Consider the following 59,131-nt stretch of genomic DNA (forward strand, 5'->3'; position numbering starts at 1 on the left):
CTTTAGCCCGACCCCGAAACCAGCAAAAGACGGAAGCGCGCGTTTCCGAGGCGAGGTCACCGCCTTAGGGGGCCTCTGGACCTCAGCTTTGGACCCCAGGGTGGCTATTAGGGCGGGGGGTGCCTGCAGCGAGGCCAGCGCCCCGCCAGCTGCGGACCCCCCTGCCGCGCACCCAGACTTGTGCAGAGTCAACACACGCCCCCCAGGCGGCCCCAGCGCGAAAGCCCGGGCCCACCCCGCGGCCATGGGTTTGTTTGCCAGCACGTGGACAAGTCTTGGCAAAACGGACTGGCCCGGCTCGCTGCAGACTGAAATGCCACCTGGAGGGGGAAATTCCACCAGTACTCCATCAAAATGAGACTCAATCCGAACATTATTGTCGCGTGGACACATTTCTTAATTTTTCAGTTGTACATAACTCCATGGTTCCTCCTTGTGTTGTTTTCTCTGTGGGTGTGTGTGTGTGTGTGTGTGTGTGTGTGTATTCTTTAGGATATAGTAATTAGAAGTGAATATTACTGGAACAAATGATACAAACTGCCAAATTGCCTTCCAGGAAAAAAAAAATACAACAATTTACGTTCTAAATAGCAGTTGATTCGAGTACACTTTTCGTGCTCTGGCTCCTGTGAGTCAGTGGGTTGAGCATCATCCTGTGCACAGAAAGATTGCGAGTTCGATTCTCACATGGATATTTCTCTTCCTTCCTCTCTAAAATCAATAAAAACATTTTTAAAAAATAAAAGAATATGCCGAACCGGTTTGGCTCAGTGGATAGAGCGTCGGCCTGCGGACTCAAGGGTCCCAGGTTCGATTCCGGTCAAGGGCATGTACCTTGGTTGCGGGCACATCCCCAGTGGGGGGCGTGCAGGAGGCAGCTGATCGATCTCTCTCATTGATGTTTCTGGCTCTCTGTCCCTCTTCCTTCTTCTCTGTAAAAAATCAATAAAATTTATTTAAAAAAAAAAAAAAAACATGTTAAAAAATTAAAAGAATACACTTCATGAATTTTGGACATCAGTGGGCATTTAAAGTTTGTTATGTAGTTTTGTTGTTTTGATTGATGATTTCTATTGTTTGTTTTCCTTATTGTAGCACTTCATGAATATTAACACTTTGCCATATATGTAGTTTGAACACTTTTCAAAGGCTAAACTCAAGCTGGATTTTTAATATATGTATATATATAATTGATATTAGAGAGGAAAGGTGAGGGAGAGAAATACAGAAACATCAATGATGAGAATCTTTGATTGCCGCCTCCTGCACGCCCCCCACTGGGGATGGAGCCTACCACCCAGGCACGAGCCCCGACTGGGAATAGGATGGTGACCTCCTGGTTCCTAGGTCTGCCCTCAACCACTGAGTCACAACAGCTGGGCTCAAGCTGGATTTTTAATAATGGAAACACATTTTAGTACTTAGCATGTGGGGAATTCCCTGAAGACACAGTGAAGGGTGAACCACTGTTTTCTGCAAGCATTTGCTAACTGATGTGTAAACATCTTTTTTGCATATTAATCCAAATTCAATTTTAAACTCTTGGGAAACAGGAAGTCTACCCTTTCGTGTGTTTCAAGAAGGTGCATTGGCACCGTCCCTTCAATGCCTACTCTTCTTCACTCCTCCTGGTTACAAATATAAGTGTTTTAACTTTATTGTATTGTTGACATTATTACAGATGTTCCCATAACCCTCCCTTTGCCCACTTCCACCTGCCCCCCTTCCTTTCACCACCCTGTTGTCTGTATCTATGGGTTATACATATATGTTCTTTAGCTAATTCCTTCACCTATTTTTTATATGGATAGTTGACATTTTCCCCATTTCATGTGAGTTAAATAAAAACAACTTTAGAAAACTTCTCTTCATTAATCTGTAATATGAGTTGTGTATAAAAATAGTATGCTTGCTTCCTAAGTAAATGGGAATTTTAAGCCTCTTAGACACCTCTTCCCCACTAGATTGTTGCTCCTAAGCCCCTCCCATATAGGAATTCTTTATCCCCTATTGCTATCCAAGCTCACATCCCCTCCACCTCCTTCCCTCTTTCACAATACAGTAGGTCCTCGGGTTATGTCGGAGATCCGTTCCTACAGCGCAACGTAACGCGATTTTCACCGTAAGTCGGAACCCACCTACATAAGTACCTATGTCACTCACGTGGAGCACATACACAGCAGTAATGAAGTGAAACAGTAAAAAAAATTTTAAAGATAACAATTCCTGACCTTGTGGTAAATAAATAACAAAAAACATAAAGCACATATGTACCATATGTACATACCTCGACATGACAGAATTTTTTAAAAAATATATTTTATTGATTTTTTACAGAGAGGAAGGGAGAGAGATAGAGAGTTAGAAACATCAATCAGCTGCCTCCTGCACATCTCCCACTGGGGATGTGCCCGCAACCCAGGTACATGCCCTTGACCGGAATCGAACCTGGGACCTTTCAGTCCGCAGGCCGACGCTCCATCCACTGAGCCAAACCGGTTTCGGCAGAATTTTTTTTTTTTTATAAGTAAATGGGAGATGGCGACGAAAAGACGTACGTGGACTTCCGACGTAACTCGAGGACTGTCTGTACCCTGCTTTATTTCCTGAACAGGCTTATATCTGTCATTACTATTCCCTTCTAGAAAATGAAATCCCTTGAATGTAGGAACTTTTTCTACTTGTTGCAGTCTTCTGATGTGGCTTAGGTACTCAATATCTCCTTAGTGATACTAGAGTCCTTACATACTTATTGGTTTACCTCAATATAAATTCAAATGGTATAGAAATCTCCCACCTACCCCTTCAGCCCCCAGCCCAAGTCTCCTTCCTGGAGGTAAACACTCTTTAAACATTTATTGTGTTGGTTTTTTAACTCTTAATTTGGCCGCCTATCTGCTTCCTAAACTGGGAGGTCCTTGAAGTAGGCTAGGGCAAAAGGGCCTGGGTTCTGGATGGGAAGGGAAGAAAGAGTTCCTGGTCCACAGCCCTAGGCCTTTGAATTCTTAGCACCTAGGACCTCGCACAGAAGAAGAGCGGTAAATTCCCAACAAATGTATAGCATGGGGGAAAGAGGAATTTTTTTTAAAAGTTGAAAACTAAAAAAAAAAAAAAAAAGTAGAAAACTAGATTCAGAAGAACCATTTCCTCTCTAAAACCTTTCCTTGACTTTATTCACTTCCAGGTAAAAATAATATTCCAACCCGGCCGGTGTGGCTCAGTGATAGAATGTCACCTATGCACCAGGAGGTAACGGTTCGATTCCTAGTCAGGGTATATGCCAGGGTTACGGCCTCGATTCCCAGTGGGGGCGTGCAGGAGGCAGCCAATCAATGATTCTCTCTCATCATTGATGTTTCTATTCACTCTCACTCTTCCTTCCTCTCTAAAATAAAATATATTTTTTTTAAAAAAACATATTCCATGGACCAGACTTTCCACCACACCTGGCATGGCCTATAAACACTTCCCTCCCACCCTGGGCTGAGATCACATTTTGTCGTTAGAGTTTCAGCAACTAGCAGCGTCCCTTGGCCCCTGAGAAGGTATTTAATGTTTCTGGAATAACTGAATAAAAATCTTGTGTTCCTTAAAACAAAAGTGCCCAAATGAGTAAGAAACATAGGCCCTGCCTCCTCCAGCGGAGAACATGGCACAATGTTATGGCTTCATAGCAGCAGTGTCCTAACTGAAATGCTAAATGATTGTTCTGATTTTTTAAATTTCTTGATTCTGAGTAAGCACTCACTGTACTGAAGAGAGAGGGTTACACCCACCTACCCTAGGGCATGTCTAATTCAAATTTCCTGTTTTTTCTCTACTCAGAGTTTATTTCTAACTATAATGTTGCTAGGCAAGTTTTGCAGAATCCACCAGCTTGTGGTAATGTTGTAATAACTGAATAAAAAATTTGCCTCTAGGTGTTGGCAGAACAAACTAAACCTGTTTGTTCCCTTTAAAAGACAGATGACTTAGCACTGTAATACCCCCATTGTCAGCCCGTTCACCTTACTTAGCAGAAACAGCAAGATTTCTGCCCTAAAGATTTGTAATTGAGATTCCTATACCAGCCTCTCAAATACTTTTTATACAAGCACATGAATATATGTGCATAATATTAACATAATAATGCACTTTTGAATGAAAGGTCCTTCAGAACTAGGAACTAGTTTTTCACAGTCTATAGGAATGTTTCATAAAACTAGCCAGGCTTTACCCAAAGCTGAATTTTTTCTAGTTTATGCTTTTGATTCTGGAGAAAAAATAATTTTCTCTAAACAAGAACCTACTCTAATAGATCTCTATTTTTTTTTTTTTTAAAGTCATGTTGGACCCTGACCGGTTTGGCTCAGTGGATAGAGTGTCAGGCTGCTAACTGAAAGGTCCTGGGTTTGATTTTAGAGGGCATATACCTTGGTTGCAGGTTCCTCGGGGGGAGGGGGGGGGGCAGGCAGGAGGCAACTGATCAGTTTCTCTCTCATCGATGTTTCTAACTCTATCCCTTTCCCTTCCTCTCTGTAAAAAATCAATTAAAAAAATATATATATTTTTTAAGAGAGATTATCAGAGATAACTTCTTTTTAAAAAAGGCATGTTGGTCAAATCTGTTTTTCACTTAAATACCAAATATGCTAAAAAAAAGTTCATCTTTCTTCGTCTTCCTTGTTATCTTTACCTTTCCCCTTCTGCTGGTTTTCTCAGCAAACCTCCCTGCCTTCTCCCCACCTCTAACTGCCGCCAACTGCCGTTGGGCCCCAGGAATCCAGAGCGCAGGCTGGAATGTGGTAGCTCCCACCACTGCTCCTGTTTGACTTCCGAGGTATAGATTTCTCTGTTACTTGTCTTAGACCCTCTGATGGATGATGTTGTTTGACTATTTCAGTACATGTTTACCAGCTCTCCCTGAGTGTATAGTACTGGATAATCAAATCCAGTTCCTCTTTAGTTCTTCAGTGGATTAAGTCTGAGACTAGCACTGTCCCTTACAGATAGTGTTCAATAATGTTATGTGTGCTTTTAATTATAATAATATTGTTTGAGAACAATCCACACCTGTTAATGACTTTGTAACCAGTGAAGATAACCAAATCAAAACAGATAGTATTGATATAATAAGTACTTGAAAAGCATAGCTCAGGAAAAGTGACCAGTTGAGAGCTTGTATTTTAATGAAGTAAAAATGCAATATTATATTTCTTGTCATGCCTAAATAATCGTTAAGCACTACTGATATACTATTTCCATTTATAACTTCTAACACTTATATAAAGTAGATCAAGGGCAGATTTATTTTATATATATTTTATTGATTTTTTACAGAGAGGAAGGGAGAGGGATAGAGAGTTAGAAACATCGATGTGAGAGAAACATCAATCAGCTGCCTCCTGCACACCTCCCACTGGGGATGTGCCTGCAACCAAGGTACATGCCCTTGACCGGAATCGAACCTGGGACCTTTAAGTCCGCAGGCCGGCGCTCTATCCACTGAGCCAAACCGGTTAGGGCAAGGGCAGATTTCTTTGTATCTTTCAGGTATGGATTATATCAGTTATATGGATTATATGCAAAAAGTTGGAGGATCTAAGATTGTCTTTCAGTTTTTGCTTGGGGTCCTCAGCTATGAGGAACCATGCTAGGGTACCTAAAAGTTGTGTCTGTAATAATCAGTCTTACTAGTGAAAGAAGCCTTCAGGCCTGCTCCCAGTTATCTCAGCCCTTTCATAGGCCCCCAAACTTGAAAGACTTGATAGTCCACTGCAGCCAGTCAGCCCTGTGGCAGTGATACTAACCTCAAAACTTTCCCAAGAGAAAATACTGATCACTGACCATATCATTCCTAGATAAGAGAGTTCTTAACCAACGTATTTAAAACTATAGTTCTGTGAAGCAGTTAGCCATAACATGCTTCCTATTTGTTATCTTAAAACTCTTTCCTATTGAAATGGAACCCAGTAGCCCCATTTTCCCCACTATTCCTTTTTTATGTCCTTTACAGAAGCACCAACGGCTGCTTTTGTCTATATTCTTAATGAGTTTCAATAACTGAAAAGGTCATCACAGAAGTGCTATAAATAGAAAGAGTCATAAGGGAGTGCCCAAAAGATTGCCAGTGCTCAATACACATTCGGGTAATTGATTAATTGCCTCTCCTGGGTTAATGACATATACAGGAAATGGCCTCGGTGACCATGAGGTCTGCCTGTTGTTTGCAGGCTACGCTGTGATTATTTAAACCAGCTTTGTTCAGATTACTACAGCACAAAAGATGTGATGACTCTTCTCCAGTGAGTCAAGGGGCCCTGCCTGTGTCATTAAGAGAAAAAAAAGGAGAGAGAGCAGACATCCCATGCTGGTCTTTTGTGTAGCAACAGGAGTGTGTTTGGGTATTCAGTGTTTTGATGACTCAGTGGTGAGTCAGTTTTAAAGTTCTGTAAAAGGCCTTGTTCAGCTCAGACAGGATTGAGAGATGAGCTCATCCAGTAGGTAATTGGCTAGAGACTACCCAGTAGTGTGTGATACAATCAGGCGATTGGTGGTATAAATGTGTATATGGACAAACATAGCAATCAGGATGAACGGTTCGTGAGTGCTGAAATCAACTTTACTTGGCGGTCATCTACAGTACTGAGTGCCTACTATGTTCAAGCACCGTCCATGTCCTACCCATTCCCCATTCCCTTTATATAGGTCAGAATATGAGAAATGTCCAAAGTACTACATAAAGCTGGGTGCTTTTGAGGGGGCTCGGAATGGTACAGTGCTAGTGATGTGGTAGGCACTGAGCCAGATGCTTTATATATTTAATCTTTACAGAACTCTTTGAGAGAGGTACTTTTGTTTACACTTTACAGATGAAGAAAATGAAAGCCAGATTGGTTAATGCCTGCATCACACTTCCTAGTGTTTATGACTCTTATTTTGATTTACTGTCTAATCATATTAACTAGCATTTCCAGAACAACATTAAATAATAGGAGAGGTGTTCAATGGCCAGTTATCTCAGTGGGTTAGAACATGATGCTAAAAATAGGAGAGGAGGTGAATGAGCATCATTGTCTTGCTGCTGACTTTAATAGGGATAGATGTGGTAGATGTGTGTATGTATATGTGTCATGAGCACAGGGATTACATGTTATATTAAATAAGTAGTATTTTTCTTTTATCAATATGAAGAATGAATATTAAATTCTATCAAATTTTTAGAATTTCTCTTAATTTTGCTTTTTTTCTTTTTATTTATTTATATGGCAAATTCAATTAATGAATTTTATTTTTTTCCCAATTTTTATTTATTTATTTATTTATTTATTTATTTATTTATTTATGATTACTTTAATCCTCACCCGAAGATATTTTTCCATTGATTTTTAGAGAGAGGGAAGGACAGAGAGAAACATCAATGTGAGAGAAATACATTGATTGGTTGCCTCCTGCACCTGACCAGGGCCTGGGCTGGGGAGGAGCCTGCAATCAAGGTACGGGCCCTTGACCGAAATCGAACCCAGGACCTTTCAGTCTCCAGGCCAAGGCTCCATCCACTGAGCCAAACTGGCCAGAAAATCCAGGGCTAATGGATTTTCTTATATTTTATTGCTCAATCCTTCTGAAATAAATGTATTTAGTAAAGTTGTCTTTAAAATATACTGCAAATAACACATGAAACTAATATGAACTAATGTTGAACATGAACTATAATTACAAATTTTTAAATAAAGTAAGATATACTGCAAAATTATGTTCATATATTTTGTTTAGGCATTTTGCATCTATATTATAAATGGGACTGGCTCATAGTTTTTTGTTGTATAATCCTTTTTTTAAGGTGCTACTTTTATTTATTTTTAAAATATATTTTTATTTATTTCAGAGAGGAAGGGAGAGGGAGAGAGAGATGAGAGAGAATTATTGATTGGCTGCCTCATACATGTCTCCACCAGGGACCAAGCCCAAAACCTGGACCTGACCAGTAATCAAACCGTGACCTCCTGATTCCTAGGTCAACGCTCAACCATTGAGCCACACCAGCCGAGCTGCTGTATAATCTTTATAAGATTTTGGCTTCATGAAACACTGGAATGTTTACTCCTTTTTTTTTTTTTGCGATACCTTTAATGAGAAATGCTGATTCTCTAAAAGTCTGAGAGAAGTTGCTCATTAACGTATCTAGGTTTAGCATTATTTTTTTAAGGTGTATCTTTTAACAGCTTTTGTTCATGACGATTTACCTGATTTGATTTTCTACTTTTTTTGAGTCCCTATGGGTGATCTATATTTCCTTGAGTATTATCCATTGCATTCATATTTTAAGTTGTATTAGCATAGGACTGGGCAAAGTGTTCCCTTGTATTTCTTTTTTTTTTTTTTTTAAATATATTTTATTGATTTTTTACAGAGAGGAAGGGAGAGAGATAGAGAGTTAGAAACATCGATGAGAGAGAAACATCGATCAGCTGCCTCCTGCACATCTCCTACTGGGGATGTGCCCGCAACCCAGGTACATGCCCTTGACCGGAATCGAACCTGGGACCCTTCAGTCCACCGGCCGACGCTCTATCCACTGAGCCAAACCGGTTTCGGCATTCCCTTGTATTTCTTATAATTTTCTCTGTACCCATGGTTATAAATCCTTTCTCATTCCTAAATTAAATATTTGTTTTGTCTTTTTTATTATGTTAGCTAGTGGTTTATCATTTTTTAAAAACTGATTTTAGAAGGGAGGGAAGAAAAGAGAGAAACATTAATTTATGATTCCATTTATTTATTCATTTATTGGTTGATTCTTGTATGTGCTCAGACCTGAGATGGAACCAGCAACCTTGATTGGGATGATGCTCTAATCAGCTGAGCTACCAGGCCAGGGCCTGATTTATCATTTTTATTGTTTGCTTCCTTGTACCCCCAAAAAACTAGATCTTAGATTTATTCATTTATATTTTTTTTCTGATTTTGAAATAATTCCATTTACTTTTATCTTTATTAATTTCTTCCCTTCATTTCCTTTAGATTTTGCTTTGCTATGACTCCCCCCCCCCCTTCCAATTTATTGCATTGTCTGCTATGTTAATGGACTTCTATGTTTTCTTGTTCAGCAATAAAAGTTTTTAAGGCTATACATGTTCTTGTGCATACAACTTTGGCTGCATTTCCTAAGTAGTGTTTCATTGAGATAATTTTAAAATAGTCCAGAATACAGTTTTTTAAACTTTGGACTGAAGTATAATACACATACAGAAAAGCAAACATATCAAAATTGAAAGGTTGAAGTCCATGGTATAAAGGCAGGCTAAATAGCCAACTCAGACGGTGAATAATGAAAATTGAATTTATTTAAGGAAAAGGGGATGGGAGGGTGGGGATATCCAAAAGGAAAGGCTACACAGCACTGAGCCAAAGGGTATTTGGTCCATGATGGCAGCAAAAATATACTTAGGACAGTGAAACAAGGAAGGGCATAGAAGAAGCAACAGGAAAGCCTAGGTTGGGCTGCTTTGGCTCAATGAGAAGTCAGAGAAAAGGGGGCCTTGGAGACAGGTTCAGGGGTTAGCCTGGGTCAAGCTCCTCCCCTGGTTGCAAGTCTCATGGAGTCCCTTAGAGCAGTGGTTCTCAACCTTCCTAAAGCCGCGACCCTTTAATACAGTTCCTCATGTTTTAGTGACCCCCAATTTCATTGTTACAAATTGAACATAATTAAAGCATAGTGATTAATCACAAAAACAATATGTAATTATATATGTGTTTTCCAATTATATATGTGGTCTTAGGCGACCCCTGTGAAAGGGTCGTTCAACCCCCAAAGGGGTCGCGACCCACAGGTTGAGAACCGCTGCCTTAGGGGCTAAGGGAAATGTGCTGGTGGGGAAAGCAGTGGGGAGAAGGGAATGGCACAGGAATGCTTCTTGGAGGGAGAGCATGCACTATAGGCCCTTTGTTCTGAGTGTATTTATCTCTTTCTTGCAGGTGGAAATTTTTGGAGAGGTTTCAGGGGAGGGTCTTAATACAATATTCATCAGCTTTCCAGGTGTGCTCTTTCAGGGTCATGGTCACCAATGATTGGTCAGCGCCAGGGCGGGGTCATTAGTCAATGTATTTGGTCCTGGGGAACTGAGGCCTAGATGTTATCTTTAGGGAGGAAAAGGTGAGGGGTCTAAACTGCATGACCGGTGATATGCTGGGGGAGGATAGGTTACCCTGGGGGCGAGGTTCTTGTTTTCCCAGTTAGGCTGACTAAGGACTAACTTCCTAGTTTCGGGCACTTTTTCCTTTGAATGAGTGGGTCCTTACTCATAGAACATATAGTATGGATAAGACACAGTGAGCTTTAACTCCCTCCTCATGTTCTTCTGAGACCCCAATAAGGAAGAAAGAGGAAGAGAGCTCACCAAAGAAGGTAGTTAAAGGTTGGTTGGTTTTCTAACCTCTCCAGGCAGAATTTTTTTTTTAACTTCTCTAGAGTAGTAGTACACACTGATTGCAGATTAAGGTGCTGAGGTTGTCTTGTCGGCCTGTGAGTTGCCAAGGAAACAAGAGAAATTGAGTCCTTATTTGTCAGGTCAGAGGAAGCACCCCACTTCTGTCATGTGTCCGAACAGGAGCTGGTCCCTGTGCCTGTCCATTACCCCTGGCTGTCCTGGAGAAGTGAGCAGTGGGCCCTTTGTATTTATGGGGGCAGTTGAGTGCAGTCCTGGCATTGAGAATGGCTGGATATGGAGGGATGAGTAGCCCGGATAGGTAGTACACCAGTCCTTAAAGGATGTATCACTAAAGCCAACCATACTTTTACATTTAAACCTAACGTTAAAGCCTAAATTCAAACTATTTTATTATAATCAACTTGTGCCAACCAGTGTATAGTTCAAATTTGATGACCAACCAGAAAAATCTTTTAACAAAGTGCTGTTTGTTTGAGGTAGAGGACCTTAACAATGTCATTGGGATTCTTTCTTGAAAACAACAATTTTATTTATTTTTTAAATACATATTAAAAAGCTCAGTGATTGAGCATCAATCCATGCACCAAGAGGTCACTGGTTCCTCTGCTGGCCTGTGTGGCTCAGTGGTTGAGCGTCAACCTATGAATCAGGAGTTCATGGTTCGATTCCAGGTCAGGGCACATTCTTGGGTTGCAGGCTTGGTCCCTGGTTGGGGGCATTTGGAGACAGCCCCTCAATGAATTCTCTCTCATCATTGATGTTTCTATCTCTATCTCTCTCTCCCTCCCTCTTTCTCAAAAATAAAAAAAAACAACATTTTTTTAAAAGGCATACAATGAAAAGTAAGTTTCCCTTTCATCCCCGGCTTCTAGTCTATTACCCAGAGGCAAATGACATTATTATTTTCTCTTATACTGTTTCAGAAGTGATCTATGCAAATACATGTAATCTTTTAAATATTTTTACGAAATTATAGCACATTATGCATACTGTTCTGCACCTTGCTTTTTCACTTAATATTTTTGGAGATTATTTCATATTAATGTATATAGAACTGCCTCATTCTTTTTAAAGGATGAAACATAATTTTTAAGAAAGATTTGTTTTCCTTTTTTTTTTTAGCAGCTTCATTGAAATAAATTTATATACCATAACATTCTCCTATTGAAAGTATACAGTTCAGCTAGAAGAAGTTGGGAGGGGGGGTTTAGGACATATGTAATACTTTCAACAATAAAGATTTTTTAAAAAAGAAAGTATATAATTCAATTATTTTTTTGTTAATTTATAGAATTATGTTATCATCACCACAATCCAGTTTTGGAACATTTCTATCATTCCTGTAATCTATCGTTTTTTAAAACATCAACCAGCTGCCTCCAGCATGGCCCCCACCAGGTATCAAGCCTGTAACCTGGGCATGTGCCCTGACTGGAATCAAACCCGGGACCCTTTAGTCCACAGGCTGATGCTCTATCCACTGAGCCAAACCAGCTAGGGCTGATTATTCTCTCTTTTCAAGAGTAGCTATTCTCCTTTTCATTCAAGGTTGCTATGAATTTTATTTATTTATTTATTTATATTGATTTCAGAGAGGAAGGGAGAGGGAGAGATAGAAACATCAGTGATGAGAGAGAATCATTGATCGGCTGCCTCCTGCACACCCCCTACTGGGTATTGAGTCCACAACCTAGGCATGTGCCCTTGACCGGAATCGAACGGGGGCCCTTCAATCAGCAGGCCAACGCTCTATCCACAGAGCCAAACCGGCGAGGCAAGATTGCTATGAATTTAGAGAGTGAGATCCAGTGAGCTGCTTGCTTTCCCTCCTTTCTCTCTTCACCAAAATTAGTAGAGCCTTAAGAACGATAGATGGGGTGTAGGAGATGGGCAAGCATCTGCTCTCTCCAGAAGATGGGTAATCATGATAGACAGTAGCTAAGTCATGATGGCTGCAGAGAAGTGGGAAGTAAAAGGCAGGTGACTTCTCCATATTTACTAACAAATCATCTCAAACAAGTACCCTTCATTTGGCTGATTGTCACCAGGGCTGATCCGAGAGCATGTCTAGTTCTACCCTCAGCCCAATGCAAGCATGCATACCTGCAATGGAATAGGTAGCAGCAGCCCTGGCGGTTGTTGCTCAGTGGTTAGAGCATTGGCCTATGCATCAAAGGGTCCTAGGTTCCATTCCTGGTCAAGGGCATGTACCTGGATTGCAAGTTTGATCCCAGCCCTGGTCGGGGCACATGCAGGAGGCAACCAATCAATGCTTTTCTCACATCAATGTTTCTCTCTCTGTCTCTCCCCTCTCCCTCCCTTCTAGTCTCTCTAAGAATCAGTGGGGAAAAAAATATCTTCGGGTGAGGATTTAAATAGATAAATGGCAGCAGAAGATACAAACCTTTGAAAGAACAGATGGCAGCAGTGTCATCACATGGTCCAGAATGTGAAAATACTATAGGATGGTCCATTGCTGTGGTTTTGCATTTTCTGCATGTTCCCTCAGTTCTACCCACTGCTCTCTTGCCTCAAATACAAGGTTGTCCATAGTTAGTGTTCCAGAATGGGAAATATCACTAAAATATACTGTGTAAATAAAAAGCTTTTTTCTGATCTCATTCTTCCAAAATTAGAGCATTTTTTGTTTGTTTTTCTTGAGACCTTTTTTTGTTGTTTTTTAAAATATATATATATGTTTTTCAATGGGGGGATAAGGATACATATGTAATGCCTTAATCAATAAAGAGAGAGAAAAAAATGTTTTTATTTATTTTTGAGAGAAGGAAGGGAGAGGGAGAGAAAGAGAAACATGGATTGGCTGCCTCCTGCACGACCCCTACCCACAACCCGGGCATGTGCCCTGACCGGATATTGAACTATGACCTCCTGGTTCATGAGTCGACGCTCGTCCACTGAGCCACATTGGCTGGGCTACTCCTGGTTTTTTGAATGAGTTATGTGCTCTTTCTCTTCCAGAAGGCAGGGAGCAGACGCAGAGATGCAGATCTTCGTGAAGACCCTGACTGGCAAGACCATCACCCTCGAGGTCGAACCCAGTGACACCACTGAGAGTGTCAAAGCTAAAATCCAAGACCGGGAGGGCATCCCGCCTGACCAGCAGCGCCTGATTTTTGCCGGCAAACAGCTGGAGGATGGCCGCACTCTCTCAGACTACAATATTCAGAAAGAGTCCACCCTGCACTTGGTGCCTCGTCTGCGAGGGGGCATCATGGAGCCCTCCCTCTGCCCGCTCGGGGCTGTCTGCACCCCCCCACGCTGCCAACTGCTGCAAGAAGTGTGGCCACACCAACAACCTGCGCCCCAAGGACGTTAAATAAGGCCCCTCCACCACTTCCTCGGTGCAGGGTGGCCTTTTGCCAGAACCCTGTGACCTGGGGCCCCAATAAAATTTGCCTTTCTGTTGACTGGAAAAGAATAAATAAAATAAGAGTTATGAACCTTTTACCGTTGACATACAGCCTCATTTATATTTCTATTTTCAAAGTCAATAATTCTCCAGTCAAAAATTAAGTAGGTGGCCTTGGCTGGGTGGCTTGGTTGGTTGGAGCGTGGACCAGTGCACCAAAAAGGTTTCAGGTTTAATGCCCCCTCAGGGCACAAACTTAGGTTTCGGTTTCCATCCCAGTCAGGACACGTATGGGAGACAACCAATGGATGTCTCTCTCTTTCTCTCTCTCTCTCTCTCTCTCTCTCTCTCTCTCCCCTTCTCCCCCCTCTCCTTCCCTGTAAAATTGATGGAAATCATATCCTCGGGTGAGGTTTAAAAAATAAAGTAAAAATAAATTTTAAAAATGAAGTAGGTGGGCCCTGTTCTCTTCATCTCTAACAGGAAGAGAGGAGAGTAGGCACACAGCATGATTAAAATAGCGCCGTAGCGGTGAGTGGGTACTGAGGGCTGTGTGCCTTCCCACTGTGGGGGCTGCAAGCCAAGTATCACAGGCCCACAGTGGCAGGGGGAAGTGTATTTGCAGCAGAAAGTCACTTCCTGGCCATTGTTTGAGTCCTCCCTGACAGGGTGCCCTCCCTCCTTCCCGGAAAGACCCTGTGACAAAAAGAGGGTGGCTATCCAGCCAGAGCATCTACATGTACTGGAAATCTAAACTCAGGGGCCAGAAAGAACAGGAATCTGTGGAAATCTTTGTCAAAAGTGAAATGCCGCCTGGCCAGCGTGGCTCAGTGGTTGAGTGTCAACCTATGAACCAGGAGGTTACGGTTCGGTTTGATTCTTGTGGGGGGTGTGCAGGAGGCAGCTGATCAATGATTCTCTCTCATTGTTGATGTTCCTCTCTCTCTCTCTCTCCCTCTCCCTTCCTCTCTGAAATCAATTTAAAAAATATATATTTTTTAAAAAGTGAAATGTCAACGGGCCATTTGATACACGAGAGCCGCCAGTGTGGATGGAGGCCTTTCGGTGCCTTTTCATGAATGAACTAATCTGTGAGTAAAAGATCCTGGCCGCCATCTCCTAGGGGCCTGGACGTCTGTGGTACGACTTCTCTGTAGACTACCTTGCTCCTGAAAGAGGTCCAACTCCAATGCTAATGAATGGAAGGGACACGGAGCACCAGAACAGGCGTGGGGTTTCCCCTCTAGTGGGCCACTTCCTTCCGAAGCCATCCCCGGGAACAAAGTCAGAGTCCACTTATTAGCCTTGGATCCACAGCAGGGCAGCAAAGGCTGCTGTCTAAGTACATGGGATAGGAGCTGTTAGAGTCCTGCTGCCGTCCATCAGCGTTGACACTGGGGCCCTGGACTGGGTCTGCCTTTGGGTGAGCAAGTGACTTTCCCTGTGGGGATGGAGGAAGGTTGCCCTGTAGACCTCCCCCTGGGACTGTAGAGTGTGATGCAGAATACTGCCATCGTCCTGTCCATCAGGGACGGGTTCAGGAGTGTTGAATATTGCTGGGGCTTAGGATGGTAAGTACATGCGTGACCATGATATTTAGCTGCCAGTACCTTCCACTCGCAAGGATTGCAACTGGCCTTTTAGGACTGAATCTGAGGTGCCCTTTGGTCAACACTGGTTATAAAGCCAAAAATGGCTGGCAGATTGGGCAAGGAAACAAAACTAGTTTCCTGGGTCTGGTGTGGGCATTTATTTCCTCCTTAGTGTCATCCCAGAGGAGGCAGTCAGGGTCCTTCTAGTCCAGCCGTGGGCAAACTACGGCCCGCGGGCCGGATCCGGCCTGTTTGAAATGAATAAAACTAAAAAAAAAAAAAAAAGACCGTACCCTTTTATGTAATGATGTTTACTTTGAATTTATATTAGTTCACACAAACACTCCATCCATGCTTTTGTTCCAGCCCTCCGGTCCAGTTTAAGAACCCATTGTGGCCCTCAAGTCAAAAAGTTTGCCCACCCCTGTTAGTCCCTCACATTGTTTTCTCCCAGGATGAAATAATATCCTTCAAGATGAGAGAACAGGTTGCCCTTCCCAGGCACAGCTGGTTAACTTGTTCTAGATTCTAGGACACCGTAAGCAAGCAGTGTGTAGCTGTGGATTGCTCCCTAAACCTACACAGCACCTCCTGCTGGTGGCTGACTCCCAGGCTCACCAATAATGCCTCTCATTCATTTAGTCCCCCCCCCCCCTTTTTTTTAAATTTACTTTGAAATACCCACAAGGTTTCCCCAGCTTCACAATAGTGAAGATCACATATGCAGAAAAAAAGTGGTTCACTTTTCTGGTGTTCCTGAGTTCCTATTGAAAAGAACAGTAAGCAATTTCAGGATGCTAGAAAAGCCCTAAGGCAGTGGAGGTGGGGTGGGGAACCCCCGCTTGCCAGTTGAGTTTTATCTGCGTAAGATCTGGTGAATTTAAGAGCTGCTTCCAAACTGGGACATATTGCCCTGCCCCAAAGCCCTGTCACTGGCTTAGAGCAAAAGCTTCTTACTTACAAAGATAAGGCAACCCTCTTGAAGATTTTAGTTTTTGCTTTTTCCAGAGAAACTGCAGAATTTATCTGGGCGGCACCGCCAGAGTCTGTAATCCAGATTAGAGCTGTTTTCCACATCCCTTTCTCAGGCTCCTATCTGAGCCAGGGCTTCGGGGCAGATTAGTGAAGTGCTAGGAGGTGTGTGTCCAGGGGAACCCTGCGGAGGGGAGGCAAATAGGGAGAAATTTGGGATTGACATTAGAACAGGAATCCCATTTTCTTTCACTTGAATTCAGAAAGTAGGGTCGGGGGGCGTTTTGCTAGATAATTCTCATTTTAGCTATTCATGCAATTAGCCTGAATCTTGAGTAAGTCTACTCTCAGCATGACATTCTGTCCTTCAAGTTTAGCCGTGCTCTGGAAACACTTGAAATCCCGCATGGAGATTCTCTGTACCTCTCAAGCCAGGGGAGTTTAGAGCTAGAGGGAACAGCTAGAGGTGACCCACTGCTCTGCCAGGTCACCAGGAGTTATGGGGAAGTGGAATTCTCCCTTATCCTAAGGGACCCCACAATCTAAAAGGGAAAAGCAGATGCTATGTTCCTGCTGTGTGACAGTGAGCAGAGAAGGGCTTTTTTAAAAAAATATATTTTATTGATTATTTTTCAGAGAGGAAGGGAGAGGGATAGAGAGTCAGAAACATCGATGAGAGAGAAACATCAATCAGCTGCCTCCCCTTCCCCCCCCCCCCCCACTAGGGATGTGCCCACAATCAAGGTACATGCCCTTGACCGGAATCGAACCTGGGACTCTTTAGTCTGCAGGCCTATGCTCTATCCACTGAGCCAAACTGGTTAGGGCGAGAAGGGCTTTTTTCAGCAGGGCAGGCTACACAATCTGTGAGGCTCAGTCAAAAAGGAAATGTGGGGCCTCTTGGTCAAAAAGCAAGAAAAACAATGCTGTGAGGTCCTGGCTGGGTAGCTCGGCTGCTTGGAGCATTGTCCTAATACGCCAAGATTGTGGGCTCGATCCCTGGTCAGGGCACATACAAGAAACAACCAATGAATGCAAAAATAAGTGAACAGCAGATTGATGTTTCTCTCTCTCTCTCTAAAAAAGTGTGGTTAAATGCATACATAAAGTCAGATACACAAGGACATTTATACGAGGTACTTGGCAGATTCATAGAGAATGGAAAGGTGGCTGCAGGGCTGGGGTAGGAGTGATGGGGAGTTATTGTTTGAAAAAGTTCTTTAGCTGGTGAGTAGTGATATTTGCTCAACAATGTGAACATACTTAATGACACTGAACTCAAAACCCTTCACGCCTCTCCGCCTGCGCGCGCGCGCGGGGCGACACACACACACACACACAAACACAAACAGCATTTGTTGTGTTGTTTTAATATTTAATTAAAATCTTTTTAAGAAAAAATAAAAGAACTCAGCGGGGGGTTTTTTCCTTTATATTCCAATTTGCGGCCGTCTATTTTTAAAAAAAAAATTTAGGGGGGTGGTTTTTTTTTGGGGTCCCTGAATTAAGGCATTGGAATTCTGTGGCTCATCCCAGGAAGGGAGGGTACCTGGAGCTGGCCCAGGAAAGGAGGAGGGAGGAAGCGAGGGTCCTCCCTGGCACAGAGCCTGGGGAAAGAGTTTCTGAGGGCCTGGGCCAAGGTGCTTGGGGCAGGTGCTCTCTTGGGCTGACAAATCCCCTCACCCCTTCCCACAGGACTGCCACCCCAGCCCACAGTAAATGGGCTACTCCCACGTATCTTCAAAACTCAGAGCTGGGATAGGCAAGAGGCTTGCTCCTGTCAAGACTTGGCTAAAGTCGGCCACCCACCAGGAACACTATGGTACTGCCAACCTAGGGCAAAAATGGCCACCACCATGGGCACCAACCCCCACAGGGTGTATGCGTCTGTCACTGACCCTCCTGCACTGGCATCCAGGCCCCTGCCAAAGCAGAAGGCACAGCAGCAGTCACAGCGGGAGGGCAAGCAGGGGGAGGCCAGGCAGGGAAGCAGCATGGAGAAGAGAACTCATTGAGACAGGCCACAGGGGGTGGGACTAAGTCCAGGCTCCAAGCCCCCAGTTCCTGCTCCATTCATTGTTCCTTGAGACTTCACTTACAGAACACAGATTCACAGATAAGATGATTAAGAATTTCAAGACTTCAACACCAGTGCATTAACTCCCAAGTGCAGGGCCCTTCAAAGTGCAGGGTCTTTTTTTTTTTTTTTTAAATAAATTTTACTGATTTTTTTTACAGAGAGGAAGGGAGGATAGAGAGTTAGAAATATTAATCAGCTGCCTCCTGCACACCCCCCACTGGGGATGTGCCCGCAACCAAGGTACATGCCCTTGACTGGAATTGAACCTGGGACCCTTCAGTCCGCAGGCCAACGCTCTATCCACCGAGCCAAACTGGTCAGGGCCAGAGTGCAGGGTCATGTTCAACTGCATTGGTCACACGTCCATGACGCCAGCCCTGTTCCTTAGGCAAAAGAAAGGAGGGTATTTGGCCCTGTCGGTGTGTCTCAGTGGTTGAGCATTGAGTCATGAACCAGGAGGCCACAGTTCGATTCCAGGTCAGGGCACATGCCCGGGTTGTGGGCTTGGTCCTCAGTGTGGGCATGCAAAAGGCAGCTGATCAATGATTCTCATCATTGATGGTTCTTTCTCTCCCTCTCCCTTCCTCTCTGGAAAAAAATACACACACACACACACACACACACACACACACACACACACACGCTAAAGTATTCTTTGAAAGATCTCCTCATCCCTAAAGGAAATCTAAGTATAGAAAGTGCTACAGCAGAGGGGGCTGAGGCAGCCTTCTCCACCTTTCCCTCCTGACAACAGACTTCAGCTGTGCCCTTTCCTTTTCACTGTCCCCTCTCTCTGTTGGGGTCTGGTGCCACTTGACTGGTCTACAATCACATCTGAGCCAGGAAATGCTGGACCCAAAATTCCTTGGGATGATACATGGAAATCTAGATTATTTCGGTGCTTAGTGCCTGGTTTCCTAAGGTACTTACCTAGTCCCAGTCCCAGGGCTGCCACACAGGAAAGCAGTATGAGACTGTCCAGTTAGTTTGCTCCTGATGGAGGGTGGCCGAGTTGGGGGTAGTTAGGGAGTGATGTGGCCTCCTGGGCAGCTGCCACCTGTAGAGGATTAAGGAAGCCAATCCCTCATTTTATTCTATTTCCTCTTTTTTCTTTTAATGTATTTTTATTGATTTCAGAGAAGAAGGGAGAGGGAGAGAGAGATAGATACATCAATGATGAGAGAGAATCATTGATCGGCTGCCTCCTGCACGTCCCCCATTGGGGATCGAGCCTGCAATCCAGGCATGTGCCCTTGACCGGAATCAAACCTGGGACTCTTCAGTCCGCAGGCCGACTCTCTATCCACTGAGCCAAAACAGCTAGTGTTATTTTCTAAATTCTTTCCTTTGTAGTGGCCCGGAGCTGTGCCTGGGATAGAGTGTTTTTCTTGGACTGAAAGGTTTGCCTTGAGCATTGTCTGGATTGTATTGCAGTTATTCTCCTACCGGCTCATTCTGCTAAAGTGTACTCTTGTTTCATCGAGTGCCTTTGGGGGACTTCAACTTTGGAGGGCTCCATCCAGCATCCTGCACCGTGAAACCTACACCAGCCTCACTAACTAACAACTGTCAGCTCATCAGCTGGAGTCTGTCCTTGGGGAAATCCTGCCCCCTTCTGAGGTCCCATTGCCAGGAAGGCAGGGAGGGGACCAACCAACAGCACCACTCTGCACTTTCCTCTGGTGCCAGTAGGAAGGCATTTTCTTTTGAGCTGAGGGATAATCAGGTCCACCAGCAGAGTCCAGCCGGCAAAGGAGCTGTGAGAGGCCCAGGGAAGTCGATAGCTTGGGTTGGGTCTTGGGAAGCACAGATGGGCTGGTGGGCCCAGCCCAGGAGCTCCCTATCGGCAGGACAGGGACTGGGAGGCTGGTGCTCCGCCCTGGGACTTCCCAGATTTTGTTCTCCTGCTCACCGCCTGAGGCCCCTTTCTGAGTCTCAGCAGGCCTCATCTGGGAGTTCTCAGCATGTTTAAATGTCCCTGTCAAGAATGAAGACTGGATCTGCGGGTGACTAAGACCTTTTCTAATGTTATGTATCTACGAACAGCTTTGAAGGGCAAGCCACCAATGCCCTGCCCAACTCAGAAAGGTTTCCCATTTCAAATGACTAAGTCATGACCCTTTTTCATTAAGACTTCAAAGAACCTGCCGAAACCGGTTTGGCTCAGTGGATAGAGCGTCGGCCTGCGGACTGAAAGGTCCCGGGTTCGATTCCGGTCAAGGGCATGTACCTGGGTTGCGGGCACATCCCCAGTGGGGAGATGTGCAGGAGGCAGCTGGTCGATGTTTCTCTCTCATCGATGTTTCTAACTCTCTATCTCTCTCCCTTCCTCTCTGTAAAAAATCAATAAAATATATTTTTTAAAAAAAAGACTTCAAAGAACCTGATCCAAGATAACACTCATCTATATATGTAAAAGTCTAAGCAAGTGACCAGCTGGTAGCTATGATGTGCACTGACCACCATGGGGGCAGGCACTCAATCCTGGAGCTGCAGAGCCACAGCAACTTTGTAGAGTGCCCTCTTCCACTCTGGGACCCCCCGGGGGATGTCAGACTGCTGGTTTCTGCAGGATCCCAGCAGACCAGGCCGAGGGACCCTGCTCACTCCGCAGACGCCCTTCGAGCCCTGGCACCAGCTGGGGAGGGATCACCGAAGGTTGGCTCCAGGATGTGTCTGGCCTGTCTTGCCCAGTCTCGCTCCACCGGCCACCTTCTAATTTATTTTCAATGTGCACGAGTCTGTGCACGGGGCCTCTAGCATGAAATAAAACAGCCTGACATTTTTTCCTTTTTTATTGTAAAGCTGGAAATGAAAACCAGCCACATGTCAGCTCTCTGGCAAACAAAGCATGGAGAATGACAGCGACCAAGTGATTTTTGCAGGACAACCCTCCACTCCCTCCCCCTTTTTTTAATCTTTAGCTGAATTTCTGACATTAGAGATGGTTTTCCAAGTGCTCAGATCATTAGGTAACCAGAAACCAAAGCTCATCTTGATAATCTTTGCCATAAATTATCATCTGAGAAGGCAGCTGTGGCGTGGTGAAATACACACTGGATTTGGGAGTCAGAAAGTCTGGGTTCTCAAGTCCTTGCTCTGCCCCTTCACAGCTATAGGCCTGGGTAAGACACTTAACTTCTTTGGAACTTCACTTTCCTCCTGTACAAATATGGGATTGTAAATCCCATATATCTCACAAAACTGTTATGAGTACATAAAAATGTATAGAATAGTACTTATTCGGTGCTTGATCTACAATGTACTCTCAATCATGTGTGTTGGGTTATAATCTATTACATTTGTGGTATTTTCTGTAACAGTTCCCCCCACCCCCATACCAATTTAATAAAACAAATATAAAGGTAACATTTTAAAAATTGCTGTATTCAAAATAATAAACTTTAGGGTAAATAAGCTTTAAAACAAAAGTACATAAGCAAAAAAATAAATAATTTACACCAACTCACTAACCTTATTTTCAGAGTAAAGCCACTGTTATCTGGGCTCCAGATTGTGGTCAAACTTTGATAGTGCATTATTTTTTTTTTTAAAACAGTAACAAAAACATGAACACTAAGTAAAGTCTTTAACAAAACCAAAGTACTGGATTTAGCTTTTTAATTTTAAGTAACCAAACTTTGTAATTTTATACATAATCCAATGTAGTGCTAATATAATTAGCATTTCAGCTTGAAGAGCTGGTAATTAACAGGAATGGAAGCCTTAATGAACAGTCTTCAAACCATGAGACACAAATAAAAACAGACAAATATACAGTAGAACAAAAGCTGCAGACACCCTACTAACCGGGGGAAATATTTGAAGGCTTTACATTCTTTATTATCCATGATGGCTTTTGGAATTATGATTGTGTGACATATAGAACCTTTGATATTTTAGATATAGCCTTTATTTGTGTGGTTTTTTTTTCACAGTAAGTTAAAAATCCACCCTAAGTCTCGGTAAGACTTCACTGTCTTACATAAAGACTCTAGGAGTCTGCAATGTGATAAAAGAGTAATGTGAAAATTTACTGGATTGCCCTAATTTCATACTTCCTTGTACACAATGAATCACTTTGGAAATCTATTCCAAGGGTTATATGCACAAAAGTGTCAAGAATAAAATGTTCTTCACTCTTGCATAAAAATGTGTACAGTGTTGAGGAATGGAAAAGTTATCATTTTCCTGGGCCCCGGGCTTCCTGGAGCTCTGCTGCCTGAAGATGAAAGGCTCCCCTGGCTTTATTGCTCTCGGGATTAGTCATCCAGCCCTGGTGTTTCTCCTTGTTGGATCCTGGATGCTATTCTGATGGCTTCTTCCAGAGATGGCTGTTCTCCAAGCTGAAACAGGAACATACACAAACCCACAATCAAGATAATGCCAAAGGAATCTTATATGCCAGAAGTGGGATTTCTGGCACCTGGGCTTGTTAAGCAACCTCCACTTGATCCTATCAGTAAGAGAAAATAAAAACAAAAACAAACCCAATTCTTACAGGGGAGAATAATACAGTTTCTTTATTTAGGATTTTGATAAACTTTTGCACACGCAAGGGACAAAAGACAGTCATCTTTTCCAAGGGAGATAATTTAGAGCGCTTCCTGAGCCTTTAGCTTCTATGCCCATAAGCTAAATTAAAACCAATGGCTGGAATTTTCATCAGTGTGTTCTTTTTTAATCCTCAACTGAGGATATTTTTCCATTGATTTTTAGAGTTAAAGAGAGGGAAAGACAGAGAGAAATGTCGATGTGAGAGAAACGCATTGATTGGTTGCCTCCTGCATGAGCCCCAACCAGGGCCTGGGCCAGGGAGGAGCCTGCAACCCAGGTAACATGCCCTAGATCAGAATCGAACCCAGTACCCTTTGGTCTGCAGGCTGATGCTCTATCCACTGAGCCAAACCAGCTAGGGCCTAATTAGACTTTTTTTCTGAGAGTTAAGATAGCTGGCTTGATGTATATGGGATACATACTAGAAGCTTTATTTTTCTCACTAAAAATTCCCCTAGAATATGCAAAGTTAGTAAAGAACAAAGTGTTGGTCTCTTTGAATCTACCTGAACACAGCAATTTCCTTAAAGTGACACAGATTATTCTGTGTCCCGCCTCCTGTAAAGGTTATGCATAAAGCACAATGTCCAAGGTTGAGAGGTATGTGTAGTGCTGCTGTTGACGGAAGACAGCTGCCTCTGGACTCACCTGAACTGCAATCTGGGTACCATTGGATGTTGCCACTAAGGTCAGAGGTCTGGTTTCTGTGGTTACTAAGTGATGGCTGTGCTGCTGGTGCCCCATTTCTGATGAGGCAGTGTGGAATGCTGCCAAGTCCTGAGCCACAATTGCAACCTTAACAAAAAAATACACAAAAGAATTAAAACTATGATTTAAAAAATACATATATATTTTTATTAATTTCAGAGAGGAAGGGAGAGGGAGGAAGAGAGAGATAGAAACATCAATGATGAGAGAGAATCATGGATTGGCTGCTTCCTGCACACCCCTTACTGGGGATTGAGCCTGCAACCTGGGCATATGCCCTTGACTGGAATTGAACCTGGGACCCTTCAGTCTGCATGCCAATGCTCTATCCACTGAGCCAAACCAGCTAGGGCTAAAAAAAATTATGATTTAAATAGGTTAAAATCCATTCAAGGAAAAGGATTGTCTTCAAATTCAAAAGGAAAAACTCCCTTCTGACCACAGAGCTGCAGAAGCCTGAAGCTGAAGAGACCTTCCTTATATATTGTCTGTTCTGGACTCCTCTTTTGAGAATACCGAGGCTCAGAAAGAAGGGATTTATCCAAGATTATGGAGTGAGGCAATGGTATATCAGGGTAGAGGATACTGGAGAAGTGGATCCCCATCACAGACTCTATTACTCAGGGGAGACATGACTGTGCCTGGGTTCTATTACCCTAAGTGGATGCTTGGAAAGTTACACATGTGGAATAATTCAAACATCAAATGTCTATTTCCAAGTTTGGAGCAGTGGTCGACAATACACTGTTTTCTCCTGTTTACCTGTTACCTTTTAATTAGACTCCAGGAAAACTGAAAGGACCAGTAGCATTACTGACAATTAGCAACATATCTTGTTATACTCATTTCCTATTTTAGATGCCATGGAATCTTTGCATATTGTTGCTGAAGCATCTATCCAGAGTGGTTAAAAGTGCTTTCATGGCTCTTAAACCACAAATGTAACTCTTCCTATGCAGATAACATGGAAAATGGCATCAAATACTTCTGTTATATGATATTCTAAAATTTTGCTCAGCCAAACTCAGAGGAAGAATATATTAAAAACTAAAATTTCTGTTTTTCTTGGCCACTAGTCCACTAAAATGCTAAGCTGGATCAATCCCAGCAATGTTTCATAATCTAGTAACAGAGTTTGGCCCAGCAAGGGCAGTGATTTATATCGGACTAACCCATCCTGCAGATAACTATCATAAACTGTGGACAAAAATAGGAAAAAGCAACTGTCGAAGGCATTGAAGAATGAGGAAAAGCAGGCAGAAACTGCAGGGGATTCTCAAAGAAAGGAAATCATGTTGGTTCACATCTCTGCTGAAATAGCTTTTTCACTGAGACCATTCCCCAGTCTGCGCAGCACAGGGCAACTTAACGTATGAGATAATGGAGTCTAGGGCTGCCAGAATGGTTATACATTGGGAGGAATATTCTAGAAAGGAGAAAACCAGAGGGGGACCCCCCAAATCTGTGTATAAACTCTCCCCAATTCCTTAAGACACCAGAACTGCCAGTGTATCGGTAAGTTCCAATAATTCTGGTAGAAAGCAGCAGCTGGAAGTCTGAAAAAGCGGAGATTTCAGCAACACTCACCACAGGAGAGACAACATTTAGTTTCTATCCTGCCAAGTCAGAGGGTCTGGACTACAAATAATGCTAAAGCCTACCCTTCAGATAATCCACAGGTGGAGTCTGAACACCCCATGTGGACCATCAACATCTGCACAATGGCCTACAGCTGCAGCAGAGAAGCAATGGCAGTAGCTGGTCCTCAGTAAAACCTCCCACCCTTGTGATATCCCCAGTGCTGGAAGCAGACTGATTTCATTCCAGCCCTCAAAGCCTTGTCTTCTGAGAATTTTCCTATCTCTCCAGAGAATTGTCCTAGCCCACAGGCTACAGATAAGCTGCATAAGAATGTTTGCTTTAGGGTCACTATCTTTCCAGACCTGCAACTGTAATTAGTACAAGGTATATTTACCCAAGCTGAGTTATAAACCCAACCAAGTATTCTAGAGCCATGGAAATGGCTGCAAACTGATTAGGTGGGACCATTCTATAAGACAGCCTGAAAGTTGTGTTGTTTTGTGTGTTTTTTGCATAAGGTATAATTAGCAAACAATAAATAAGTACCCATCTTAGGTGCTCTATTGCGTTTTGACAGATAATCTGTGAAACTGGCACCTAAAACAAGATATAGTACAGTTCCTTCATATTCCATGCCATCAATGTCCTTCCCAAGCCAAGCAGAACTTTCTGATTTCTATGGCATGGATTTGTTTTGTCTGCTCTTGGATTTCATACAAGTGGAACCATACAGTATGAATTCTAGTGGAATTTCTGGGTCAAAGAGCAGAGGTATGTTCGACTTTATAAGAAACTGCTAAACTGTTCTTCTAAGTGGTGGTATCATTTTACACTCCCACTAGTGTATATGAATGTTCCAGTTACTTCACATCTTTGCCAACATTTGGTTTTAAGTCTTCTTTTATTTTAGCCATTTTCCTGTGTCTGAAAAGGTATCTCACTGTGATTTTAATTTGCTCTTCTTTAATGACTAAAGATGTTAAGTACTTTTTGTGTTATTGCCAGTCATCTTCTTTTGTAAGGGGTCTGTTAAATAAGCAATCAAATGTGCTCTTTTTAAAAACTTTATTTATTTATTCTGCTCATTTTTAATGGGCTGTTCATGTTTTTATTATTGATTTGTAGAGGGTTTCTTATATATTTCTAATACAAGTTCACTGTCAGATATATAAATACTGTGACTAACTTTTTCCCAGTTTGGCACTTTTTTTTTAGTGATATATTTTGGTGAGCAGAATTAATTTTGATGAAGTCCAATTGGTCAGTTTTCTCTTTTGTTAGTACATTCTGTATCTTAAGAAATCTTTTCTCTAAAGCTGCAAAAATACTCAATTCTCCAGAAGCTTTAAGATTCTGAGTTTTGTATTTCAAGGTGTAGAAGAACTTCAACTTTGTTCTTTTTTCAATATTGTTTTGGCTTTTATAGGTCCTTTGCATTTTCAGGTAAATTTTAGAACTGGATTATCTATATCATCAAAAAAAAGTCTGCTGAAATTTTTATTATGATGGTATTGAAATCTACAAATGAATTTACGAAGAATGAGAGCTACTAATTAAGACAGACTCTCACTGCAGTGAAACTTAACATTGCCTTCAGCACTGTACAAGAATAGTTTTTAAATGTATTAATCAATATCATGTATTTTAATGAAAATGAAAAAATTAGAACTACAAAGAGATACATCAGATTGACAAAAATCCAAAAGGGAATCAGATTGACAAAAATCCAAAAGGGAAGAGTAGCTTGGCACTCTCAAATACTGCCGGCAGGAATATAGAGTGGCACAACCCTAGAAGGGAAGTTGGGCAACACATTACAATTGCAAACCCATATATCTTTTTACCCACCAATTCCACTCTAGGGATTTACCTACAAGATATACTCATACACATGCAAAATCACATGTGCACAAGGTTATGTGCTGTTTGAAACAGCAAAAACCAAATGAATTATGGCATATCCATACAGTGGAATACAATATAGATTAAAAAAAGAATGAGGAAGCTCTCTATATAATGAAATAGACTTTCTAAATATGTTAGTAAATTAAAAAGCCAACAAGGTAAAGAACAGTTTACTACCATAAAAAAAGGAAAGGGGGAAATGACTGTATCTGTTTGTATATGCTTCATGAATCATTGGAAGAATACATGAGAAACCAATAAATGTGGATTATCTCTACGGGGCAAGAACAAGGTTGATGGAGGCAGGGGTGGGAAGACTTTTTTTTTTGTAAGAGGACATATATTGGGTAAATTACAGAGGCAGAAAAAGTAATTCCTAGAAGAAATGGGCTTAGGAAACAAGTTATGGAGGTAAAGGAAGGGAATTTGGAACTTGGGAGTGAGGAAGCGAATGGTGAAGGGTGGGGGGCGTGAGGGAAAGGGGAAGGCACGGGTGTATTCCTGGACTCCTGGGAGGGAGAGTGCCAGAGGAAGATTTTTCAATGCATACCTGTATATACATTCTGATTTTTGAACTATGTGAATATATTATATATTCAAAAAATTAAATAAACTAAATTTTGCAAATGAATTTTCCCCTAAGAGTCTGAGGATGATGATGATTGTAGGAAGAGCTATCATTAATGAACACTTAATGGGCTGAGTAGTTTAAATGCGCTATCTCAATCAATCCTTATGTCAGTCTTATGGGCCAGATGCAACACTCCTATTTTACAGACGATGAAAACAGACTCAGAGGGTTATGTAACTTAGAAACTGTAAAACTGGGATCAATTTGAAGTTTCTGTGCTTAACTGCTATATCACACTGTACATCTATTAACAATTTTGATATTGACATGTTTTGATTGATATAAAAGAAGAAAAAAAGCAATTACCTGCTGCCCTTCTGTACCCTCAGCAGTTACCATAGCAACTGAGTGTGTCCCTGCTGAGGAGATGACTGCATCGTGAGCAGGGACTGTGATGGGTGTGCCATCCTGCGTCACCATTGTGATGGTATTGCCAATGGCTTGCATGTCAGCTTGAGATATGTTGACCTGCAATACAATGCATTTTACAAATCAGTCAATGTTTCTTGTTATATTTGACAATCTTTATGAAGGACTAGGCCTAACCCTTGTATAAATCTACTCTGAGGAGAGCAAATAAACATCTTCTATTTTAGAAGGAGGTTATCAGAAAATTGAGTATTTCTTAAATACATTTTCTCCTCTCCATCTCTACTGCCAATTTAGACCCTTACCTTTCTCTCATCTGACTTCCCACAAACACCACTTCTTTCCAGGTATCCAGCCTAACCCTCCCTAATCACCCTCTACCTTGACACCTTTCTACAAAAACAAATTTCAATATGCTCCTTGCTTAAATGTCCAGTGACTCCCTATCACTACAGTTCATTATACGGCATTTGTGACCTTTCATGATTGGCCTTTCACAGCCTCTCCAGAGTCTTCTTCCAATACTTCCAAACCAACCACTTGGCACTCCCACCACAACTAACCATTTGCAGTCCCAGACTATTATATCTTCATGACTTTGCTCTTTCCTTCAATCTCTGCCTTGCAAACTCATGAATATTTTTTAAAAATATATTTTATTGATTTTTTTTACAGAGAGGAAGGGAGAGGGATAGAGAGTTAGAAACATCGATGAGAGAGAAGCATCAATCAGCTGCCTCCTGCACACCCCCTACTGGGGATGTGCCCGCAACCAAGGTACGTGCCCTTAACCGGAATCGAACCCGAGACCCTTGAGTCCGCAGGCTGATGCTCCATCCACTGTGCCTAACTGGTACGGCACTCATGAATATTTCTCATGATCCAACTGAATAGCCATTCTCTATAAGGGCCTCCAAGATTCCTTCAGGAAAAATCATTTACTTCTTCCTCCAGACTGCCACAGCACTCAACTATATACCCATCTTTATGAGACTCTAGAGCAGTGATGGCGAACCTATGACACGCAAACTCATTTTTTTGGTTGATTTTTCTTTGTTAAATGGCATTTAAATATATAAAATAAATATCAAAAATATCTTTCTTTTACTATAGTTGCAAATATCAAAAAATTTCTATATGTGACACGGCACCAGAGTTAAGTTAGGGTTTTTCAAAATGCTGACACGCCGAGCTCAAAAGGTTCGCCATCACTGCTCTAGAGGCCTGGTGCACGACATTTGTGCACTCAGGGGCAGCCTTCAGCCCGGCCTGCGCCCTCTCGCAGTCCAGGAGCCCTCGGGGGATGTCCAACTGGAGCAGGCCTAAGCCATTAGTCGGACATCCTTGGTACTGTCGCAGAGGCAGAAGAGGCTCCCGCCACCACCACTGCACTCGCCAGCAGTGAGCCCGGCTTCTGGCTGAGTAGCACTCCCCCTTTGGGAGTGCACTGACCACCAGGGAGCAGCTCCTGCATTGAGTGTCTGCCCCCTGGTGGTCAGTGCGTGTCTAAGCGACTGGTTGTTCCGCCGTTCAGTCAATTTGCATATTAGCCTTTTATTATATAGGATTGTTTACTTTTGGAAGGTCTCTCTCCTATTAGACTATGATACTTCCTTCCTGTGCTCCCCACACTAAGTCTACCAAAATGTCTAGCACTGGATAGATGTTCAATAAATGTTTGTTGTTTAATTGACTAAAGGAATGGAACAGAAACCTAATTCCTGAAGAGAATGGGAAGGTTACCAGAAAATACAACATTGTAGTGGGGAAAATAGCTGTTTGGGAGCATGTGAAGAGGGATTAAACTCATTCTGTATAGTCAGAGAGGAGCCACTAAGTAGATGACATGGTAGTAGGTTACTGTGTGATAAACACTATAATTATCCAAAAATGGAACAGGCTGCCTCTTAAGAGAGAAACTGCCTCATGTATTTTAGGGCTGCTGTGGAGAGAATTTCTCCTGTAGTAGGGAGGGAGGGAGGTTAGATCAAATGATGTCCAGAGGGCCCTGTCTGTGTGGAATTAGTGATGTCAAAAGTTAAGGGGAGCCCTAACCGGTTTGGCTCAGTGGATAGAGCGTTGGCCTGCGGACTCAAGGGTCCCAGGTTCGATTCTGGTCAAGGGCATGTACCTGGGTTGCGGGCACATCCCCAGTAGGGAGTGTGCAGGAGGCAACTGATCGATGTTTCTCTCATCGGTTTCTAACTCTCTGTCCCTCTCCCTTCCTCTCTGTAAAAAACCAATAAAATATATAAAAAAAAAAAAAAAGTTAAGGGGAGGGCCCAGCTAGTGTGGCTCAGTGGTTGAGTGCTGACTCATGCACCAAGAGTTTGACAGTTCGATTCACAGTCAGGGCACATGTCTGGGTTGTGGGCTCCATCCCCGGTGGGAGGCATGCAGGATTGATGTTTCTCTCTCCTTGATGTTTCTATCTCTCTCTCCCTTTCCTTTCCTCTCTCTCTCTCAAAATCAATTAAAAAAAAGAAAAAAGTAAGGGGGTGTTAAATGGGATGGCACAAGAGCTTCTTATTTTCCAATCCTGACTACGTTCTGCCTCCTAGCTAACACCAGCATCTTAACAGTTACCAACACAAATGGCAGATTAATCATGGGAGGTAAAGCTCTGAGAGACAGAGGTAAGGAGGGAGTTTGCCAAGGAAAAGGCAGATATAGAAGGTAAAGAATCCCAGATGCCTATTTCCACCAGGCGCTAAGCCCATCTTAGCTAGAGCTTAAAAATAAAATCTAGTCTGAATTGTTTTAGGCATATAGAAAAACAATAACAAGTTTGACTATTGGAGAACAACCATTACATTGCTTTTCCTGGGGAAATCAAGATACCTATTCTACTAATTATGTGAAGCTCCCATGACTCCATGTAGGGAGAGTGCCACACTTTGGAAATTTTACAGGTTTGCCCATCACTGACTTCCTAGGGTCTTTTAATGATGCCATCATCACTCAGCCAAAGCTCTGTGATTTCTTTTTTTTTTTAATATATATTTTTATTGAATTCAGAGAGGAAGGGAGAGAGAGAGATAGAAACATCAATAATGACAGAGAATCATTGATTGGCTGCCCCCTGCACGCCCCCAACTGGGGATTGAGCCTACAACCTTGGCATGTGCCCTTGACCAGAATGGAACCCAGGACTCTTCAGCCAGCAGGCCAACATTCTATCCACTGAGCCAAACTGGCTAGGGCTCTGCTGATGTCTTAATCTCACCTCCTGGACCTATTTAGCCACCAAATCCTATACCTTCTCTGAATTGTGTTTCACATGCATCTATTACTTTTCAAGCCCTCAATTTCACTGTGGTAATGACCTTCATCGCCTTGCCTTTGAACTATACCAGTAATACCATCTGAGTTCTAGAGCAGGGGTGGGCAAGCTTTTTGACTCGAGGCCACAATGGGTTCTTAAACTGGACCGGAGGGCCGGAACAAAAGCATGGATGGAGTGTTTGTGTGAACTAATATAAATTCAAAGTAAACATCATTACATAAAAGGGTACGGTCTCTCTTTTTTTTTTTTTTTTAGTTTTATTCATTTCAAACGGGCCGGATCCGGCCCTCGGGCCGTAGTTTGCCCACGGCTGTTCTAGAGTCACAAACCTACTCTCTACTAATCTCTCTGCAGGTAGCCTCAGCATGCTACTGAAAAACCTTTAGGAAAGCTAACAGTGCCTACAAGCTCAGGTCCAAACTTTATGCCTTGATATTCAAGGATTTCCTCAAGTGGGACCTAATCTGACTTTCAAGCCCAGGTTCAGAGAAATATTATTAAACTTGTTTGGCTTTTGGTGCATACTTACATGCTGAGTCCCATCCTGGGATATGAGTGTAACCTGTTGACTCAACCCAGACTGGGTTACCGTGGCTACTTGTGTAGACACAACATCATCCCCTTCTACACCTGTGACATACGTGATCTGGGGCCCTTTAAGAACATCTTCACCTTGACCTGTTTAAAACAAATGAATCATTTATTTTACCAATCAACCAAGATACTTAGAAAACAGAGGATATTTTAAATATTAAATAAATATTATACAAATTAAAGTAGATGTATTATAGTCTACATAATGAAAATGGTTTCCAGCACCTCCTTCCAATTCTTCTAACTCCATTTTTGCGAAGTAAAAGCAAATCAAAGCAGACTGAACCAAACCTTTCCACAGCAAAGTTAAGTGTTCTAGGGGGAGAATGGGGGTTAATGGGGGGGAATGAGGACACATTTGTAATTCCTTAACAAATAAAGAATTTAAAGATTAAAAAAAAAGTTAAGTGTTCTAATTTTGGGAAACTTCTCTTATTCTCTTAGTTGGAGTAATTACTGATACTACACATGTACGTTGGGGCAGTGAGTGGGGGAACTAACAGGAAGATTTGACTGGCAAATAATCCTTCCACTATGGCAATTTCTTACAGTCACTTAAGAAGCTGATAAAAGTGATAAGACAATCTTCATAAACATTAACCACAAATCTGAATGGTGTGTAAATGCAAACTACGAATAGGAAATTGATTGCAAGTCATCAGTACACAATGACATCATTGTGTAAAGACGATGTAATGGCATGTTATCTGGTGTAAAGTTAATCATTTAATAAGTGACAGAATAGGAACCACCATCCACTTCTTTATTTCAAAAAGAACCAGCAAGTAAACAGAAATTTCAACAGTTCATTACTGCAATACTTGGCAACCAGGAAGATTTCTGAACCCTCTCTTCTTCTATCTTTTTCCACCTCTAATAAAGGCAGGAACAGGGTAAATATACATTTTTTTCCTTCAAAGGAGGACTTAATATGCTAATTTAAGAGTAGTTCTCAAAGTTAGTGGTTGATGCATGCACTCATATGGCTATAGTCATCCTGGCATAATTTCCATGGCAGTCATTACTTTGTTTTTTCTGTTGTCCTATTCCATAGCTATTTATATATCACTAGAGGCCTGGTGCATGGATTCATGCACCGGTGGGGTCCCTTGGTCTGGCCTGCGGGGATCGGCTGACACAACGTGGGCATGTGCCCTTGGCGGAATTGAACCCGGGACCCTTCAGTCTGTAGGCCGATGGTCTATCCACTGAGCCAAACCCTGTAGGGCCACCTAAATGTTTTCAATGCTTCATCAGTTGTTAAGAATGGGAAAGGTTTTTTTTTTGTGTGTGTGTTTTTTTTCTAATTTTTAAATTTACCTCACTTAGGAGGTATTCAGTGAAACATTAAGATAATCTGTAAGTTGTTTTTGTTTTAGAAAAATCTATTCATTTTCCCTATTTACCTAAGCTGAGTTATTTAACTAAAATCACAGAATGTAGTTCTCAAAAGTATTTTTTCAATAGTTTATTCTTAATGAAATGAATGTTTTTGTCTCCTACAACACTACCTAACAGCACATGAATCAATTAAGTTATTTGGGAGTGCTTCACTGCTCTTATGCTTAAGATCAACATCCTTAACACATCCCTAACCTAGCTGCCCCTGCCTGGCTCTCCAGCCTCATTTTATGCCACCTTCCCAGGCAGAAGTGCCACACTGGCCAGGCTTCTCTCAGTCTCCCGATTTACTTTGCTCTCTCCAACCTCAGGGATTTTTCTACGTGCCATTCCCTCTATTTGAAATGTTTCTTTTGGCCTTTGCTCTGCCCCCCCCTCCCCCCACCCCCCACCTCTCCACCTAGTTAACACTCTAGATCTCAAAAATCACTTCCTCAGGGAAGTTTTCTCTGATGTCCAGACTAGACGAAAGTTCCCTTCTTATACATCCTGAAGTACTTTCTTTGATAGCACTTATCACAATTATAAATTGTATGGTTGTGTGATTATTTAAATGAAGCTCTATCAGTTGAGAAAATACTATAAATCATAAATTACTGTTGATTCTCAAACACAGAGACACTAGACAAAGTCCTCACCTGGGGGAGGCTCAAAGAAGGCTTCCTGCTCCTCCTCGATTGGCTCTGTGTCGTTGTGGGCGGTCCGTTTGTGCATGGCCAGGGTGGAGATCTGCTTATATGTCTTCCCACAGTGGTTACAGTTGTAAGGTTTGGAATGAGTGTGAACAACATGATGTTTATACAAACTAGAATACTCTGTAAACCTTTTATCACACCCAGGGACTGTACAAACATATGGCTTTTCCCCTAAGTAAAGAAAGGCAAAAAAACCAAAACAAAATAAATCAACTTTTACACATGAAACATAATCATTCCATACTTTGGGGGAAGGGGGAGGGAAAGGGGGCTATAATGGCAAAAAGAAGTAGTTTCCAAATCCCTTTCTATCCTGTCATGAGGCAGCTCACAAGAAAAGACTCCCTAACAATGCTTTTGATTGGTTAAAGGGTAGTCTGCACCCTGAGTGTCATCCTGTGTCTGAATACCACTTTCCCCTTAATTTCAAGGGATGAGAAAATTAAGGATGAAAATGTTTCCCAGTTCAACTCTAAGCTTTTTTGATAAAACTGTAATCTACCTATAACTAGATAATCTAGATATGATTAATGATATCACACTAATAATGACAATAAATACAATTATTATTATAACTAATGCAGTTTACTGTAAGGATTTTATAAACATCATAGACCAGCTGTCTCCTGCACGCCCCCTACTGGGGATTGAGCCCGAAACCTAGGCATGTGCCCTAACCGGAAATCAAACCATGATCTCCTGGTTCATAGATTGATGCTCAACCACTGAACCACGCCGGGGGGCAAAAATGAAATATATTAAAACTATAAAAGGAATGCAAATTATATGATCAAAATATAATTTTTCTTCCAACCTACAGCCACCTTTTTAGACCTCTTAGGGTTTTATAGGCAATTTTCCACTTTCTTAGAAAATACATTAACTTAATTATGCAGGGAAAATAATAGCAATAACACATAACACACAATGCAAGCATAAGATATAACTTTATCAGAAATATGACTCCAGTATACTGTTTGTTCTCTCATCGAGACTCACATGCAACTTAATATTTTTTCCTTTCACAGAGAAATACACCCACAAGTAGACTTATTATAGTGGTTTTCAATTTGGATCATCAATTCTGAGTAAAGATTTTGCAAATCATTATACCAAATATACAGATGGTAAGAGTTCAGGTGTTGAGGGATACCTAGAGACCTATATATTCCTAAGCGACACCACTACACTTCCTTTCTAACCTGCTCTTCCCCATCTTAGCATCATTCAACTTTATCACAAGCTAGAATGATAGGTTCTTCTTTATTCCTCATGACTATCTTGGTTACTAAGTCCTTAGCTGATACCTCTTAAATGTCTTTCATTTGTATCTCTCTCTACCTCACTTCAAATATTCTAAATGACCTTGATCAGTCTCTTTGCTTATGGTCTCATGTCCCTTTAATTTCTTTTTATATTATTGACTGAGTGATTTCTTTTTCTAAGAAAGCAAATTTTCTTTATATTCTCTTAAAGCTTCCCCTCTGCCCATAGCAATATTCAAACTTGTTAATGACACTGTTCAAAAGAAAGGGATTGTTGTTGATCCCTGAAAATATATCCAGAAATACCCAGGGGTTTTTGAGTGCAGCCTGAGAAACACTGACTTAAGCAACTGAAGCTTCAGTCTGTATAAATGTCTTTTAATTTTGAGTTATCACAATTTACTCTTAATATCAGTGATAAAAATATTTTTAAATTTCTTGTAAAACTAATGCACATTCTGCTCTACTCTCCCATTCCATTCACCTTTCCATTCCCCCCCACCAAAAGTATGTCCACAACATGGAGCATCAAAATTACAAACTTTTGTGCTACAAATGGGCCAAATTGACTCCTGAGGAGGAAGAGACTTTAAACAAAAAATGATCAGAGACAATTAAGAAACATGATGAAAGGAAAAAGAATGCCACAATAAACAGTCTTCTAGAGGAGCAGTTCCAGCAGGGGAAATTTCTTGTACATGTCGCTCCAGACAGGCCAGTGTGGCCGAGCAGATGGTTATGTGCTAGAGGGCAAGGCCTAGAAAGGCAATATATCCTCTTCCCTCCTATCTTAGTTCATGTAATAAAGGTGCTCTTTTTTTTAAATTGATTTTTAGAGACAGAGGAAGGGAGGAGGAGAGATAGAAACATCAATGATGAAAGAGCACAATATGGATCAGCTGCCTCCTGCATGCCCCTCACCTCGGATGGAGCCAGAAACCCAGACAATGTGCCCTGACTGGGAATCGAACTGGTGACCTTTGGTGCATGGGACGGTGCCCAACCAATTGAGCCACACCGGCCAGGGAAAGATGTTTATTCTTAAAAGAAAAAGTTAGAAGACCAAAAAATCAGAGACTGTTACCTGTGTGTATCCTCACATGGTTTTTATAATTGGTTGCACTGGCAAATGCCCTTCCACATCCTGGTTCTGTGCAGTAATAAGGTCTTTCTCCTGTGTGTGTCCTAATATGCACTTTTCTGATATTTGATGTTGTAAAAGACCGACCACAGCCTTCAAAATGACATTTAAAGGGTCTTTCTCCTGAAAACGCACAAGGGAATAAAGTAAATGGTACAAAAATACATAAAAAATTATAATGTCTGATTCTTTAATTCTGCTTAGGGTAATGCTCAAGGTTCTAGAATTCTTGTATGTGAGCTTCCCTTTCAGATTGTTCCTTTCCACCCTCCGCCCTCCTCCCCCAAACAGCATCTTCTAGTCCAAACTTAAATTTACATAGGAAAACCTGAACAGTATTCAAAACTCATCACTGATTACATGACTCCCCAAGATGGAATCATTTAGATGGGCATATTAAAAAATAAGCTGAGAAATAAAGAAACACACACACACACACAGTCAAAATAGGATTAAGAACAATGCTATATTCAGTTAGAACAACTCTAGAATTCCCTACAAACCTCTCCACAACTATTTATTCTATAATACCTTGAAGAAAAATAATTTTTGGTTGTTTTAAAATCTAGTGTCTAGCACCTAAGATGCCTCAAAAATCCTTGCTGAATATTTTATTATTCTCATTCGAATCTTATGAAAAAGTCTACTTTAAAAGTCTACTTTGCCAGCTGTAATTCTTTTTTCATATAGGCTTTATACAACATCAAAACCCAAAGGGCCTTTAAACCGTCAATCAGAAAACAGCCTTTGCTTTTGATTCCCATGTGGCCTTTTCTTAAATGAGCTCAAATAAAGCAAACAACTTCTGGGATTAAAAAGAAAATATCTCTCTCTCTCTCTCTCTCTCTCTCTCTCTAAATGTGTGTGTGTGTGTGTGTGTGTGTGTGTGTGTGTGTGTAGATAAATGAATGAAGGGTTTGACTCCCAGCCAAGGGCATGTACCTCATTTGCAGGTTCGGATCCTTGGCCTCTCTGGGCAAGTGCCAGAGGCAGCCAATCCATGTGTCTCTTTCAGGTGGATATTTCACTCTCTCTTCCCCTCTCCTCCCTCCCTTCCACCCTCTTCAAAAATCAATAGGAAAAAAATATCCTCTGGTGAGGATTAAAAAATAATAATAATAAATTAATTAAAAACAAAAAGGAGCAGGAGCCTCGGCCGAGTTGGTTGAGCGTCATCCCATGCACCAAAAGGTCATTGGTTTGATTCCTGGTCAGGGTACATGCCAGGGTTTCAGGCTTGATCCCCAGTGTGGGGCATGCAGGAGGCAGCCAATCAATGTTTCTCTCTCTCTCTTTCTCCCTTTCCCCCCCTCTCCCTAAAATCCATAAAAACATAAAAAATATTTAAAATAATAAAAAGGAGCAGGAATCCTTGATCCTTTCTTTAATGAGAGTTCTGTTCAATACATTAACCTAAGGCGAATAAAGAGTTTATCTTGGTTAAATCTCTTCTCCTCTCTGGATCAAAAAATGACCACTAATGTTCTCCCAGCTCAAATGTTTTAACTCTGTAGCACCTTTCTTTGTTTTCCCACTGAAATCACTTGTTTATAATAGAATAGTTTATAATAGAATAGTCCCTGAAACCCCCTACTCAATCTAACATTTTACCAATGAAAATACTCATAATTTAAAAACCACATGAATATGTGGTGTGCGAAATGAATACTATCAAAGGAATCACAATTCTGATGTTTGGACCAAATATTAATGGAACTAGTTTAATGGTTTTATTTAACTTTATATAAAAAGTTGGCATTATATAGCAAATCCAAATAGAATTTGCAGGAGCTTGGAAACACTTGCTTCTGGTATAATGGATAAAAGTGCATGAATGAACTAGAAGCACAGGCCTACAGCTTTGTTCCTGAACATTATAAAGTAAAGCCAATTTTAAATCATATTTGAACTAAAAGTTAAATTTTAATGACTGGAAGAATCCTTCAGAAAAATCTGATAAACTATTTCAGAATGCTTAGAGGTATTTGGGGACAAACTTACACTATATTTAGAACATCTAAAGTAAATCTCAAACAAAATTCTTATGCTATGTCACTTAGTCAACAGCTTATAATAGAATCTCTTATCAACAGTTTCTAAAATTCTTCCAGCTCCAATCCAAAGTAAATAATTACCTTTATAACACCAATTCTACACACAAGGAAGAGAGCGGAAGAGAGGGAAGATAAGGGCAAAATGCTGTTTTAGAAAAAGAGAAGAAAATTTTAAGGGGAGGAGAGATGATCACAAGGAAACTGCAAGCCTTTCTTTCTGTGAGGCTGTTAGGGGCTCAAACACTTTTTTTTAGCACTAGCTTGATGCATGAGAAGCAATACTAAGTTGAGAACCACTGGGTGCCTTAGGTTCTGGTCTCAGTTGGTCTACTAAGTATGTGTGTAATCCTAGGTAAATAAGCCTGTTACTTAGACAATCCCTTTTAGATACTGAGAGTTGGTGGTCTAGGGCAGCGGTCGAGAACCTTTCGGACCTCCATGGACCACTGGTTGGCAACTGCTGGTGTAGGGCCACTGTTAACCTTTATTTGGGATATGGACCCATTTAAGAATCTAACAAAGTTATGGGTCCTCATCCTGGAAAGAAGCACACCTGTGAAAATAGCAAATGGCATGGAATTTCAGTTCAAAAGAAACCTTGATGATGACTCCCTGAAACTCTTTCAGAGACTCCTTCCCCAAGTCCCCTCTCTGCAGGTAAGGACTGCTTGACCAGCGGTCACTAACCTTTCGGACCTCACGGACCACCGGTTGGCGACTGCTGGCCTAGACAGATTTGTTCACACCAGTACTGTACCTGTATGAGTTCTGATATGTTTCTGTAGATCTCCTGAAGTTTTAAAGGATTTAGTACAATTATCTTCTGAACACCGATATGGCTTTTCTCCTGTATGAGTTCTGACATGACTTTTTAATCCATAACCTTTAAGAAAAATTTAAAAGAAATTTAATTACACAAGATCCCTCTAACCATGCCCGTTGAGATTAAGCTATTGAAAAATATAGTAAACACCAAGGCTATAATACTAGGCAAGCACAACAAAATAACTATTGAAAATGTACAAGAGGCCTGGCCAGCATGGCTCAGTGGTTGAGCGTGGACCTATGAACCAGGAGGTCACGGTTCGATTCCCAGTCAGGGCACATGCCCGGTTTGTGGGCTCAGTCCCCAGTGTGGGGGCATGCAGGAGCTAGCCGATCAATGATTCTCTTTCATCATTGATGTTTCTCTCAATAAAAATAAAAAATAAAATGTACAAGAATATGACAGCTCAGGACTGTCATGCTGGAAATTCAATAGTTTCATCTCTGTCTAGAAGAGGATGTGTCTTTTTAAAAAGTGTTCCCGTCTTATTAGATGCTCATAACTCATAACCCAAAAATCTGAAGTGGACTCAAGACATGGAATGAGGTACCCCTCCTGGCCCTGCTGGATCTGTCCCAGTTCCCCAGGGTTCCCCCTAAGGTCTGTCCTAATGTTAAATTCTGTGCCAGCTTTTATTTTTCCTGCTAAAATAAAGCAGGGTGTGGAGTGAAACACCAAACAAAGTAGGCAGAAATAAAATAGGCCTGAGGAGAAAAATGGGAACAGAGAGAACAGAGCAAGTAGGACAAGAGGTAGCTAAGGGACAGACTGAAAAACTGGTCATTGTGTGCATGCTAATTCAGACAAAAGCAAGGGGTCAGTTCCTGCCTCAGGCCTGCCTCTGCTTGACTCCTAAGTGAAGCAAATTCATGTTTTTACCTGTTGCAAATGCTTTCCCACAGCCAGGATGCTCACACTGATAAGGCCGGTCTCCCGTGTGTGACCTCTCATGAACCTGTCATTAAAACACAAAATGATTCTGTTTCCTTTAGGCATTTCTCAGGTAGATGGTGTCAACACAGACCTATTTTTTTTTCACTGCTGAATTATTTTGTTATTTGTATGTTACTTTAGAAAAACCACATGCACACAAAAAGGTAACTTTTCTCAAAAACTACAGTCCAGGAATTCTCAATATAGACCAAAATATTCTGTTAAGTAGTACTCATTTTAAATAAGAAACAGGAAGAGTGGAGGTGTGAATTTTTCTAGAGTGCTCAAAGGTGTGTGTATGGAACACTGCATGGTGAGAGCCAGGAGCAGCGTGTAGGGAGAGGCTACCCAATGGAAGGTTAAGATACAGAGGCTGCTGCTTGCCTCCACCTGAGGCAAGGCTTCACCACTGACTAGTAGTGTGGCCACGACACTTGCCTGCTGTAAGCCTTAAATGCTCTCTGTAAAGTGGGGACATAAACAGTATTACCACAGAGTGCTGCTGTGACTAATGAATGATCATGACTGTGGCCAACATTTATTGAACTTCTACCACATGCCAGGCCATTCTTTTTGATACTCTACACGTATAGTTTTATTTAATTCTCATAACTACTCTATGGGAATATACTTTATCATCCAATTTTATAGATAAGGAAAATAAGGTACTAAGAGGGTAGGTAACATGTTAAGGTTACACACTGCTAAGTAGTGACGATGGGCTCTGAGGTTGCTACTTCACACATGTTAAATGCACACTTCCTGCCACATTGTAAATTATTCAGTTATTGTGAGCTATTATTTTTGAGTCATGGTATATCGTGTTTAGCTGCAATGAAAGTACTTGGCCTGTATATTGGACGACAGGACAAACTAACACCAACTTTTGCTAGATTTCAGCAAATCACTGTTAACAAAGTGATTATACACACTACTGATATAATTTTATAAATTTCACATTTGACAAAAATGTATTCAAATATATAGAGTACTTACCATGTGCCAGTATATAGACAGAGATGAAGTAAACATAGTCCAAGCCCTCAAAAAGTTGACATTTTCTAAAATCTGCATAGGCTTTTGTGTGTCTTTGATTGAGTGTGAGTGTGAATGTGTGTCTGTAGTCCAGTGATGGCGAACCTATGACACGCATGTCAGAGGTGACACGCGAACTCATTTTTTTGGTTGATTTTTCTTTGTTAAATGGCATTTAAATATATAAAATAAATATCAAAAATATAAATCTTTCTTTTACTATGGTTGCAAATATCAAAAAATTTCTATATGTGACACGGCACCAGAGTTAAGTTAGGGTTTTTCAAAATGCTGACACGCCGAGCTCAAAAGGTTTGCCATCACTGGTCTATACCTTGATAAATGAAGGAAAACAACGCATTTGAATGCTTCAAATTTATCATGTTGGCATTTAATGTCCTAGGCATTCTCATAACTAGACCCAGCATTTCTTCATATATACCTTAAGATGATGAGCTGTTGTATATAATTTTCCACATCCATCATATTCACATCGGAACGCCTTCTCTCCACTCTGTTGAGATTTAGCAGTTACTCTTGCTGCATGTCCTTGTAAGACAATCTAGATGAAACAAAAAGTATTACTTAAATTGTTTACACAGAGATAAAATAGATGAAATTACTATTTTCCAGACTTAAGTTATCATTGTACGAAGATTTTATCATGCTGAGCCAGTTAGGCTAATTCCATTCCATGGCTGAAGTCAGTGACTCTGGAAGAAGTCGAAAGGAGATCCATGAGTGGCTAAAGCTCACAGATCTTCAGTAGTTCCCCCTTATCCACAGGGATACATTACAAGACTCTCAGTGGATACCTGAAACCACAGATTGGATGGGACCCTATATGCACTATGTTTTCTTCTATACCTACATACTTATAATAAAGTTTAATTTATAAAATAGGCACAGTAAGAGATGAACAATAATTAATATAACATGTATAATATACTGTAATAAAGTTATGTGAATGTGGTCTCTCTAAATATCTTATTGTGCTGTAATCATCCTTCTTACTATGATGATGTTATGAGATGATAAAGTACCTTATTAAGTTGAGAACTTTCAACTTTCACTTAAAGGAAGCACTTTATGGCTTTTCTTGGTCATATCTAAATTGCCAGTATCACTGCTTTTGTGCTTTGGGGCCATTATTAAGTAAAATATTATTAAGTGCTTGAAAATATGATTAAGTGCATGAAAAAAAGTACTATAATACAATGACAGTCTATTTGATAATTGAGACAGCTACTAAGTGACTAACAGGCAGGTAGTATATACAGCGAGGATACACCGGACTAAAAAATAATTCACATCCTACGCAGGGAAGTGTGAGATTTCATCATGCTACTCAGAATGACACACAATTTAAAACTTATGACTGTTCAAATTTTCCATTTAATATTTCTAAACTGCAGTTGATTGTGGGTAACTGAAACCGCTATTAAGGGGGGGACTGCTGTGTTGCCACTCTAGAAAAAAAACCCCCAAGTATCATCTCCATTGTATGCAGGTATTCCTTGACATACTCAAGGGATATATCTGTATCTATATTTATATATATTTTAGGAGGGGGGAAAGAGAGAGAAATATCGATGTGAGAGAGACACATCAATTGGTTGCCTCCTGCACGCACCCCAACCAAGCCAGGGATCGAACCTGCAACTGAGGTACATACCCTTGACCAGGAATCTAAGCCACAATCCTTTAGTCCACTGGCCAACATTCTAACCACTGAGAAAACTGGCCAGGGCAAGTTCCCTATTTTTGCTTTCATCCATAAAAGGGCACAATAATGCTGAGAAAGAAATTCTTATATAAAAAAGTAGCTTTACATACCTGCATTTTTTTCTCTTGCTCATTTTCTCCAATCATTCCAGTACCTGTTATACTTTCACTTCCATCAATGGATACCTATAGAAATAAAATAAAGCTTAAAAAAGTTTTACATTTTGATAATTATTTAGACAGGGTGATAAGTACATGAAGGTTCATTATTGCTTATTTCTGTGTGTGAAAATTTTCGTAATAAAAACTGGGAAAGTAACCTTTTAAACTATATGAAAAATATATATTCAATACAGGGGAAAAACCCAGCCGTTTTGATATAAAACTTAATTGAGACTTTCCTTCACCTTTTCCAATCTCTAATTTCTACTTCTTAATTCATAAGTTTTACTTACACTTTATTATTTCTCTTATGGCACTCACTCATCCTCGAATATAACTTTTATGAGTTACCCGTCACCCACTTATTTTCTATAAGCTCTTATCCCATCCCTTATTTTTCTTCCAATATTTCTTCCTACACACTTCTTTTAAGATGCTGATCTTCTTGATGCTGTCTGATTCTGACTCTGAATTGCCAGTTTCTTATCGGATACAGTATACTTTTTTGTTTTCTTTTAATGAAAAATAAAGAAGGTTGTTCTTGATCCTGTAAAATGATGTACCTTTGCTGCATACTGTTCCAAAGCACTGATGGTTTCAGGATCAATTGTGGCATCCCCAGTATGCAGACCTGCCACTGTACCATCAGCCTGAATTGCTAGGATGGTATCAGACTGTGGGACTTGCACTGCATGGTGGATGTAAGCCGTGGTGCCATCTTCCAGCTGAACTGCCTGTAATGCGCTCTGGTCATAACTATCTGAGGGAATGGAAGAGAATGGCATTAAATTAAAGGTAGTCTGATGAACAGTTACATATTTAAAAGAAGAAGGGAATGAAGTTTTACTGAGTAGTTACACTGAACCCTGACTCATGTGCTTTACATGTGCTATTTCAGTCAATCCTCATGATTCTGTGAGGCAGGTATATTTACCACCCCCACTGTACAAATGGGAAGTTGAGGTTTTGGGAAGTAAAGTCACTTTCCGTAGGAACCAGGAAATAAATAAAATTAATTAATAGCCAAAATCAGTATGTCAAAAAACAAGGATCTGGATTCATGTCAATGTGACTCCAAAGGCCATGGTTTTCCCCGCCTTAAATAACCATACAAAGCTGTACACAGCATTATGAAATAGTAAATCTGTCCAACTAAAATGAACCCATGATTAACTCCCACTGCTAAAGAAAAAAAATATTTTTGGTTAAGTAATTTGTTCAAAGTCACACAGCTAAAGAATAGCTGACCAAGATTTGAACCCAGATATCTTGCTGCAGAGCTGTGCTCATTATACCTCTGAATTCCACCTCAAAGCCCTGGTCCTCACCACATGAAGTTAATAAACGTTAGTATTTTGCTCTATTTGTTTCAGATATTTTAATTTAGTTTTAACACAATAGGCAAAGAAGTTCTATTTAAGAGAGAAAAAAGTCAACAATTTAACTTTAAAATATTTAATTTTATATATATACTAGAGGCCCAGTGCATGACATACATGCACTGGGGGGAGGGGGGTGTCCCTCAGCCCGACCTGTGCCCTCTCGCAGTCCAGGACTTCTCAGGGGATGTCCACTTGCCAGCTGGCAAACAGACATCCCCGAGGGGTCCTTAGTGCTGCTGCGGAGGTGGGAGAGGCTCCCACCACTGCCACTGCACTCGCCAGCCGTGAACCCAGCTTGTGGCTGAGCGGTGCTCCCCCTGTGGGAGCAAACTGACCACCAGGGGGCAGCTCCTGCGTTGAGCGTCTGCCCCCTAGTGGTCAGTGCATGTCATAGTGACTGGTGGTTCAGCCATTAGGTCGATTTGCATATTACCCTTTTATTATATAGGATTTTTAATCTTCAAAAATATCAAAAGATATTTTTTCCATTGCTTTTTAGAGAGAGTGGGAGGAGTGGAGGGGGAAGGAGAAAGGGGGAGAGAGGGGGAGAGAGAGAGAGAGAGAGAGAGAGAGAGAGAGAGAGAGAGAGAGAGAGAAAGAGAGAGAAAGAGAGAGAGAGAGAGAGAAACAACCATGTGAAAGAGTCACATCAATTGGTTGCCTCCCGCACACACCCCGACCAGGGCGGGGATCAAACCTGCAACTGAGGTATGTGCCCTTGACTGGGAATCGAACCCATGACCCTTCAGTGCTTGGGCCAATGCTTTAAGCATTGAGAAATACCAGTCAGGGCTAATTTCATATTTTAAAAGTAGCCTCTATTTGAAGTCCTTCAGGGAACAGGGGTTTGCTATTCCGAATTGTTACAGGACAGCTCAAATTATCAGAAATTTTTCCTTAGATTGTGCCAAAATCTGCCATCTTGTATTTGAGAAGAAGTATAATTCTTCTTTTACATGACACCACTTCAGTAACTAAAGGCAGGTCTTATTTTTCCCACGTCCTCATTTCTTCCTTACTTTATTCACATTTCCAAAACTATTTTACCTTTGGAGGTATGGTGAATAAAGGCTGTAGTTCCATCTTCTAACTGCACGGCTTGACCATCCTCTAGACGTAAACTGTCCCCTGCTCGAGAACAATGCTTACATTTAGATCCCATGTTTTCTGATCATTCAACAACAGAGTAAAATAAGTAAAATAAATCATTGAACACATTATAAAAACTACCCTTGCTCTATGGGTCCTTGAACATTTAAGTAATTTCAGTAAAGCTACTCTGAGTAAGTGTTTAATGGTAAAAAGATATTAAGATATTCCTACTTATATTAGGCATATGTACCAGGGGATTAGAAGAGTTGAAAGAAGAAAAAGAAAAAAGGGAAAAAAATCAGAGACATGTAGGATTTAGCTAAATAGCTAAAATAATAGAAATATTAGGACTGTTGCACACTTATCTCCAGAGTGCAGTCCAGTAAGTTCTTTTCTATTATTTTGAGACAAAGTCTCAATTAAGTTAAAATGGTCTTTATAAGCTCTATGTGACATCTACTGATCTTCCCTTTCAGAGGAGGACTAGAGATCAGGACTGAGTTTAAGTAGTAAGAGGAGCTTGAGGTAGCAAATACTGCAGTATGAAAAACAGGAAGGTAAGTAGCATGAAATACTTACTACTTTTAGGTATGGGTACATGTTGAACATAGGCAGCAGAACCGTCTTCCAACTGAATGACCTGGCCATCTATGAGTTTTCCATCTGGAACAAAAAAACATTTAAGCCAATAAATTAGCACAAACAAAATTTTAAATTTTATACAATTTCAAAATGATTATCAACTATAAAAACATACACTACTTAAGATCATGTTCATCTTGATTCTTCCCTCAATGTTCTGAGGCAATTCAATAACACATCCAGTGATCCTACAGAAAGCAGAAAATCCTCCCTCAGCCATCCTTCCTCCCCTCCAATTTTCAATTAGACAAGTTCAAGAGGAAGAGTGGCTCATTATAGCAGGCTACATGAGTATAACCTCTATATGCCTTTCAGAGCCACCTAGGAACAGTACTCTGACTAGGGGGAAGCTGGAGCTGGGAAGAATAGACAATATGTGTATGTGAGGCCAGCTGTCATTCTCATCCCTGAATATATTTCTTAAAAATATTAAATAATAATTTGAATTTAAAAAGCAAGAAAGGTCTTACTAGAATTAGGTTGGGGACACTCCTTCCTGCCTCACTAATTTTGATTCTCCACAGTATTTTCTGAATATCTCAAAGGGTGTCCCCAAATTAAAACAATATTTAAGTTAAACTGAGCCCAGTCAGTGCGGCTCAGTTGGTTGAGTGTCCTCCCATGCACAAAAGAGGTCACTGGTTCGATTTGAGGTTGGGGCATATGCTCAGGTTGCGGGCTCAGTCCCCAGTGGAGGACATGCAGGAGGTAGCCAATCAATGTTTCTCTCTCTAAAAATCCATAAAAACATATTTATTTAAAAAAATAAGTTAAACTGAAACTGTTGAAAATCACCATATGCAATACAGCATCTTTAGGAGGGATTAGGAAGGGGTATAGTTGCTAAGTTAAGATCATGTATAGTTGCTAAGTGCTCAACTCTGAGGTTATTATACATTGCTGGTATTAACCAATGGGTTATATATGAGGCACATACCTTTAGAATTGTGTTGTATATAAGCGGTAGAACCATCTGCAAGTGTTACTGCTTGTAAGCTTACACCTTCCATATTTTCTAAATTGTCAGCATCTATCATAAAAAGATAGTTATTTTCTTTAGATAACATCATATGTATATGCTATTTAAATTATTTTTTAAAAATGAAAATTAGGCAAAAGGCAGACTGATTAATTTAGACTCAAATAGGACTTTTTCTAGTACTTACAAAAACGTTTCCCTGCCCTGCCATACCCAGCATCCACATGAAGATAAAAATGCCATCCAAAGGCTTAGCTTTGGGTTGTCTTTAGATAAACAAGAAGAGGGAAGTAAACACAGTGTTGTGATTTTTAATTTTCCCTTAAGATAAATGGTATTTCCAAGCCCACATGATCCCTTCAAACAAGACTGCTCACCTGCCACAGTTACTGCCTCTGTCAGGCACAGGGTAACATGCTGAGCCTCCATTCCTCCTCCAGGAAACTCTGTCATTCCCTGAGAATCTCGATTTATTTGGGCTAACAACATTTTTTACCTTGAAGAAAAATATAGACACTTGAGAACAAAGAACAATGCATAGGAAATAAAAGCTAAAAAGAATATTTATGAATCTTTAAAAAATGCTAAGAAGTAAACAATGTTTGAAATAAGCTGAAATTTCACTGAATATGCAGGGTAAGAGTATGAACCCAAAGTCCAAGGCATGCTTTTCATAATTCACCAGTGAATTATTGAACACACTGACAGGTCCTGCCTATCAGTTTTGGACCATGTCTAAAATTCCCATAATTAGAGTTCTTTGGGTTTAACATGATTGAAAATTCCCACTTATAATCCACTAGCAATCTTGTTGACTCAGTCTTCAGAAATCTATCCTGAATCTGGCCACTTTTCACAATTTTCACCATTACTTCCCTGATCCAAGCCACTACCATCTCTCACCAACATTACTGCAAAAACATCTATCTCCCTGCTTCTGCTGTGACCTCCCCTGTCTCTTCTCAATACAGCAGGCTCAAAACCTTCTGATGACTTCTCAAAGTAAAGCCAAAGTCCTTATACTAGCCTATAAGGCCAATGATCTTGCCCCTCAATTCCTGCTGCTCTTCATCTCATTCCTTCTATTTCAGCCACACTGATGTCCTTGCTTTTCCTCAAACATACTTGGTGTTCTGCTGCCTCAGGACATTTACATTTGATGTTCCTTCTGCCTCAAACATTCTTTCCAGCATTTTCATTATTATTCCCTCTTCTTCAAGTCTTTGTTCAATGCCACTCCAATGAGAGCTTCCTTGTTCATTTCATTTCAAACTGCACCTCCTACCCCAACCATGACATCCCTATCCCTCTGCCCTCCTTCATATTTCTGCATAGTATTATTGACATATTACATGCACTTACTTTTTATTTTGTTTGTCTATTTCCCCCTTCACTAGGATAGGGATTTTTATCTGTTTGATCACTGCTGACTCAAGTACCTAATAAATAGTTGGCACTTAGAAGATATACAATAGGTGCAGAATAAATAGATGAATGAATGGCTCTTGTACCAATCACCACCATAACCCCCTTCCTTCCTTCTCCTATCTCTAGGTTCCTTTACCTCTGTGGACTCTGAGTGGTCTCAAACAGGAGTTGGGATAATTTAGCTGCCCTGGGCCAGGGAACTGGACAAGAGTATCTCTTGAGGACCTTTACAGATCTAAAGATCTGATTTTCAATGTCAATATTTAAAAGCACAATCTGGCCGGGCCAATGTAACTCAGTGGTTGAGCATTGATCTGTGAACCACGCTCTCTCCTGTTGTTTCTTCTACCTTAAGTCCTTCCTTTGTTTCACTGTCCTCAGCTTTAATAAACGTACTCTCAAAATAAAATAAAATAAATGTCTGTTTTTATCATAACGTAAGCATTTGTCCTTTTCTTTCATTTACAAATCTCCAAATAACTCTAATATATAGCATCAATAGGTAGCTCACATATCTGAAATAAATAAAAGTTCTCTCTTGTCTGAAAGCTGGTCAACTATTAAATTTCTCCAGAAAGGCTTCAGTACCTATAGTTCTGATCCTAATGGAAAAAAAATCTATACCAACTGAAAGATGAACAAACAACTATTTCCTGGACACAAATTGCTGGCAAATACAAACTTCTATAAAATACACGTGTTCTTATCATTCTGCAATAACTCTTTGAAGCCCCCAAGGTACATGATCTCATTCCTAGCTCAGGATATCTTATATACCTCAATTCCCCTTCCTCTCTCTGAACCACTATCATGTGGGGGTTTCTGACTCTTTCATATTTGGGGGGGGGTATGTATTAAATGTGGTTATTTTTCTCTTGCTAATCTATATCATGTCTGTTTGATTATTCGACCAGACCGAAGAAATTTGAGGATAGAGGAAAGTTTATTATTTCCCCATAACTGAGAATTCATTTTTTTAAAAATATATAAATATCTACATTTAAAAATACAAGTGGTTACCTCCCAGAAATGGGACTAGGAGACTGCGGGTGAGTGGGGAAAGGACTCAATATTTACTGTATATCTTCTGTAAGTTAAAAAAAAAATTTCACCATGATTATGTCTATGATTTTAAAAAACAGTTATTATAAACAGAAAGAAGCATTAATAGAGAAAGCAACACCTAGCTTTGCCTCAGGGATAGAAAGACTAGGACATATAAGTTTGGGCATAAAAAGATAAATAAGCATTTCCTAGGGGTAGAAGAGTATAAAGGGCAGTCCAAACACAGGGAACAGCCTTTAACTGTCACTAGCCCCTCACTACCTGATCCATTCTGCCCATTAGACTATATCCTTCTAAGTATGTGCTGTGTATCCCTCTAAGTTTCTGGAATTTTCACTCCTAAGATTATATGTTCAGTAAATATCTAATGGGTTTAACATATCTCATGTTGCAGAGTGCTTTAAAATTGTCCCCTATTATACACACCCAGCCATGCTGACCTTCTAGTTTCTAGTAATACACCTAACTCTTCCTGCTTTTGCATATTGTTCAGTGTTACCTCTTACCTGAAAATATCCATTCTACCATCATCTCCTTATTCTCTATCATAGAACTCTATCTCCTTCATAGGAGAATTTCATTTATCAGAATTTCTAACTGAACTCTAAGTTCCATGATGGCAAGCCCCTATCTGTCCTATTCACCCCTGAATTCTTGGAATGCCTGGCACATGGTACATGCTTACTAAATATTTGTTGAATAAATGAATACAATTTGTATGACATCATGGCTAGTTAACTTGATGGGATTAAAAATTAGGTCTTTTTTTATCCCAATACTCTTTTCATTGCGTTTCTTTTCACAATATGCCACTGTATTATGTGTATATAGCATGTATAAAGTGTCATTCATTTTAATGATTCCAATTTCTTGTGACCATTACTTCATATTTTATAAATTTCTGTGTTTACAATACTAGGCCAAATGCTTTCATTATTATTAAACTTAAAAATGTGTACAAATAGCACATTAACATACATGCTATGGCATATTAAGTATAGTACTCAAAATACTCTCACTTCAGTTGACTCACTTGCAAAATAGGGATAACTCCAGTACTTGACTTAAGTTAATAGTGAAGGTAATACGTTTATATACATATGTAAACCACTCAATAAATTATTCAATTTAGTGCCTAGTCAAAGTTAAGTGCTGAGTAAAGTGGTATTTTAAGTACAACAAACATAGTTTGGAGTTAAATGCCCATGTCTACACATCAACGACAAATTATTTCCACAGGGTGCAGAGTTCCCACTATACCAGTTTTAAAATGGGATTAGATCCATGGAAAAGTATGGAGAAAAGTTTATTATTGTTTTCAAAATTTTCTTTTCTATGAGGGAGATTTCTCAGTCTAAATCCATCTTAAAAAACAAAATAACTTTGATTGACAGTATAAGAAAGTTTATGTTCTTTTAAAAAAATTTTATTGATTTGAGAAAGAAGAAAAGGAAGAGTGAGAGAAACACATTGACTTGTTGTTCCATTTATTTATGCATTTACTGGTTGATTCCTGTATGTGCCTTGATTGGGGATTGAACCCACAACCTTAACGTATGGGGAAGAAGCTCTAACCAACTGAGCTACCCAGGCAGGACCACAATAAAGTTTAAAATACTGTCTCACAAATTAAGCATAGAAAGGAGCAATGACACACGCAACCCGAATCTTAAAAAATCACTGTCCTAAAATAAAGCAAGGAGCAAAAAGACTCAGAACTAAGTGAAACCTCAGGTTAAAACAAAAAAAGCAAAAATTAGATTAAAAATGTCAAAACTGAGTAATGATGAAAACCTGAGGACTCAGAAAATTCTCCTCACGTGATCATAAACTGCATGTACATTATAAATAATTAATATCAGCTGAAGTAATAGTAGAGGTACAATTCCCCAAGCCAGGTAGGTCATCTTTCCATGAGGAGCACAATGAATCCTTACTTCACAGCAATATCTCCACTTGCAGCCAAGGGCTATGAACATTTTGCAAATCTTGTATCTGATAAGGGACTTTTATATAAAGACCTCTTACAACTCAGTAATAGACAAGCAATCCAATTTTAAAAAAGGAGAAAGGAGCAAACTCAACATTTCTCTAAAGAAGATATACAAATGGCCAATAAACACATGAAAAAAATGCTCAATACCATAAGCCATTGGGAAATGCAAATCAAAATCCCTAAGAGATACCACTTCATTCCCACTAAAATGGCTACTTATCAAAGAGACTGATAATAACAAGTATTGGCAAGGATATGAAGAAATGGGAACTCTCATACTTCGGAAAACAATTTGACAGTTTCTCAAAAGGTTAAATATACTGGTAGCTACCAACTATATGATCAAGAAATTCTACTTCTAGGTATATGTGCGTATATATATATATATATATATATCTCCAAGAAAAATGAAAATATGTCCACACGAAAACTTGTACACAATATTCATAGCAACATTACATATAACAGACAAATGGTGGAAACAATCTTTATGGCCATCAACAGATGATGGGTAAATAGAACATGCTATGTCCATACAGGAAAGAAATGAAGCATCGATAATGCTGTAACATGAAGGAAACTTGCAAATACTATTCTAAGATAAAGTCAATCAAAAAGGCTCACATACTGGAGATTAATATGAAATGTTCAAAATAGGCAAATCTGTAGATGAGAGGTTGGGGAAGGGACGGGTGGGAGGATTAAAGGGAATGGGGAATAACTTAATGGGTAGTTTCTTTTTGGAGAGAACATGTTATAAAATTGATGGTGGTGATGGGTTGGCATAACTCTCAATATACCAAACCAACATAATTACACTTTAAATGGGTGAATTGTATAAAGGTATGTGAATTATATAAAGCTATTATATAAAAATTATATTAAAAGCTATTATATAAAAAAATTATATAAAGCTATTTAAAAAAGTGGGAGAGGCTAGGTAATTTCCAACATACACCTGAATTAGCTGCAAACTGATAATCTCATCAGGGTTTGGATGATTATCTTATCATCTAAACACTTAATAATGAAATACTAAGTATTGCACAGATTTTTGTCAACTACAGCCAAACCACTTAACTTTTAGTAAGATGCAGGACAAAGCTGACCACAATCTCCAACCTACAATTTTCCACCACATCCCACAATGATTATACCAGCTGATTAGACACTTCCAAAGCAAAGGCTTAAATTCATTTTAAAAATATAATGGGTTTAGCAATGGTATTCTTTTCCCCTATTTTTTTGCTTAACTTCGTTAATTCCGAGGGTAGGGTTGGGGGGAAGAACGTTTAAAATATTGTAAGAGGAGGGAATAAATTGGTTCACGTTCCACAATAACATGTTACAAAGCAACAAGGATTCGTTCACTCTTTGGCCAAAACCGACAAAAAGGAGGAAGGATAACATTGACAATTTCTAATATTCGGTGCGAGGCCTCAGTGACCTAAATATCTTTTTTATTTTATTTAACTGAGGAAAACAAACAATCTGCCCACAATCTAGGTGGGAGGAAATTCTAGGTGCGACGTTCAGGCGCGGTCCGAGCGGGCCCACGCCTCCCGCCGCCGGCACCGGCGCCACAGCTGGGGGCCCGGGGCGGCCCGCGGTCCCAGCTGGCGGAGCCTCGCCGCGGGCGCTCTGGGGACTCGCTCCGGGTGGAGGCTCCGGCCGAAAGGGCCGCAGGAGCCAGAGGTCTCCACCCTCCCGTCCCTCTCCGCGGCGGTCCCCCGAGGGGAACAGGCGGGGCGCGGCGCGCAAAGACAACGGGGGGGAGGGGTGGCGTCCTCGGCGAGAAAAGGTCCGCCGCCTCAGAGTGGCGGCCGCGGGTTATTAATAAACTCCGCTTCTGCCCGGGCGCCGGTGCCGCGGCCGGCCGTGAAATCAGAAGGGCCTTCGGCAGAGGCTGAGCAGCCGGAGTCAGGCCCGGGGCCCGAGCGGGCCCGCGCCACTGCGCTAAGGGCGGCGGCCGGGCGGAGAATAATGCACACTGGGTAAAAACACATTTATATACGAACCTCCGAGAAAATTTTCCAACAATTCCTTCGTCCGACCACCATGCACCAGGACAGGAAACAGCCGCCCGGCCCCCAAGCCCCGCAACACGCATACCCAGTCTGAAGCCCGCCCCCAGCTTCCATTGGGCTGACACTGCGTCACTCGTTAGGCAGCTCCTGCTTGCCATTGGCTCAAATTTAGGTGACGCGAGAGACCAGCTTATCCCCGCCCCATTTTGGTGACGTCAGGCCGTCAGAGCAGCGTCGGAGTGGCTTGCCTGAAATGCGGAATCGAAGTTCCTGTGTCTGAGTGGTTGGCAGAACCGCTCATCCCAGATCGGCACCGCCTCGCTGGCAAGTGAATTATGCAGATTCCGGGGCCTCAGCGGGAGGCGCCATTTTGTAGCGAGGGAGGGAGGCTGGTCCTTGTGACTAGCCGGGAGGGAGCAGGAGTGACTGGCGCCATTTTCCCCACAGGGGCTAGAGGCGGTGATCTGGGCTCTCCCGGTGGGCTTACTGGAGCACGTTCTGGGGACGGGTTGCGCTTTGCCTAGCGATTGCCGAGCATCGCCCGGTTGGGAGGGAAGGGGTAGGGAGGGATAGGACAGGATGGGATGGATGCCTAGCAGCTCCCTGGGGGCTCCCGGTGTCAGCTGAGGCCTTTGGTCCTGGATGAGGGCTTTGCTTTCTGAGAGCTGCCGTATGCCAGTCCGCGACTGCCAACCCTCTCCGCGCCTGTCCAGTCTCCGGGGCGTCGACAGTCCGGCGGGAGGGTGAGCCTCCTACCCCTACCGAAGCGTCGGAGGAGCTTGGCAGCCGGGGATGGTTTGGGACTTTGCTGGGAGATACTGCGGGTCTTTGATCACTCCCGTGTTGTTCAGGTTTAGGATTTGAAGTCGTCCGTAACGCTCCTTTTTCACTTTATCTTTTGTATGTGTCGCGAATTAAAGGAAAGCCAAAAGGGTAGGGAAAGCATTGCCTCGGGTTCCCTGAACGTAGTGAGAGTGAATACATAGGTTTAGGCAATGATTTGTAGGTCTCCACCCCAATTTAAACTGCCCGGGTGGCTCGGTTGGAGCGTCCTGGACCCCGGTTCACCAAAAGGTTGCGGGTTTGATTCCCGGTCAGTGCACAAACCTAGGTTGTGGTCGATCACTGCCTGGCGCCTACCGGAGGCAACCGATCAGTTGTTTCTCTCCGTCTCCGTCCCTCTCTCTAAACGTATCCTCGGGTGAGGATCTAAAAAAAAAAAACAACCACCAAAAACTATCGAAAATACTAGGCATTTTTGGAGTATTTAAGTTCATTTGCTTTGGCAGCCAGGCTGAGTTAAGATGAGATGAAAGTGCACAGACTCGAGGTTTGTTACATCGGCGTTCAGGTGCAGAATTGAGTTAACGAGAATGCGAAGGCCCCCGTTGTTACGGGAGGTGCGCGTTCTGCCTGCAAAGATTGGAGAGAGCCGGGTGATGTTAGATTTGGTGTCAGGCATTTCAGATGGTTATGAAGAGGCCAAAGGGGTAAATCTAAAGGAAGTTAAAAATAGCTAAGTGAGGATAATTTAAATGCCTTCATTGACAGTGGAGCCTAGTTTGAGAATTTAACTGGTACCTTTTTTCTTGGTGGAACGTGGGGGGCATAATTGATGCCCAAACGCCATTCGAAGGAAAATAGGGATTTTGAGTTTCATTTGAATACTATTACTTAGACTTTGAAATAAGTTATTTTTTTTTTTTACTCCCTTATAAAGATGAAAAATGTGACAAAAATTGGATTAGGTTATTTAAACTGGAGGAATTGACTCATTTAAAACAGCTTCATACCCAATGCATAGATTCCTTTTGTCATACGGGAGTACAATATAAGAATTCAAATGAAAAACAAGGTGTACTTTTTAAAAAGGTGTTTTAATTTATATTTTCTGAGCCTTCCAGGTGTTATAACTGTATTTGGTAATCAGAAATGTTACTAAACCCTGATGGGGGGCGGGTAGCTCAGTTGGATAGTGTTCTGATAACGCTAAGATTGCCCTGTTCCATCCCCCATCAGGGCACATACAAGAAGCTACCAATGAATGCATAACTAAGTGTGGAGCAACAAATCAATGTTAAAAAAGAAATGTTATTAAAAGGATCAGAATGTTTGATGCAGTTCAGCTATTATTACTAAGTCCCATGCCTATAGACTATTCCTTAAAACATTAACAATTTTTATATTACCCTTTAATTGCAGATTGCAGTCACAGGACATTTTTTTTTTCTTTTAGTGCCCCTTTTTAAAAAATTTAAAATTACAGTTTACATTCAATATTATTTTGTGTTAGTTTCAGGTGTACAGCATAGTGGTTAGCCAATCATACTTTACAGTGTTTCTCCTGGTATTTACATTACCCAACTGGCAGCATGCATAGTTATTGCTATATTTATTATTGACTATATTTGCTATGCTGTATTTGACATCCTCATGACTATTATGTAACTACCAGTCTAATCAATCCCTCCCACCTTTTACAGCATCCCTCAACCCCTTTCCCTTATGGCAACATGAATCTGTTCTATTTCTATGAGTCTTTTTCTTTTTTTTAAAATTGATTTCAGAGAGGAAGGGAGAAGAGAGAGAGAGAGAGAAACATCAATGATGAGAGAGAATCATTGATCGGCTGCCTCCTGTATACCCCACATAGGGGATCAAGTCCACAACCCGGGTGTCCTGACCAGGAATTGAACTGTGACCTCCTGGTTCATAGACAGATGCTCAACCACTGAGCCACTGCAGTCGGGCTATGAGTCTGTTTCTTTTTTTCTTTCTTTCTTTTTTTTTTTTTTTTTTTATGAGTCTGTTTCTTATAGGACATCTTTGTATCCCCAGAACTGAGTAGTTGTAAAAATTAAATGGTGGTGGTGGATAGGATGCTGTAATTCTAATCTGATTCAGAGAGAAATCTTAATTCTGATTTTGTCACAGGTAATGGAACTTTGTGTTAACAGTACTTACCAGTGACTATAGAGTTCAAATGTACAAAGTATTCAAGGTGATCCATAAGCTTCATATTTTCCCCAAATCACTTCCTGTCGCTTATATCTTGATTTAATGGCTTGGAAATATTTCACTTCCAACCAATGCGAGTCCAGGCTCTTAAATAAAGCTGGACCATTTGGTCAATTTTCTCAGTAGGCTAATTTATCACTAGCCTGCTTTAAACACTATTACCATCATGTCTTTAAGAACATTTCAGTAACAAAACTTTCTGGAGAATTGGTTGAATTTGGCACATTTCTACAATGATAACCATTAAAGTATTATCCTATAAAGGATAATATGCAAATTGACTGAACGACAGAACAACCGGTTGCTATGACATGCACTGACCACCAGGGGGCAGATGCTCAACGTAAGAGCTGCCCCCTGGTGGTCAGTATGCTCCCACAGGGGGTGCGCTGCTCAGCCAGAAGCCAGGCTCACGGCTGGCCAGCACAGTGGTGGTGGGAGCCTCTCCAGCCTCTGCTGCAGATGGACATCCCCCGAGGGCTCCCAGACTGCAAGAGGGTGCAGATCAGGCTAAGGGACATCCCTCCCCCCCAGTTCACAAATTTTGTGCACCAGGCCTCTAGTTATCTATATAAAAGGCTAACATGCTGTGTCCCCTCGGGAGTTTGATTGCTCTATATGACTTGCGCTGACCACCAGAGGATGGTGCCAAGCGAAGGAAGGCCCTGGCCGGCAGCCAGCAGCTGGGGAAGGAAGGCCCGGGCTGGCCGCTGGAAAGCCTCAATCAGCCCTGATCACTGGACAGGCCTAGGGACCCTACCCGTGCATGAATTTCGTGAACCAGGCCTCTAGTATGTGTAGAAAAAAATAAATGCATTAAATCCTTAAAAGTATCTCTGGGATTACTTGGGTTTATTAAATTAGTTTTGCAATAAATTTGAATATTTTTAAGTCATGGATTTGTAGATTTTTAAACACTCAAGAATTTTATTTTAATTAAAATCTTTATTTCTGAAAGTATTACATATGTCCCCTTCTTTCTCCCATTGATCCCCTTCAGCCCACCTCCGCCTCAGGCCTTCACCACCCTATTGTCTGTGTCCATGGGCTATTCATATATGCATACAAGTTCTTTGGTTGATCACCTCCCACCCTCCCCTGCCTTCCCTCTGAGATTCCCCCACTCTGTCCCATGCTCCCATGTTTCTGCATCTACTCTGTTCATCAGTTTATTTTGTTAATTAGATTCCACATACGAGTGAACACTCAAGAATTTTAAACCAAACTAGTAGCTTGCTCTGCAAAGGTAGATGTGGCTGTAAGTGTATCACTTGTCTCAGAATCTGTTGCCTCTTCTGTAAGATAAAACCACTTAGGCATGGTGTGATTGGCAGGATAATCTGAGAATGCAGGTGAATAAATGTAGCTCAGTGCCTATCAGAGATGCACTCAAGTACAATGGAACCTCAGTTTTCCAACTTAATTCGTTTGGGAAGGCTGTTCAAGAAGCGATTTATTTGAAAACTGAATCATTTTTCCCCATTAGAAATAATGTAAATTGAATTAATCCTTTCAAGACCTCCAAATGATACCTTGTTTTAACCTTTCTTTCTTTTTTTTTTTTTAATATATTTTATTTATTTTTTACAGAGAGGAAGGGAGAGAGATAGAGAGTTAGAAACATCGATGAGAGAGAAACATCGATCAGCTGCCTCCTGCACACTCCCCACTGGGGATGTGCCCGCAACCCAGGTACATGCCCTTGACCGGAATCGAACCTGGGACCTTTCAGTCCGCAGGCTGACGCTCTATCCACTGAGCCAAACCGGTTTCGGCTTTAACCTTTCTTATGTACTGTTTAATCTATAACTAAACACTTCTTTTCTTAAATTTATCAAACCACTCCCTACTAGCCTTAGACAAAATTTTCATATATCACTGCTTCCAAAATATCCCCGGCTAACCGCTTTTCATTCATTCATTCATTCATTCATTTATTTAAATAATTTTTATTTCTTGAAGTATTACAAAGAGTATTACATATGTCTCCTTTTTTACCCCCTTGACATTCCCCGGGCCTCCCCTACCCCCTAGGGTATTGTGGCCATTGGTTATTCCCATATGCATGCATACAAGTCCTTTGGGTTGATCTCTTAACCCCCCCCCCCCAAGACTCCCCAGCTTCCCACTGTAGTGTGGAAGTCTGGTTCAATGCGTGGGCTGCCTCTGCATCTACCCCTGTTCATCAGT

The 59,131-nt window shown here is 41.2% G+C and overlaps 1 protein-coding gene and 1 pseudogene across 4 annotated transcripts; one reads left to right on the plus strand and one right to left on the minus strand.

The window, feature by feature from the left end:
- The first annotated feature begins 13,272 nt into the window (after window positions 1–13,272).
- LOC111826216 lies at window positions 13,273–13,868 on the plus strand (annotated as a pseudogene).
- Window positions 13,869–21,810: 7,942 nt separating this feature from the next.
- On the minus strand, window positions 21,811–54,057 carry ZNF143 (zinc finger protein 143). 4 transcript variants are annotated; one of them, XM_006089637.2, is made up of 16 exons: window positions 53,915–54,057; window positions 47,785–47,903; window positions 47,366–47,458; window positions 46,366–46,449; window positions 45,742–45,822; window positions 43,876–44,072; window positions 43,262–43,336; window positions 41,868–41,987; window positions 40,337–40,412; window positions 39,389–39,514; window positions 36,521–36,700; window positions 34,115–34,342; window positions 32,011–32,159; window positions 28,133–28,294; window positions 23,650–23,796; window positions 21,811–22,790 (listed from the first exon to the last, which is right to left on the minus strand). In XM_006089637.2, the coding sequence occupies exons 2-16, from the start codon at window positions 47,894–47,896 to the stop codon at window positions 22,707–22,709; spliced, it is 1,914 nt and encodes a 637-aa protein (XP_006089699.1). In that variant the 5' UTR covers window positions 47,897–47,903; window positions 53,915–54,057; the 3' UTR covers window positions 21,811–22,706. The 4 variants fall into 4 exon arrangements, with proteins under 4 accessions (XP_006089699.1, XP_006089698.1, XP_023610317.1 ...); XM_006089636.3 differs by having other exon boundaries at window positions 22,049–22,790; window positions 45,742–45,825; XM_023754549.1 differs by lacking the exon at window positions 53,915–54,057 and adding an exon at window positions 49,856–49,942 and having other exon boundaries at window positions 22,049–22,790; window positions 45,742–45,825.
- Between the last annotated feature and the right edge of the window lie 5,074 nt (window positions 54,058–59,131).

The sequence above is a fragment of the Myotis lucifugus genome, unplaced genomic scaffold (genome assembly GCF_000147115.1).
Source record: "Myotis lucifugus unplaced genomic scaffold, Myoluc2.0 scaffold_61, whole genome shotgun sequence".
Taxonomy (NCBI): domain Eukaryota; kingdom Metazoa; phylum Chordata; class Mammalia; order Chiroptera; family Vespertilionidae; genus Myotis; species Myotis lucifugus.

Coding starts and splice junctions, on each gene's coding strand:
- ZNF143 (XM_006089636.3), bottom strand. CDS start 47,896: ATGTTGTTAGCCCAAATAAATCGAGATTCTCAGGGAATGACAGAGTTT. Junction 43,337..43,875: donor TGGAACAGTATGCAGCAAAG/GTACATCATTTT, acceptor TTATTTCTATAG/GTATCCATTGATGGAAGTGA. Junction 36,701..39,388: donor ACATATCAGAACTCATACAG/GTACAGTACTGG, acceptor GTGCGTTTTCAG/GAGAAAGACCCTTTAAATGT.